This window comes from Betta splendens, chromosome 24 (assembly GCF_900634795.4).
Source record: "Betta splendens chromosome 24, fBetSpl5.4, whole genome shotgun sequence".
NCBI lineage: Eukaryota > Metazoa > Chordata > Actinopteri > Anabantiformes > Osphronemidae > Betta > Betta splendens.
The window spans coordinates 3,428,070-3,488,117 of record NC_040901.2 but is presented as its reverse complement, the minus strand read 5'-3'; the positions used below and the strand labels follow the sequence as shown (position 1 = coordinate 3,488,117).

Sequence of the window (60,048 nt, the reverse complement as noted above, 5' to 3'; positions counted from 1 at the left end):
TGCCAGTGATCAGATACCCTGCGGGAATAATAAGGTGGCCAAAGGAAGAGATACAGACCACAGATGTTAAGACACGAAAGCTCCTCACCATGCATGGAGGGTTCCACCCCAAATCCAGCACCCTGAGACTGTACGCTAGCCGCAAGGAAGGAGGCCGAGGACTAGTGAGCGTGAGAGCCACTATCCAGGATGAAACATCCAAGATCCATAAGTACATCAAGGATAAGGCCCCGACAGATGACGTGCTGAGTGAATGTCTCAGGCAGTGGAGAACAGAGGATGAGATGCTGGAAGAGGGACCATCATGGGAGGACAAGCCCTTGCACGGGATGTACCACCGGAACATAACTGAAGTGGCTGATCTCAACAAATCCTACCAATGGCTTGAAAGGGCTGGGCTGAAGGACAGCACAGAGGCACTCATCCTGGCTGCACAGGAGCAGGCCCTGAGCACCAGAGCCATAGAGGCCCAGATCTACCACACCAGACAAGACCCAAGGTGTAGACTGTGCAAAGAGGCCCCAGAGACGGTCCAGCACATAACTGCAGGGTGTAAGATGCTGGCAGGCAAAGCATACATGGAACGCCATAACCAAGTGGCTGGCATAGTATACAGGAACATCTGCGCGGAGTATGGACTGGAAACCCCAAGGTCAAAGTGGGAAACACCTCCCAAGGTGGTAGAGAACGAGCGAGCCAAGATCCTGTGGGACTTCCAGATACAGACAGACAGAATGGTAATGGCGAACCAACCAGACATTGTGGTGGTGGACAAAGAGCAGAGGAAAGCCGTAGTGGTGGATGTGGCAATACCAAGCGATGGCAACATCAGGAAAAAGGAACATGAGAAACTAGAGAAATACCAAGGGCTCAGAGAAGAACTGGAGAAGGCTTGGAAGGTGAAGGCCACAGTGGTGCCTGTGGTGATCGGAGCACTAGGGGCTGTGACCCCCAAACTGGAGGAGTGGCTACGACAGATCCCTGGAAAAACATCCGAAATCTCAGTCCAGAAAAGTGCAGTCCTAGGAACAGCAAGGATACTGCGCAGAACCCTCAAGCTCCCTGGCCTCTGGTAGAGGACCCGAGCTTGGAAAGTGGATGAGACCACCCGCGGAGGGTGAGAATAGAGTGTGTGAATAGTAGTACCTTAGCCTGACACATTCATACTTAACTGTACTGTGCTTTCCCTTTGAAATTAAGAATAATACCAGTAATTGTGTTATGTGCACACACACTAAAAACATATACATATATCATATACATACACATATGCATTGTTATACATAATCTCATAATACTTAATAATAGTCATCACATACAATCACATATTGTTGATATTGATAGTACCAGTAATACTTACAGCTGACTTAATCAAAGTCATGACATACAACACCACAATTTCCATATTCACACATTATTGATATTGGTAGTGATAAGTATCAGTAATACTCACAGTTGGATTTGGAAAGTGTCCCACTACAAGGTTAGTAAGGCTGTAGCTTAATATTATTCACCCAAAGGGTGAGGTAGACGTTGGTGCATGAACAATGCCACTTGTGGAAGCCAGGGTGATGTGAGGGGCTCGGCCACTACGCCCATCCAACAAGCAGAGGAAAGAATCCTAGCAGCCAGGGAGCCCACACACCTTCAGTTCCAGGAGGGCAGGTGTTGCGACCCAAGCCGCCCACACAGAGCCCCCCAGGCAGAGCTGCAGCAGCCACAGAGACAGCACCCGAGGCTAGAGCGGGCCACCGGGGGTCAACACTGTCCCCATGAGAGCCAGGGGCAAACACTCCCCCCGGTGGGAGGGTCAGCCTGAAAGAGTGGAGCCCGAGGACCCTCGGTCCGTAGGGAGCCCGCCAGGAGATGCCCCCACGCCCAGAGTGGGACCCGCCCCCAGTCCACCACCCCTACACGAGCGGAGCGGGGCCTACCCCATCGGCCCGACCTCATCCCCTGGCACCACACCGGCCTGCAGCACAAGGCCAGCAATTGGTGGGGGTCAGCAGAAAAGAGACCACCCAGGCAGACGATCATTGTACTCCGGGCGGAAAACCGGATCCCCCACACTCCAACCGCACCACTCACATACAAACTCACACAAACACAGACGCATACACCCACCCACATGTACAACACACATCATCACATCAACACACACACACCATAGACTCTCTTACAACAAACTAGTCAATCATACGTGAACCAATGCATTTGGTACATTTGATACATTCTCGCTCCCACACCATTCGCTCAATCACATTCGTGGGGAGGGTACGTCTCCGGCCTGCTGTCCATGTGGCCCCAGGCAGGGACCGCAGCTCCTCCCGAGCCCCGCCCGAACCTCCCCAAGCCGGGGGAGGCAGAGGGCAGCAGAAAAGGTACCCCAGAACCCTGCAACCCAGCTTGGACATGAGTGTGTGAAACTAAAGTGCACTGAAGGAGGGTGACACCTCCAGGAGCACGACCGATGGCTGACCGTGTGTCCCCATGTAGTTGGGAAGCAGAGCACCAGGGTCCACAGAGCCAGGTTCCCGACTGGCTCTGCTACCAATCCCACCGCCCCCCACAGCCCCCAGCCAGGAAGAGACAACCGAGACCCAGGGACTGCAGTACTACTGCCCAGGCGCCACAAGCAGCTCAGCCAGAGCCATCCTCACCCTTCTTTCACACTTACCCATTCTCTTGCTCAAGTATGCCCATGCTCGCCCCGTGTAGTGCTACACTCAAACCCACACACATACTCTGCGGTTGTGCATTGAGGGCTAACCTCCGCCCAGGGCCCAATGAAGGTTGTAGCCTGAGTCTCCACCTCCAGGTCCGCCCCCCGCACACCGGCAGGGAGGCCTGCCTCCGCTCCCCGGAGACAGGCACACGCCAACCCTCAGAAAGGCCCTACTCCGGCACCGGACCGCCGGTCTCAGCAGCCAACACACCCCCGCCGCAGGGGACCCATGCGGCCAGCCCAGAGTCCACCAGTCCTGTTGTCCTGGTTCCTTAGGTAGGCAGGCACCCCCAACCACCAGTAACCCCCCCACCACGGTGCCAGACATGACGCAGTACCCGAGCCCCACGCATCCATACCTGGAAATGGAATCAATCAGAGTATAGTTTTGGTCATTGATTTGATGAAGCAGACAATGTGTCTAAGGTGGTATAATCTAACAAGCTGTTCAGGTACTGAGTAATGCTTAATTTCTTTTTTTTGTTTTCCAGTTCATAAGGATGATCTTCTTTGCGACACAGAGGGCAGAAAGGAGTGTGTGTGATGAGTTTGTCTCTAGATCAAGCCCACTTAGATCTCCTAGAAGACAAAGTGCAGGGGCCGATGGTATTGGACAGCTTAACTGGGTTGACAGGTGTTCACACACTCTTTGCCAAAATTGCTGCACAGGTGAACATGACCAGCATGTAGGAATCTATCTGCTGTGTTATCTGTACAGGGAGGGCAAATATTTGAGTTTGTGAGAACCATTTGGAACATCCTTTGTCCTGTATAGTGAGTTCTATCAAGAATTTTGTATTGTATTAGTTGTAAATTTATATTTTTTGTCATTTTGAATAAATTAGAACATATATTATTCCAGAACGTGTAATTAGTGGTGATATTGAGATCGGCTTCCCATTTAGAGATCGGAAGGCTCACTGTCAGATCTACATTGGAAATTAAGATATAGATTTTGGATACTGTCCTTTTCCCTGATATATCAATAAATCGCTCTATTACTGGTGGTGGTTGCATGTGGATGGGAGTATTCTTACTTTTTGCATTAAGTATTAACTTTAGTTGTTGGTATTCTAAGAAATTGGCCCTAGTGATTTATAGTGGGACACTAGTTCTTCAAAAGAGGTAAACTTGTCTCTTGTGAAAACATGTTTCAGATGTGTTATCCCTTATATATGTCAAGTTGGAAAGTGTATTGCCTTTTTGTTTTGTATGATGTCTGGATTGTTCCAGAGAGGTGTGTTTTGGCAAAGAGTAAGCAAAGACCTATTAATTTTAAGAAAATCCCACCAGGCTGTCAGAGATGCTTTTATGCTAATGCTCTGGTAACAACTATGATGTTTGATTTTGGTGCTGATAAAGGGCAGATCTGCAACTTTAATATTTCCACAAAATGTTTGTTCAATGTCTATCCAGGAGGAGTCTGCTGGCATGGGTTTTATCCATTTGTGGACATGGTTCAGTCTGTTGGCAAGAAAATAGTGGTGGAAGTTAGGTAGTTCTAGGCCGCCGCAGCGTCTGGATTTTTGAAGAGTTTTTAAACTAATTCGTGGCGGCTTGGTTTTCCACAAAAACTGTGAGATGTAGGAGTCTAATGTCTTAAACCACGCCTGGGCTGGCTGAGTTGGAATCATTGAGAGTATGTAATTAATTTTTGGCAGGATCATCATTTTTATGGTGGCAATTCTTCCCATAAGTGAAATGGGTAAGGACTGCCATCTTTTGAGGTTGGCTTATATTTGTTTTAATAATGGATTGTAGTTTAGATCAATAAGCTCTGATAGCCTAGACGACAATTCAATGCCCAAGTATAAGTATGTATAAGTGTAAGTATGTAGTAAGGTTAAGTGGTAGCACTATAGATTTGGTCCAGTTAATAGAGTATTCTGAAAGTCCTGAGAATTCATCTATGAGGCTGATAGTTGTAGGAAGAGACGTCTGTGGCTCCAGGAGAAACAGTAACACATCGTCAGCATATAAACTTATTTTATGATTTACTGATTTGGTCGATATTCCAGTAATTCCTTCATGCTGTCTTATTGCTGCGGCTAGAGGTTCAATAAATATTGCAAATAGTGATGGGGAAAGTGGGCAGCCCTGTCTTGTCCCTCTATGCAGATTAAACCTTGGTGAGATCTGGTTGTTTGTTCTGACTGCAGCGTTTGCTGAGTTGTATAATATTTGGATCCAGTCTATGAATGTTCCCCCAATGCCGAATTTGTGCAGAGTGGCTAAAAGAAACTTCCAGTTTACTCTATCGAAAGCTTTTTCTGCATCTAAGGAGACGATGGCTGATTCTAGTTTATGGATGGTGACATAATCAATTAAATTAATTAGTCTGTTCATATTGTTTGTTGACTGTCTACCTTTAATGAAGCCTGTTTGATCAGAGTGAATTATATATGAAGTGATTTTTTCTAATCTTCTAGCAAGTGCTTACACACTATTTTTAGATCTACATTTATTAGTGAAATTGGTCTATAACTCGATGAGAGTGTAGGGTCTTTTCCTGGTTTTTGGAGCAGGCTTATGAAGGCAGAATTCATATTTGTGGGTAATGAATGTTGTTGTTTAATTTCAGCTACCATTTTGTAAAAGCTGGGTTCCAACATGGACCAGAACTCTTCATAAAATTCAGTTGGGAATCCATCTGGTCCTGGAGCTTTTTTATTGGGCATCTCCTGCAGAGCTTCATGTAGTTCTGCCAAAGATAACAATGAGTCTAGAGTTGTAGATTGTTCTTCATTTAGCTTTGGCAGTTCTAGTTTATTCAGAAACGCCTCTATGGCTGAGGTGGGTGGATCTATTTGGGACGTATATAACTCTTGGTAAAAGTTCTTAAAGGTATCATTTTAATGGGGATCACGAGTAATGTTGCCTTCCTTATTAGTTATTGAATGGATGATTTGTTTCTCTTTATTATTTTTTAATTGGTTAGCTAGAAATTTACCACATTTGTTAGCATGGTCAAAGTTCTCCCAGCGTAATTGGTCTTTCTGAAACTGAGTTTTGCAATCAATTATATTATTTAATTTCACCTTTAGATTCTTTAGGTCTTCTAGGATTCTATCATTGGTTGGAGATGCAGCATATTTAATCTCTAGAGATTTTATTTTTTGCTCTAATTTTAATTCAAGTAACATGTCCTTTTTTTTCCTTGTGTGATGAATATGAAATAATTCTACCGTGCATAACTGCCTTCCCAGTCTCCCAAAGAACACAGGGTGAGATTTCCGGTGTATCGTTGATTTCTATAAAGGTTTTCCATTTTCTCCTGACATAAATGATGAAGTCTTGATCATTGAGTAATGATGTATTAAACCTCCAATTCCTGGTTGATGGTGTGGCTGTCTTAATCAACAAAATGGACATTGGTGCATGATCACTGATTGTGATAGAGTGAATATTGGTGTCAGAGACATCTTGTAAGACTGAGCTATTTACTAAAATATAATCTATACGGGAGTGAGAGTGGTGAACTGGCGAGAAAAAGGTATATTCCCTGGATGTAGGGTGAAGAGAACGCCATGTGTCACAGAGACCGAAGTCATCCATGTACTGTTTTAAGGTCTGTACTGATTGCCAGTTCCTGTTGCTCACAGCTTTGCTTAGCCTGTCCAAGCTTGGGTTGAATACTAAATTAAAGTCCCCTCCTACTATAAGTTTGGAACCAGAGTGAGCAGACAGTGATGTGAAGAAGCTGTGAAAGAAAGAGGGGTCGTCAGCATTAGGGCAATACACATTAGCTATGCAATATTCAATGTTTCCTATCAAGATATTAATGATTATATATCTCCCTTCTGGATCTACAATGGTATCGTTATGAGTAAAGTTAATCTTTTTATTTATCAGGATGGCGACCCCTCTTTGTTTAGAATTGTAATCAGCTAAGTAAGCATGTGGGAACTCTGCTGATGCCAGAGTGTAATTTATAATTTTGGGAATATGAGTTTCCTGTAGTAAAACAATGTCTGCTTGTAGGGTTTTCAAATGGTTAAATATTTTGAATCGTTTCTCCTTCTTATTAATTCCACATACATTCCAGGTGACAATCTTCAGTGGTGTCATATCTTACCTGACTGCTGTGGATCACTAGACTTGTGTGTATGTAGTGTGACTTTAGGTGTGTGGTTAACCTTAAGTACCTGTGTATTCTGAGTTGTGTGTTATTTATGTATGTGCACGTGTTTCCCCTGTGCAGTAGGTGTTTGTGTGTGGCTGCTGGAGGGCTACATAGCTGGCTGACTACGTGGAAGAAGAATAGAGAAAAGGATGTAGACAGTGTGGAGTGAAAGTAGGTGAAGGAAAAAGAGTAAAGGGAAGGAAAATTAAAGTGAAAGGAAAGTGAGTGATTAAGCATGATGGGCACTTTGCAAAGTGAGTGGGTGAGTGACATTAGATTGACAATAAACATTTACATGAAACATCTGCGAAAGAACGAGTTTGAATACTGGATGTAAAGTTATAACACATAGTTGCATTGCATCTATTATTTTTTTTAACAAACCGTTTATATTAAACCATTTTTTTACATACCACCTGCTAGTACAGCCACGGAGTTGCTTCCCAGTCCCGGTAGAGCTCTCCGTTGACGTACAGTTTGTCGACGCTGATGACGGCCCTGCAGCCTTCTGCCATGAACCTCTTACGGATGGGGAACAGTCGGCGGCGGCGGTCGAGGATCTCCTTGGGGAACTGGTCGTTGACGCTGTAGTCGGTTCCCTTCAGCTGTCTGCCCCGGCTCTTAACCAGTTCCTTCTGCTTAAAGTCATGAAACTTGGCAACGATGGGTCGGGGGCGCTGGCCATCCGGTCGTCTTCCTCCAAGTCTATGCGAACGGTGGAACGCCATCTTGTCGACAACTTCTGCTGGAATCTTCATCTGTTGTTCAATGAAGTTTTTAATTGTGGTTTCAGTGTTTTCCTCTGCCTGTTCTGGAATCCCCGAGAACACCAGGTTGTCCCTCATGCTGCGGGCCTGCAGATCGATGATACCTTCTTTTATTTTTGTATTTTCGGCCGCTAGCTGAGCCACATCCTCCGTCAGGGACTGCACCGTTCCTTTCAGGGCCTCGTTCTCGGTGGCAAGAGAAATCACCTGCTGCTGGCTAAATTCCAGGGAGTCGCGGAGGGCCATAAACTCTTTGTGGAGGAGTTCCACTAGCGCCAGACGTGCGTCGAAGCTTGATATTTTTTTCTCGATTGACTCCAGGATGTCCGTGATGTTTTTATCCGCCGGGCTAGCTCCAGGTGACTCAGGTGAGTCAGACGGACTTGAACGCTTGTTTGGAGCCGTGTCCTTTTTCCCCATTACCAGACGCTCGAAGCACTCGTCGATGTACTCGAAACTTTCTTCGGTGTTATCCAGAATGGTAGGGTGGTTGATTATTTTCCGTAAAATAAGGTAGTTATTTATTTTTTTAAATTGGCGGATAGTTTGTCGCGCTGTTGTTTACTACCGGTGTCGCGCCGCCTTGTTGAATTTCTCGTGCTGTTCTCGCAGAGTCTCGCGTTCTCTCACAGCATCGATCGCAGACAATCTGACAATGGGTAAGTGCAGACATGGTGCTTGAATGCTATGTTAGTAATGACTGATAGAGGAAGGCTGGGGAGATCATGTGACTGCAAAGTAAAGCTAAACTAAAAGTGACAAGACAAAACCGGAAGTACAAGAAGAAAAAACAGGAAGTGAGTCCAGGCTGTGACAGCTAGCTTATGCTACTTACGTTAGCCTGTGCATTAGCCTGACTAGCAGCAACTCTAATACTAATTCAATAATTAATTTCATCCTAAATAATGGGTCTTCGCTTACTCCATGGGTCTTCGCTTACTCTTTGCCAAAACACACCTCTCTGGAACAATCCAGACATCATACAAAACAAAAAGGCAATACACTTTCCAACTTGGCATATCAAAGGGATAACACATCTGAAACATGTTTTCAGAAGAGACAAGTTTACCTCTTTTGAAGAACTAGTGTCTCACTATGAAATCACTAGTGCCAATTTCTTAGAATACCAACAACTGAAGTCAATACTTAATGCAAAAAGTAAGAATACTGCCATCCACATGCAACCACCACCAGTAATAGAGCAATTTATTGATATACTGTATCAGGGAAAAGGACAGTATCCAAAATCTATATCTTAATTTCCAATGTAGACCAGACAGTGAGCCTTCCGATCTCTAAATGGGAAGCTGATCTCAATATCACCACTAATTACACGTTCTGGAATAACATACAGTATGTTTTAATTTATTCAGAATGACAAAAAATACAAATTTACAACTAATACAATACAAAATTCTTCATAGAACTCACTATACAGGACAAAGGATGTTCCAAATGGGTCTCACAAACTCAAATATTTGCCCTCACTGTACAGATAACACAGCAGATAGATTCCTACATGCATTCTGGTCATGCTCACCTGTGCAGCAATTTTGGCAAAGAGTATGTGAACACCTGTCAACCCAGTTAAGCTGTCCAATCCCAGCAGCCCCTGCACTTTGTCTTCTAGGAGATCTAAGTGGGCTTGATCTAGAGACAAACTCATCACACACAGTTCTTTCTGCCCTCTGTGTCGCAAAGAAAATCATCCTCATGAACTGGAAAACTAAAAAGAAATTAAGCATTACTCAATACCTGAACAGCTTGTTAGACTATACCACCTTAGACACATTGTCTGCTTCATCAAATCAATGACCAAAACTATACTCTGATTGATTCCATTTCCAGTTAAGGATGCGTGGGGCTCGGGTACTTCGTCATGTCTGGCACATTGGTGGTGGGGTGACTGGTGGTTGGGGGTGCCTGCCTGCCTAAGGAACCAGGACAACTGGTTGGTGGACTCTGGGCTGGCCGCATGGGTCCCCTGCGGCGGGGGTGTGGTGGCTGCTGAGACCGGCGGCCCTGTGCCGGAGTGGGACCATTTTGAGGGTTGGCGTGTGCCTGTCTCCGGGGAGCTGGAGGCGGGCCTCCCTGCCGTGTGCGGGGGCGGACCTGGGGGTGGAGACCTGGGTGACCTGCGTCCGGGGGACTCCCTCTGGGGGTGCCTGCCTGTGCCCGGAGGGGTGTCTCTCCCTTGGGGCGCTGCCCCTGCTCGGGTGGGGCGCTGCCTGCCCTAGCGGTCCGACGCCCTCTGGTGACTGCTCGGGCCTGTTGCAGGGGGGGTTGGCGGACTACTCAGGCTAGAACCTTCATTGGGCCCTGGGCGGAGGCTGGCCCTCAATGCACAACCGCAGAGTATGTGTGTGGGTTTGAGTGTCACACTACAAGGGGCGAGCATGGGCATACTTGAGCGAGAGAATGGGTAAGTGTGAAAGAAGGGTGAGGATGGCTCTGGCTGTGCTGCGTGTGGCGCCTGGGCAGTAGTACTGCGGTCCCTGGGTCTCGGCTGTCCCTTCCTGGCTGGGGGTTGTGGGGGGTGGTGGGATAGGTAGCAGAGCCATTCGGGAACCTGGCTCTGCGGGCCCTGGTGCTCTGCTTCCCAACTACATTTCTCCGCATTCATCCACTTAGGTCTGCAAGGGGCGACCTGCTGATGGAGGGACCGGGGCTACTGGGAAGTGGTTCCGTCCCTTCCAAGTGGGATGCTCTGCAGTTTTAATTGCATTAGTCATACACACTTGTCCAGGAATCTGGGGGCTCCTTCCGGGGGGGCCAGTAGACTTCCCATTGATGGCTCTGTCTGCTGGACCCCCCGGAGAATTGGGTATCTCCCAAAGTTCCTCATACTTAGCTACATACACATACATTTAGGGCCGGGGGTGGGCTCTTTCACTGGGGCCTGGGGCTCAGGCCAGTTGTGGCCTCGGCCACTGGCCCTGATGGAGAGATCACCACCCAGTTTTAACTGCAAAAAGACATTTAGGGCGAGGGGGGGCACTGTCCGGGGGACACACCGTCAGCCAGCGGTTGTGCTCCTGGAGGTGTCACCCACCTTCAGTGCACTTTAGTTCCACACACTCACGTCCAAGCTGGGTTGCAGGGTTCTGGGGTACCTATTTCTACTGCCCTCTGCCTCCCCCGGGTTGGGGGGGTTGGTCGGGGCTCGGGAGGAGCTGCGGTCCCTGCCTGGGGCCACATGGACGGCAGGCCGGAGACCTACCCTCCCCACGAATGTGATCAAGCGAATGGTGTGGGTGGGAGAATGTATCTGAGAGTGCATTGGTTCACGTATGATTGACTAGTTTGTTGTGAGAGAGTCTATGGTGTGTGTATGTGTTGATGTGATGATGTGTGTTGCACATGTGGATGGGTGTATGCGTCCTTGTTTGTGTGAGTTGGTATGCGTGTGGTGCGGTTGAAGTGTGGGGGGTCCGGTTTTTCGCCCGGGGTACGATGATCGTCTGCCTGGGTGGTCTCTTTTCTGCTGACCCCACCAATTGCTGGCCTTGTGCTGCAGGCCGCTGTAGCGCCAGGGGATGAGGTCGGGCCGATGGGGTAGGCCCCGCTCCGCCCGTGTGGGGGTGGTGGGCTGGGGGCGGGCCCCACTCTGGGCGCGGGGGCATCTTCTGGCGGGCTCCCTACGGACCGTGGGTCCTCGGGCTCTACTCTTTCAGGCCGACCCTCCCGCCGGGGGGAGTGTTTGCCCCTGGTTCTCATGGGGCGGACAGCGTTGACCCCCGGTGGCCCACTCTGGCCTCGGGTGCTGTTTCTGTGGCTGCTGCAGCTCTGCCTGGGGGGCTCTGTGTGGGCGGCTTGGGTCGCAACACCTGCCCTCCTGGAACTGAAGGTGTGTGGGCTCCCTGGCTGCTAGGATTCCTTCCTCTGCTTGCTGGATGGGCGTAGTGGCGGAGCCCCTCACATCACCCTGGCTTCCACAAGTGGCATTGTTCATGCACCAACGTCTGCCTCACCCTTTGGGTGAATAATGATAAGCTACAGCCTTACTAACCTTGTAGTGGGACACTTTCCAAATCCAACTGTAAGTATTATTGATACTTATCACTACCGATATGAATAATGTGTGAATATGGAATTTGTGGTGTTGTATGTCATGACTTTTATTAAGTAGTATGGGATATGTATAATAATGCACATATGTATGTATACTGTTTGTATATGTTTGTATTAGTATGTGCACATACCTTAGCACTATTATTGGTATTAGTATTAATCTCCAAGGTAAACCACAGTACAAAAATTGTTTAGTTATGAATGTGTTAGCCTAAGGTACATCCATGCTTCTTATTTATTTATTTTTTTGCTCCGATTGTTTACTTAACAGATTTGCTTGGTTTCAGCAGCTGGTTGCACCCCTTATCCCCCCTCCCCCCCACCCTCCCGCATACACACCCTAAAGCAGAAACCTAACCTGTCCACCAACACAGCAACATCACACACATTTTGGATTAGCTAAATAAACCATTAAATAAACCATAAATCAGGAAGAGTATATATATTCTATATATACTCTTCTTGTTAAAGCAAAGCTGTCCATCACAATATGGCATTCAGCGTAATATATGCTGCTTGCTTAACTGCTGGACAGAACAAAAAAAAAAAAGAATAATAGCGCTGTATGGGTATGCAAGGAAAACAATGGCAGAAGGAGCAGTTTTTCTGCAGCAGGCTGACTCCGCCCCCCTCTTAGCCCAACTGTTGCTGCGGCACGTACAGAGGAAACCAGGAAGCACTAGTTGTAGTGCATTAGCCTGAGGCAAAAAGTCTTCTGGGCTGTGTCAGAAGACAACAAAATGATAATTTCTCTGCATAGATAATATGGAGAATTCTTAAGTGTCCCTTTATTCTTACTGTATATACTATCCGAGGTCGTTTTGGTCAGCCCCCATTGAAAGTCAGTGAAGTTTTCATTGAAGTTTAACAATTATTAATGAAATACATCTTTTTACTTTTATACTTGAAGCATGCAGATGCATATAATCTGTATTTCAACATATTTATTTTGAGGACTTACACGTGTCATCAACAAATCAGAACTTTTATAAGAAATAATAAAATAATAATGAGTTGCATATTTTGCACTTTTTAAATCATCATATATTTACTATTCATATCTGTAGAAATTAAAATGTTTCTTTGAGTTACATTTGTCATCATATAGGATTAACCACAATAGATTATTACAATCATCGTTACAATATACATACAAAATTAAATATAGGCTGTCACCTGAGACATATGTATATATACAGTATAAATGTATGTAGGATTATAAAAACGTATCAAATAGTAATAATGAATAACTGCAGTGTGTCATCCAGCAGTTTATGCATGTTGCAGTCACACATTACACACATTCCAACATTGGTTGAAATTGCCTATTTTATTTGAACCTATCTTTTACTTAAGTTGCACAAATACAAGATCAATCAAACACACTCCCGTTAGAGTTATTATATAGATTTATAAGCTCGGACCTGCATAAAAGCGCATTAAATTACATATGACGAACCTTATCTGTTCATTAGTAACATTAACTGCAAAGCATAAACAAACAAATAAAGTTTGTAAAGTAAGTAATTTTTTGTATCCAGCTACTTCTAACATTAGCATCAAAAATATTGATCCTTCAAGAAAGAATAAGAGGAAAAAGGCTCTGGGTTGATAAAATACATGGATACATACAGCAGGAATAAATGGCTTAATTTTCACCATTGATAATTTTGTAGGTTTGTCATAACCGTGTTATTTTGGGATTTCTAACAATATGCTAAGTCAGTTTTGTGCTACCAAAATCACCTTGAAATATTTTTCCAGAAACAATGATTTTGAAAGCTGCTCGGAACCAGCTGTAGAAGAAAGCGTAAATAAAAGGATTAAGCATTGAGTTTGACAATGCAAACCAATTGAGCGTTTCAAACACTGAATCTGGCACCGAGACGCCGTGTAAAAGCTGGAAGCTAAAGCACAGAAAGAAAGGAGTCCAACACATCAGAAAAACTCCCAAAACAGTAGCGAGAGTTTTAGTGGCCTTTCTTTCCAGCTTACTCACAGTGGATCCAAATGTTCTCATTTGACAGCTCTTGTTCTGTATACTACATGCCTGCCTCTGTGCAACAAGGAAAATCTTTAGGTATATACATAACATTATGATCACTGGGACATAAAATGCTAAAATAGGTCCCAAAATATTTGCAAGTAAAATATCAATAAGACAGGACTTTTCACACTTTTCATAATTAAATTCTGAAACTAAAAAGCCAACAGAAACTAGAACGGAAACAGTCCAGGTCATCAGAATCATAGTACCAACAACATGAAAATTCATCTTAGCTCTGTAGGTGAGAGGTTGACACACTGCGTAGTATCTATCAATAGAAATACAACATAAATTCAAAATGGAAGCTGTGCTCAGTGTTACATCAAAAGTGTTTCGTAGTTTGCAATATAAATGCCCACGATCAAGACAGAAGCTCACAGTAAATCTGGTGTTGAAGGGAAACACTAGCAGCCCAACCAGCAGGTCAGCCACAGCCAGCGAGAGGATGAGAGAGTTTGTAGGAGTGTGAAGCTGCTTAAAGTAAATAATAGAGATTATAATGAAAAGATTTCCACATACATTAACAACTGATAAGCAACCAAGGAAAACATATAACAAAACACATGCTGTTGAAGTACTGTTTATCAATATGTAAAACCTCTTATCTAATTCATAACACAGGGGTATGTGGTCAGCAGCACTGACGTTGACAGTAATCTCTGGTGCCATACTGTACTTCTGTGTTTCTGCAAAACATTTTTTAATTAACAGCAACAATTAAAAGAAAAACAAAACTTAACAGTTCAATGTGCAAAAAGACACCATTTGCTTTGCATGAACTCATTACAAATAATACCATGTAATATTATACCTTTTCAGGCTGGTTGAATAAGTTTCCCTGCCTCAGCATCTTACACAGTCTTGTCTGATATAAGGCTCTGTCTGCTTACCATAATGAATACATTTGGCAGTCATCCAATCAGAAGTTGGACTTGGACATGTATGAAGAAATAAATATCTACATATCTTCTGCTGATCAAAAGAGAAATTATGATTTTATATATATATATATATATATATATATATATATATATATATATATATATATATATATATATATATATATATATATATATATATACACACTCTATTCTCACCATCGCGGGTGGTCTCATCCACTTTCCAAGCTCGGGTCCTCTACCAGAGGCCAGGGAGCTTGAGGGTTCTGCGCAGTATCCTTGCTGTTCCTAGGATTGCACTTTTCTGGACTGAGATTTCGGATGTTTTTCCAGGGATCTGTCGTAGCCACTCCTCCAGTTTGGGGGTCACAGCCCCTAGTGCTCCGATCACCACAGGCACCACTGTGGCCTTCACCTTCCAAGCCTTCTCCAGTTCTTCTCTGAGCCCTTGGTATTTCTCTAGTTTCTCATGTTCCTTTTTCCTGATGTTGCCATCGCTTGGTATTGCCACATCCACCACTACGGCTTTCCTCTGCTCTTTATCCACCACCACAATGTCTGGTTGGTTCGCCATTACCATTCTGTCAGTCTGGATCTGGAAGTCCCACAGGATCTTGGCTCGCTCGTTCTCTACCACCTTGGGAGGTGTTTCCCACTTTGACCTTGGGGTTTCCAGTCCATACTCCGCGCAGATGTTCCTGTATACTATGCCAGCCACTTGGTTATGGCGTTCCATGTATGCTTTGCCTGCCAGCATCTTACACCCTGCAGTTATGTGCTGGACCGTCTCTGGGGCCTCTTTGCACAGTCTACACCTTGGGTCTTGTCTGGTGTGGTAGATCTGGGCCTCTATGGCTCTGGTGCTCAGGGCCTGCTCCTGTGCGGCCAGGATGAGTGCCTCTGTGCTGTCCTTCAGCCCAGCCCTTTCAAGCCATTGGTAGGATTTGTTGAGATCAGCCACTTCAGTTATGTTCCGGTGGTACATCCCGTGCAAGGGCTTGTCCTCCCATGATAGTCCCTCTTCCAGCGTCTCATCCTCTGTTCTCCACTGCCTGAGACATTCACTCAGCACGTCATCTGTCGGGGCCTTCTCCTTGATGTACTTATGGATCTTGGATGTTTCATCCTGGATAGTGGCTCTCACGCTCACTAGTCCTCGGCCTCCTTCCTTGCGGCTAGCGTACAGTCTCAGGGTGCTGGATTTGGGGTGGAACCCTCCATGCATGGTGAGGAGCTTTTGTGTCTTAACATCTGTGGTCTGTATCTCTTCCTTTGGCCACCTTATTATTCCCGCAGGGCATCTGATCACTGGCAGAGCGTAGCTGTTTATTGCCCGGGATTTGTTCTTGCCATTGAGCTGGCTTCTTAGGACTTGCCTTACTCGTTGGAGGTATTTAGCTGTTGCCGCATTCCTTGTTGCCTGTTCAAGGTTGCCGTTTGCCTGTGGTATTCCAAGGTACTTGTAATTGTCCTCAATGTCTGCTATTCTTCCTTCTGGGAGTGAGACCCCTTCTGTGTGGATTACCTTGCCTCTCTTTGTCACCATCCAACCTGTGCACCGCCTGGATCGACTACAAGAAAGCCTATGACTCAATGCCACACACATGGATCACTGAATGCTTGGAACTGTACAACATCAATAGGACTCTAAGGGGCCTTCATTGCAAACTCGATGAGGTTGTGGAAAACCACCCTTGAAGCCAATGGGAAGCCACTTGCCCAAGTATCCATCAAATGTGGCATATACCAAGGAGATGCACTGTCCCCACTGCTGTTCTGCATAGGTCTGAACCCCCTCAGCCAAATAATAAACAAGACTGGCTATGGATACCGACTCCGGAACGGGGCCACCATAAGTCACCTCCTCTACATGGATGACATCAAGCTGTACGCTAAGAATGAGCGAGACATCGACTCGCTGATCCACACCACCAGGATCTACAGCTCAGACATCGGGATGTCATTCGGGCTCGAGAAATGTGGGAGGATGGTGACAAAGAGAGGCAAGGTAACCCACACAGAAGGGGTCTCACTCCCAGAAGGAACAATAGCAGACATTGAGGACAATTACAAGTACCTTGGAATACCACAGGCAAACAGCAACCTTGAACAGGCAACAAGGAATGTGGCAACAGCCAAATACCTCCAACGAGTAAGGCAAGTCCTAAGAAGCCAGCTCAATGGCAAGAACAAATCCCAGGCAATAAACAGCTACGCTCTGCCAGTGATCAGATGCCCTGCGGGAATAATAAGGTGGCCAAAGGAAGAGATACAGACCACAGATGGTAAGACACGAAAGCTCCTCACCATGCATGGAGGGTTCCACCCCAAATCCAGCACCCTGAGACTGTACGCTAGCCGCAAGGAAGGAGGCCGAGGACTAGTGAGCGTGAGAGCCACTATCCAGGATGAAACATCCAAGATCCATAAGTACATCAAGGATAAGGCCCCGACAGATGACGTGCTGAGTGAATGTCTCAGGCAGTGGAGCACAGAGGATGAGATGCTGGAAGAGGGACCATCATGGGAGGACAAGCCCTTACACGGGATGTACCACCGAAACATAACTGAAGTGGCTGATCTCAACAAATCCTACCAATGGCTTGAAAGGGCCGGACTGAAGGACAGCACAGAGGCACTCATCCTGGCTGCACAGGAGCAGGCCCTGAGCACCAGAGCCATAGAGGCCCAGATCTACCACACCAGACAAGACCCAAGGTGTAGACTGTGCAAAGAGGCCCCAGAGACGGTCCAGCACATAACTGCAGGGTGTAAGATGCTGGCAGGCAAAGCATACATGGAACGCCATAACCAAGTGGCTGGCATAGTATACAGGAACATCTGCGCGGAGTATGGACTGGAAACCCCAAGGTCAAAGTGGGAAACACCTCCCAAGGTGGTAGAGAACGAGCGAGCCAAGATCCTGTGGGACTTCCAGATACAGACAGACAGAATGGTAATGGCGAACCAACCAGACATTGTGGTGGTGGATAAAGAGCAGAGGAAAGCCGTAGTGGTGGATGTGGCAATACCAAGCGATGGCAACATCAGGAAAAAGGAACATGAGAAACTAGAGAAATACCAAGGGCTCAGAGAAGAACTGGAGAAGGCTTGGAAGGTGAAGGCCACAATGGTGCCTGTGGTGATCGGAGCACTAGGGGCAGTGACCCCCAAACTGGAGGAGTGGCTACAACAAATCCCTGGAAAAACATCCGACATCTCAGTCCAGAAAAGTGCAATCCTAGGAACAGCAAGGATACTGCGCAGACCCCTCAAGCTCCCTGGCCTCTGGTAGAGGACCCGAGCTTGGAAAGTGGATGAGACCACCCGCGGAGGGTGAGAATAGAGTGGTATATATATATAGTAGTACCTTAGCCTGACACATTCATACTTAACTGTAGTGTGCTTTACCTTTGAAATTAATAATAATACCAGTAATTGTCATGTTTTGGCCTAGTTTCCTGTTTTATTTTGTAACACTTCCGGTTCTTGTTAATTATGTTAGTTCCCGCTTTTGTTTTGAAAGGTCTTAGTTTGTCATCCGTGTTTTGGTTCCAGTTTCCGGTTTTATTTTGTAAGCACATCCGTTTCTGGTCACACCACAGCAGTTCCCACTTTACTTCCGGTTTTCAGTTCACGCACCTGTGTCTCGTCTGTCATTACTCACCAGGACATTTAAACACCACCTGTTTCCTTAGTTCTCTGCCAGATCGTTTGTACTCCTACCATCACTTTCCAGCATTCTATTGATAGCTTTTTTTCGTGTTTTGACCCTGCTCCGTATTTTTGACTTCTGGTTTTCGCCTGATCCTGACCTGGTATTGTACACTGTGAATTCTGTTACCAACCCGTGCCTGTCCTCTGGAAGTGACCTAGCCTGCTCCTTCTGTGTCTATGCCTTCATGTTTTCAAGTGTATGACCCGGACTGTTTTGAGACTACGATTCCCGCATTAAAACCCTTTTACTTACTCCCTCTGTCTGCTGCGTCTGCACTGAGCATTTGGGTCCTCTCTCTGCCGTTCTGTGACAGTAATTGTGTTATGTGCACACACACTAAAAACATATACATATATCATATACATACACATATGCATTGTTATACATAATCTCATAATACTTAATAATAGTCATCACATACAATCACATATTGTTGATATTGATAGTGATAAGTACCAGTAATACTTATATGGGGTGCCAAATGTAAAAGGAGCACCTATAACTAGTTTTCTCACATTTAACTAAATGACACAACATGTTTTCTCACATTTAGTTAAATGTGCAAAAGTCTAAATGTAAATGTTAAATGTAAATGTTAAATGTTTGCCGAGTGTAAACTGAATTCATGAATGGGCAAGTAGACTCTACCCCTACCCTCAAACAGCGCTGGTCTCAGATCAGATCCGCGAACTCAATCACCACAAACAGTGCGCGCAAACCCCGCCCACATCTGATCTGGAAACTTTTGTTTTTAGCCTGGACGTAACTTCCACCGGCGCCACAGAAATATTCTATTTAAACCTACTTAACTCCCCATTAATGGTGTTTTACGACAGAACAGCAGTTTGAAGCGGAGCCTCAGCCCGCACACGTTACAGCCCGTTCAATCTCCCCCAACGGGAGGGAGTCGGAGCTGGCAGCCATGATGGCTTCGACTTCAGGCTTCTCTCCAGTATTTTTTGTGCGTACTGTTTGACGTGTTTGAGTCCGCGTCACTGATCTAGGATAATAGGGGGTGGAGTCTACTTAAATATTCAGTTCGATCATTTAACATTTACATTTAACATTTACATTTAGATTTAACATTTAGATTTAAAATTTAACATTTAGATTTAACATTTAACATTTACATTTATATTTAACATTTACATTTATATTTAACATTTACATTTAGACTTTTGCACATTTAACTAAATGTGAGAAAACATGTTGTGTCATTTAGTTAAATGTGAGAAAACTAGTTATAGGTGCTCCTTTTACATTTGGCACCCCATATACTTACAGCTAAGTTTAGAAAGCCTGTTTTTTTTTGTTCTTTCCAGCAGTTCAACAAGCAGCATGTATTAGGCTGAATGCCGTCTTGTGATGGACAGCTTTGCTTTTATAAGGGGAGTATAAAAGAAATTTCACAGAATTTTCACAATCATATACATACACATATACATTGTTATAATGCGCTCACCATAAGCTGCTAAGGCTTATGAACAAAACTAGGAGGGAGGACCCAAATGCACGACCCACAGACAAGACTGAATAATAAACAGTTTAAAAATAAACAAATAATCACAGAGTGGAATACAACTAAAGACGCTGCAAATGCAGGATCCAAATAAATCTAAACATGAATTGAATATTTAACCAGAACTGAAAATCTCTGCAGCCCAGGAGTAAATGTATTTAATACATAAAGAAACGCTAAAACAGATAATACACACACAGAACAAAGGCACACAAACAAACAAACAAATCTTGACACAAGGAGCTCGATGGACATGACAACGTAGCATTGAACAGAACGCAATGGACCAACCCACAACTAGACATAAACTAGGACTTAAATACTAAACTAAAAACACAGGTGAACACAATTAGACTAATTGCACACATGAATTGAAACAAGAAGTCACATGACAAAACAAAGAACACAACCTAAAAACAAAACTCCTCCAGCAGGTCGGAGGGCCGAATCTCAACAAAATCTGGTTCAAATACCACTTGCCATGCCAGCAAGCACTGCCAGCTTAAAGCCAGTGTCACAACACTCCGGGAAGAAGGACCCAAATGCACAGCGTGAACTAGAGTAAAAGCTGAGATTTTAAGAGTTCGAAGTCAAGCAGGCGCAGGTCATACACAGCATAGGTAAGGCAGGATCCGACAAGTTGCAGGCAAAAACAAAGTCAAAAACAGGCAATGGTCAAAACTCACAGCTAGGTACTGTCAGAGACTGGACAAGAGACAAGACGAGGTAACAAGGCTGGGTCATACACGGTAACTAGACGAAGGTAATGCTGGAGTGCTGGCTATGAGAACGCAGACAATCTGACAATGGGTAAATGCAGACATGGTGCTTGAATGCTATGTGAGTAATGACTGATAGAAGAAGGCTGGTGAGATCATGTGACTGCAAAGTAAAGCTAAACTAAAAGTGACAAGAGAAAACGGGAAGTACAAGAAGATAAAACAGGAAGTGAGTCCAGGCTGTGACAGCTAGCTTATGCTACTTACATTAGCCTGTGCATTTGCCTGACTAGCAGCAACTCTAATACTAATTCAGTAATTAATTTAATCCTTTTGTAGGCAACATCGGCTGGTCACAGAGACTCTTGGAAGGGACCACCGCACTGAACTCTGGCCCATACAACTAACCCCGAGTGTGTGCTGAAGTACACCCTGTCTTCTAAATAATCTACAGCGGGACCTTCGGCCATTGAATAATAGTGCTGTATGGGTATGCAAGGAAAACAATGGCAGACGGAGCAGTTTTTCTGCAGCAGGCTGCCTCCGCCCCCCTCTTAGCCCAACTGTTGCTGCAGCACGTACAGAGAAAACCAGGAAGCACTAGTTGTAGTGCATGAGCCTAAGGCAAAAAGTCCTCTGAGCTGTGTCAGAAGACAACAAAATGATAATTTCTCTGCATAGATAATATGGAGAATTCTGAGTGTCCCTTCATTCTTACTGTATACAGTATACTACCCGAGGTCGTTTTGGTCAGCCCCCATTGAAAGTCAGTGAAGTTTTCATTGAAGTTTAACAATTATTAATGAAATACATCTTTTTACTTTTATACTTAAAGCATGCAGATGCATATATATTTTGTATTTCAAAATATTTATTTTGAGGACTTACACGTCATCAACAAATCAGAACTGTTTATAAGAAATAATAAAATAATAATGAGTTGCATATTTTGCACTTTTTAAATCATCATATATTTACTATTCATATCTGTAGAAATTAAAATGTTTCTTTGAGTTACATTTGTCATTATATAGGATTAACCACAATAGATTATTACAATCATCGTTAACTGAAAATATACATACAGTATTAAATATAGGCTATCACCTGAGACATACAGTATGTATATATACACAGTATAAATGTATGTAGGATTATTAAAAACTTATCGAATAGTAATAATGAATAATAACTGCAGTGTGTCATCCAGCAGTTTATGCATGTTGCAGTCACACGTTACACACATTCTAACATTGGTTGAAATTGCCTATTTTATTTGAACCTATCTTTTACTTAAGTTGCACAAATACAAGATCAATCAAACACACTCCCGTTAGAGTTATTATATAGATTTATAAGCTCGGACCTGCATAAAAGCACATTAAACTACATATGACAAACCTTATCTGTTCATTAGTAACAGTAACTGCAAAGCATAGACAAACAAATAAAGTTTGTAAAAAAATCGAAGTAATTTTTTGTATCCAGCTACTTCTAACATTAGCATCAAAAATATTGATCCTTTAAGAAAGAATAAAGGGAAAAAGGCTCTGTGTTGATAAAATACATGGATACTTACAGCAGGAATAAATGGCTTAATTCTCACTGTTGATAATTTTGTAGGTTTGTCATAACTGTGTTATTTTGGGATTTCTAACAATACGCTAAGTCAGTTTTGTGTTACCAAAATCACCTTGAAATATTTTTCCAGAAACAATGATTTTGAAAGCTGCTCGGAACCAGCTGTAGAAGAAAGCGTAAATAAAAGGATTAAGCATTGAGTTTGACAATGCAAACCAATTGAGCGTTTCAAACACTGAATCTGGCACCGAGACGCCGTGTAAAAGCTGGAAGCTAAAGCACAGAAAGAAAGGAGTCCAACACATCAGAAAAACTCCCAAAACAGTAGCGAGAGTTTTAGTGGCCTTTCTTTCCAGCTTACTCACAGTGGATCCAAATGTTCTCATTTGACAGCTCTTGTTCTGTATACTACGTGCCTGCCTCTGTGCAACAAGGAAAATCTTTAGGTATATACATAACATTATGATCACTGGGACATAAAAGGAAAAAATAGGTCCCAAAATATTTGCAAGTAAAATATCAATTAGACAGGACTTTTCACACTTTTCATAATTAAATTCTGAAACTAAAAAGCCAACAGAAACTAGAACGGAAACAGTCCAGGTCATCAGAATCATAGTACCAACAACATGAAAATTCATCTTAGCTCTGTAGGTGAGAGGTTGACACACTGCGTAGTATCTATCAATAGAAATACAACATAAATTCAAAATGGAAGCTGTGCTCAGTGTTACATCAAAAGTGTTTCGTAGTTTGCAATATAAATGCCCACGATCAAGACAGAAGCTCACAGTAAATCTGGTGTTGAAGGGAAACACTAGCAGCCCAACCAGCAGGTCAGCCACAGCCAGCGAGAGGATGAGAGAGTTTGTAGGAGTGTGGAGCTGCTTAAAGTAAATAATAGAGATTATAATGAAAAGATTTCCACATACAATAACAACTGATAAGCAGCCAAGGAAAACATATAAGAAAACACATACGGTTGAAGTACTGTTTATCAATATGTAAAACCTCTTATCTAGTTCATAACACAGGGGTATGTGGTCAGTAGCACTGACGTTGACAGTAATCTCTGGTGCCATACTGTACTTGTTTTCCTGCAAAACATTTTTTAATTAACAGCAACAATTAAAAGAAAAACAAAACTTAACAGTTCAATGTGCAAAAAGACAACATTTGCTCTGCATGAACTCATTACAAATAATACCATGTAATATTATACCTTTTCAGGCTGGTTGAGTAACTTTCCCCGCATCAGCATCTTACACAGTCTTGTCTGATATAAGGCTCTGTCTGCTTACCATAATGAATACATTTGGCAGCCATCCAATCAGATTCGTTATTACCTTTCGCCTTCCTCCCGACAATCCACTTGCCTGCTCCTCTTGTACTGCTGCCACTCTGCTTACCTGTTTTTACCACTGCCTCGAGTTTAACTATGATTCAGTATTAAAACGCCTTTTAACTACCTGGTCGTCTCCTGAGCCGTAAATGTGGGTCTGCCCTATCCAAGACTGTGACAAGAAATATGTATACTTTTCTTGATTAATGGTTTATTTAATGTTTTCTTTAGTCCATCCTAAATATGTGCCATGACGTTGTGTTGGTGGACATGACTCCATGAGTTTTGCTTTGGGGTGTGTGTGTGTGCGGGGGGGGGGGGTGGTTGGGGGTGCAACCAGCTGCTGAAACCGAGTGGATCAGAGTGGAATAAAAGTAAAGATGCTGCAAATGCAGGATCCCCTCTCCATCCAATAATGCCCTCTCCAACTAAAGATGTCCTAGAAGACCTAAGGAATCCAAAGCTGTAATTAAATAATAAAAATGATCGCAAAACTCAGTTTCAGATTGATCAGTTATGCTGGGAGAACTTTGACCATGCTAACAAATAAGGTAAATTTTTAGCTAACCAATTAAAAAATAATAAAGAGAAACATATCAATTCAATAACTAATAAGAAAGGGAACATTACTCATGATCACCATAAAATAAACGATGCCTTTAAAACCATTTACCAAGAGTTATATACGTCCCCAATAGATCCATACACCTCTGCCAGTGAGGTGTATGGATCCACCCGGAGGAGTTTCTGAATAAACTAGAACTGCCAAAGTTAAAGGAAGACTCATTATTATCTTTAGCAGAACTACATGAAGCTCTGCAGGAAATGCCCAATAAAAAAACTCCAGGACCAGATGGATTCCCAACTGAATTTGTAAGGAGTTCTGGTCCATGCTGGCACCCAGCATTTACAAAATGATAGTCAAAGTTAAACAACAGCATTCATTACCCACAAATATGAATTCAGCCTTCATAAGCCTGCTCCAAAAACCAGGGAAAGATCCTCCGCTTCCATCAAGTTACAGACCAATTTCCTTAATAAATGTAGATCTAAAAATAGTGTGTAAAGCACTTGCTAGAAGATAATGCAATACACTTCCCAACATGGCATATCAAAGGGATAACACATCTGAAATATGTTTTCACAAGAGACAAGTTTACCTCTTTTGAAGAATCAGTGAAATCACTAGTGCCAATTTTTTAGAATACCAACAACTAAAGTCAATACTTAATGCAAAAACAAAACTAAGAATACTCCCATCCACATGCAACCACCACCAGTAATAGAGTGATTTATTGATATATCTGGGAAAAGGACAGTATCCAAAATTTATATATTAATTTCCAATGTAGATCAGACAGTGAGCCTTCCGATCTCTAAATGGGAAGCTGATCTCAACATCACCACTAATCACACATTCTGGAATAATATATGTTCTAATTCATTCAGAATGACAAAAAATACAGATTTACAACTAATACAATATAAAATTCTTTATAAAACACATTATACAGAACAGAGGATGTTCCAAATGGGTGTTGCAAACTCAAATATTTGCTCTCATTGTACAGATAACACAGCAGATAGATTCCTACAGTACATGCATTCTGGTCACGTTCACCTGTGCAGCAATTTTGGCAAAGAATATGTGAACACCTGTCAATCCGGTTAAGCTGTCCAATCCCAGCAGCCCCTACACTTTGTCTTCTAGGAGATCTAAGTGGACCTAGAGAACAACTCATCACACACACACTTCTTTCTGCCAACTGTGTCGTAACGAAAATCATCCTCAAACAAAAAAAAAGCAATATTCAGTACTTGAACAGCTTGTTAGATTACACCATCTTAGACACACTGTCTGCTTCGTCAAATCAATAACCAAAACTATACTCTGATTGATTCCATTTCCAGGTAGGGATGCGTGGAGCTTGGATGCTGCGTCATGTCTGGCGCGGTGGTGGGGGGGGGGGTGACTGGTGGTTGGGGGATGCCTGCCTGCCTAAGGAACCGGGACAACGGGGCAAGTGGATTCTCGGCTGGCAGCATGGTTTCCCTGCGGTGGGGGTGTGGTGGCTGCTGAGACTGGCAGTCCAGTGCAGGAGTAGGGCCAGTGTGCGGAGGCGGACCTGGGGGTGGAGACCTGGGAGACCTGGGTGACCGGTGTCCGGGGAGGGGGGCTCTGGGGGTGTTTGCCTGTGCCGGGAGGGGTGTCTCTCCCCTGGGGCGCTGCCCCTGCTCGGGTGGGGCGCTGCCTGCCCTAGCGGTCCGACGCTCTCTGATAACTGCTCGGGCCTGTCGCGGGGGGGTTGGCGGAGTACTCGGGCTGTGGCCTTCATTGGACCCTGGGCGGAGGTTGGCCCTTAATGCACAACCGCAGAGTATTTGTGTAGGTTTGATTGTAGCACTACACGGGTCAAGCATGGGCATACTTGAGCGAGAGAATGGGTAAGTGTGAAAGAAGGGTGAGGGTGGGTCTGGCTGCACTGCGTGTGGTGCCTGAGCAGTAGTACTGCTGATGGAGGGACCGGAGCTACCGGAAAGTGGTTCCATTGCTCCTACGTGGGATGCTCTGCAGTTTTAATTGCATTAGTCATACACACTCATCCAGCAATCTGGGGGCTCCCTCCGGGGGGGCCAGTGGACAGAGCCTTCACATTGATGGCTCTGTCTGCTTGACCCCTGGCTTTCCTTATACCTAACCACATACACATACATTTAGGGCCGGGGGTGGGCTCTTTCACTGGGGCCTGGAGGTGAGGCCAGCAGTGGCCTCGCCCATTGGCCCTGGTGAAGAGATCAAAACCCAGTTTTAACTGCAGAAAAGACATTGTCACACAATGTGATCTGTGTGTTTTAGTGCTGCTTACAGTATTTATTTAGTACCTACTGTACATTATTCCCCACTTATATCCTACTCACTAACTCCGTCTCCACTACAAACCTAAGCACCGCTCTGTTTCCTATACCCCTGAAATCTAACAACATCTTCAAGTCTGTCCCTCCTCTTCCCCCTTTCAATGCCTCTGCCATCCTACCTCTTTGCTGTATGTATAATGGACAGTGTATCAGAGCATGCTCTACTGTTTCCCCCGCTCCACACTCACATCTTCCTGTCTCATGCTTTCCTAATATTCTTTTAGTACTGTTTTACCCAGTACGCCTGAATCTCATCCTACTGATTACATCATCCTTTTTTCCTATTCCTCTGTATGTTACAAAACCACCTTCCCTTACTCTGTTTGTCTCCCAGTCTTCTTGCCAAATCCTTTCCAGTCCCTTTTTAACTATACTTAATTTCTGCCGTACTGTACTTTATCTTTACCTCAACCTCTGGTTTCCTCCTTGCTGCTTTCGCCAGCCTATCCGCTCTTTCATTACCGTCAACCCCTTCATATGCAGGAACCCAAATAAATACCAACACCCCTACCTTCCTTAACCTGCACAGAGTGCCTACAATTTCTATGACCACATCTTTCCTAGATTCTGCATGCATGTTTTGTTTTTTTTTTTTTTTTTTTTTTTTTTTTTCTCTCCGGCGCCGGTCGAGCTGGCTGCTGGTCACAACAGCTCCTGTCCTCTTACTTCTATTTATTACTTTCTTCACTTATTTAAGTTTACCTTTCTAGTGTGTTTTTAGTAACATTAGTGTACACAACCTGTACACAGCTTTTTTATAGTTTTTCTAAGTTTGGCGCAGTACAAACGCTGTTTTTAAAGCTACGATGTGCGTCGGGGTCAGAGCGCGCATTGTTTACACCGCGGAGCAGCTGATCGCGCTGCGCAGCGCCGTAGTTCTGCCCAGAGACAGACACGAGATCACCGCTGAGGTGCTGGTGAAGTCCCGACGTGGGCGCCGCGCTGGAAAACTACGACGGGAGAAAACGAGACGCTTCAGGCCCGCTGTCCCCTCCGTTATCATGGGGAACGTGAGATCTCTCGCCAACAAGATCGACGAGCTCGCGGCGCTCACACGGTACCAGCCGGAGTACAGAATGAGCAGCGTCCTGCTGTTCACGGAGACCTAGCTGACGTCACTCATCCCGGACTCGACTGTCGCACTGGACAATTTTCATCTGCTACGTGCGGACAGAACGGAGAACAGCGGTAAGAGGAAGGGAGGGGGTCTGGCTGTGTTTGTGAACATCAGGTGGTGTATGCCACGACATTGCACTGTCAAAATGAAGCTGTGTAACAGAGACATTGAGCTGTTGGCGGTGGGCATGAGGCCATTCTACCTGCCAAGGGAGTTCACACACGTTATAATAATTGCTGTGTACGTCCCACCCTCCGCTAACGCTGACACAGCTTCTGAGACCCTGCTCTCAGTCACCAGCAGGCTGCAAACACAGCACCCCACAGGCCCTCTTCCTGATCTCTGGGGACTTTAACCATGCGCCTCCTTCAGCTGCTCTGCCTACATACACCCAGTATGTGACCTGCCCCACCAGAGACAATAAAACACTGGACTTATTCTATGCCAACACCAAAGAGGCCTACGCTGCATCCTCCCTCCCACCGCTGGGCAGAGCTGACCACAACATCCTGCATCTCCTGCCTGTGTATAAACCTGTTGTACACAGGCAGCCGGTGGTGCCCCGCACAGTGAAGAGGTGGACAGCTGAGAGCGAGGAGGCTCTCAGGGACTGTTTTAACACCACTGTGTGGACGGAGCTCTGCGACCCACATGGGGAGGACATTAACGCAATAACAGACTGTGTAACGGACTACATAAACTTCTGCTGTGAAAACACTGTTCCCACCAGGCGGGTTCGGTGTTTCACCAACAGCAAACCATGGGTCACCCCTGATATTAAAGCTCTGCTAAAGGAGAAGAAGAGAGCATTTAAATCAGGGGACAGGGAGGAGCTGAGGAGGAAAATCCGTGAGGGGAAGTCCAGCTACAGGAGGAAGATGGAGGAGCAGCTGCAGCAGAACAATGTCAGTGAGGTGTGGAGGAGCCTGAAAACCATCTCAGGCTTCAAAGCTCCACACCCACAGGCTGAGGGGGACCTGAGCTGGGTCAACGAGCTGAACTCACACTTTAATAGGTTTGACCAAGCACCCACTCACACCTCCCAGCAGCTGCCTTCGAACCTCTTGTCACCTCATACCACTGGATTACCAGCCCCCACAGCCCTTCACACCTTTACACAAAGCCCTCTACCCTCAGCCCTGACGACTGGTGACTCATCCCAACCACACCCCCTCACTTCACACCACACTGAGTCACTTCCTCAACCCCTCGCTTCACACCACACTAAGACACTCCCTCCACCCCTATCCTTCTCCAGCACCCAGGTGAGAAGTGAGCTCAGGAAGATCAAGGCCAGGAAAGCAGCTGGACCAGACGGCATCAGCTCCAGACTCCTTAAGTCCTGTGCAGGCGAACTGTGTGGAGTTATGGAGCATGTCTTCAACCTGAGCCTCAAGCTGAGGGTGGTACCACAGCTCTGGAAGACCTCCTGCGTGGTACCAGTGCCCAAGACACCGCACGCCAAAGACCCCAGCAGCTTCAGACCAGTGGCTCTGACATCACACCTGATGAAGACACTGGAGAGACTGGTCCTGGGTAACCTCCGCTCTGCAGTGGGAACCTACCTGGACCCGCTGCAGTTCGCCTACCGACACGGCATAGGAGTAGACGACGCTGTCATCTTCCTCCTACATCAAGCCCTTTCCCACCTAGAGAAGCCCGGCAGCACTGTGAGGATCATGTTCTTTGACTTCTCCAGTGCCTTCAACACCATCCAGCCGGTGCTTCTGAAACACAAACTGGAGGAGGCTGGTGTGGACCTTCATCTGACGGAGTGGATTATGGACTATCTCACAAACAGGCCTCAGTTTGTGAGAGCCAGGGACTGTGTGTCTGACACTCTGACCTGCAGTGTGGGGGCCCCACAGGGGACTGTACTGGCCCCCTTCCTTTTCACCCTCTACACGTCAGACTTCAGACACAACACGGACAGCTGTGTTCTGCAGAAGTTCTCTGATGACTCTGCGATCGTCGGACTGATCACCGATGATGACGATGCAGAGTACAGAGGACTCACTCAGAACTTTGTGGACTGGTGCCAGCGGAACCACCTCCTGATCAATGTAGGGAAAACGAAGGAGATGGTGGTGGATTTCCGCAGACAGCAGCCTGCTCTCATCCCACCGATGCACATCCAGGGAAGGGACATTGAGAGAGTGGACTCTTACAAGTACCTGGGAGTGCATCTGAACAATAAACTGGACTGGACTCATAACACGGATGCACTGTACAGGAAGGGTCAGAGCAGACTCTACCTGCTGAGGAGACTGCGGTCTTTTGGAGTGAAGGGGCCACTCCTGAAGACCTTCTATGACTCTGTGGTGGCATCAGCCATCCTGTACGGTGTGGTCTGCTGGGGCAGCAGCATCACAGTGAGGGACAGGAAGAGACTGGACAGGATCATCAGAAAGTCCAGCTCTGTCCTGGGCTGCACTCTGGACACGGTGCAGGAGGTGGGTGAGAGAAGGGTCCTGGTTAAACTGACATCCATCATGGACCAGGTCTCTCACCCACTGGAGGACTCACTGTCTGCTCTGGAGAGCAGCTTCAGTAACAGACTGATCCACCCTCGCTGTGTGAAGGAGAGATATCGTAGATCCTTCCTACCTGCTGCTGTCAGACTGTATAATCAGAACTGTTGACCACATCCCACCACAGTCACTCACCCACTGCATCAGTGGTTTATATAGCAACCTGCTCTGCACAATATTTGTGTAAATCTGTGAACAATCATGTATATTGTTACCGGTACAAATCTTATACCCATTACTGTGCAATAACCCTGCAATGACCTCATACTCACTCTAACTGTACTGTACTGCTTTGTACTGTGCCAACACAAACTGTTCTGTACCTGTATTCTTGCTCATCTGTACTGCTGTTGTGAGAGGTAATTTCCCCACTGCGGGACTATTAAAGATTTTCTTATTCTTATTCTTATTCATGTTTCTTATGCTCACTTATGAGCTACTGGAGTCAGACTCTATTATTTCAATCTACCCATTGTAACGCAAATAAAATCGCAACTAATTCCCCTGTGAAAACTGACAACCCATCACTGATTCTTTTACTCATACCTACCTTTACATCTGGTATGACAAATGCCACCCCTACTTTCCCCTTGTCTGTATATACTTTCACATGATCCCTATACTTTAACCCGATATATTCTTCTGCTTTGTCTACTTTATTCCTCCCATCTCTTCTCCATCCATCCTTTTTCCATAGCGGTCAATCCATCGCGAGGGTGCTCGAGCCTATCCCACCTGGCTATGGGCAAGAGGCAGGGTACCTATGGAAGTTTTTCAGACTCAAAATCCAATTCACAATACATTTGTCAATTGGCAATTCAATATGCAATTATTGTCGTTCAATTTGAAAATGCATTTTGCATTTGGCAGTTCAATATGCAATTTGGTCATGTAATTTGAAAATGCGTTTCACATTTTGCAGTTCAATATTAAAAGTGGCACTTCAATACCCAGTGTCATTAATTAAAAGTTTAAATAAAAACTTAATAAATTTAATTTTTTATTGTCATGGTTTTTTGTAGTCTTTATTCAAATGACCATGCATTTTGCAATTGACAATTCAATATGCTATTTGGTCATTTAATTTGAAAATGCATTTTGCAAATGATCATTCAATATGCATTTTGAAATTGCATTCTGCAAATGGAAATGCATTATTAAAAGTGTTGATTCAAACGTTTAAATAAAGACTTAATAAATTGCATTTCATTTTCTCGTGGTTTATGGGTGTCTTTATTCAAATACTACAGCAGGCAGCTGGAATGCATTGCATCCGTGAACACGCTCTAAGAGTTTCATTGAGAGTTTCAAATTGAAAACCACCCTTCAAACTGTCAGTCCTCCATCAAGGCGGGACCCCAGGTGCAGCAGTCGTCTATCGCTGTCTTTTGATTGGCCGAAGGTAAACAATCTTGAACCAATTTAGGTAACAACCAGCAGCAGCAGAGTCTACTTTCACACGTTCAGCAGACCCCACTGGTCTCATATTATAGACCCTTATTGGCTAAGGTCACGGCTGCAGAAGAACTAGTAGCATCTCTTTACGGATTAGCTAAGATGTTGATGCTAATCGATTAGCTGCAGATAATATTGTGGATCGAATACAAACCCTCTTCCAGAGGCTGAAAGAACTTTCTGCCTTGACAGGCCTTAACATCTCTAGTGTTCAGCAGACTTTGATGCAGTCCTTACGAGCTGAGCCGTTGGCACAAAGAGTCGGGAGACCAACCTTTCAGATACCCGTAGAGGCAAGGGCACTATTATACTTGTTTAGTTTACCAAGTGTCATTTTCAGAATTGGCCAAGTTTGCCTATTATCACGCTTGTAATAGGTATTCTATAATGTCACCATGACATTATAGAATACCTATTACAAGCCCATCGCAGGCCAACACACTGACAAACAACCATTCACACCCCTACGGGGGGTGTGTCAGCCTGATGCATGCTTTGGACCCGAATAGAGGGAGAACATGCAAACTCCACACAGAAAGGCCCCGGGAATTGAACCCACGCCCTTCTCGCTGTGAGGCGATGGTGCTACCCATCGCACCACCCCTATCTCTTCTCTTTTTTAACAAACCCAATCTATTTTGATCTGCTGTAATTCACGTTGAGTAAAATATTTGGATACTTTAGGGAGTGACAGGCTTGACGGCGATGACGTGAGCGTTCCGCGCATGCGCCTGTGAGTTTGCGTGTCTCACGGGTGTGATTCTGGTGGATTTGGACTGCTATAACATTCCTTTATCATGGTTCTAGGCTCTACCTTCATCCGTGTTGCAGTTTGTAGATGAGGAAAATCAAAACTAGACCGCGTTGCTTTTCTCTGTCCTTGAACTGGACCTTTATCACTAGTCATTGACTTATCGCACAGTCACGCGCCCAAACCACCGCTGGGTCCGATTGGACAGTTCCTATAAAAGCGCTGTCAGTTCAGTACAGCCGACCGAGATCCCGAACCGGTGCGTTCTCGGCTTTTCCGGAACTTTTCCCTGTTCTGTACTGTTCTGTCCTGTCCTGTTTGGAAGTTCGGACGCGTAGACGGAGCTTCAACCGGAAAACCAGGTAATGTTTATTTCACCTGCAGAAGATGAAACTGAAAGAAGGTGCGGCTGAAGGTTCTGGAGCAGCTGGAGTCCAGTTGGGCGCGGCGCCATCTGTTTATTTCCGGGGAACACTGCGTCAAATATATAATTTACATCTGACTAAGAAAATGTTTTTAAAAGGCTGTCAATAATTATAATAACTGTTATTTTATTTTTACAAGGTTAACGTTGAATATGTCAAATTTTAAATAATTAAATGTAATTTAGAGATCCTAGAGAGGAATTTCTTTTACACCAAATAATTAATAAAACATTGAAAACTGAAAAGTAAAAAAAAAATAGTAACTGAGGCGTGACACTTTATGTGCACAGTAGCAGCTCATCATTCATTTGATGATGACACTGGTTGTAGGGTTTTAATGGACACTGGTTCTGTGACCATCAGTGGTTCATGGAAACTCGTTGGTCTCTCTGTCCCCAGGTAAAACACATGTCGTCAGCCATGGTCATCAGCTCAAACACGCTCGCTCTGGAGCTGCTCCGCATCCTGAGCAACGGGAACCCCACCGCGAATGTCTTCGTCTCTCCCCTGAGCATCAGCTCAGCCCTGGCAATGGTTTACTTGGGAGCTAAAGGAGACACCACTGCTCAGATGGCAAAGGTCAGCTATTAGCACCACCTGCATTCAGCATTGACAGTTAGGTGAGACCCTAATCACGGAGTGGAAGGTGTATCCTCGGCGAGGCATCCACAACTATGTAACGACAATTTTACTTTGACCTCTGCTAAACAACTGCCAGTGACAACCCTGTTTGAATCCTAGAAGCTTGTCTTGTATTTATTTTAGTTTGATGAATGTTTGGGGCGTTGAACCTTGATGGGTTGGGCTTTGTGCAGGTGTGTGTGGAGACACTCGCGATAAACTCGTGTCACACACTGTAAAGCTAAGTGATGTATGATTGGAATTTTCTAAACTGCCTCCTGCAAATATTGCAAAACAGCTCCAACCACAGCAGACACAAATTAGGTGGAAGAGGCACATGCTGTACAGCAGCAGCTTCTATGTTCTGCATGTTGCAACACCGATAGTGGCGTCACAAACTTGGCCAGAAGAACTAATGTCAGCATTCACCAAGCTGAACACTGACATCAACTCGCCATCTGCAGCGTACATCCTGAAACTAGCCAACCGTCTGTGCAGAGAGCACACGGCCGAATTCCTCCTGGTGAGCTTTCACTGATTCACTAGTCTAAACTGCTGATCTCTGCATCGTACTGATGCAAGATTTTATTTTTGCTCATTGCAGGAATTCTTGGAAGCCACGCAAAAGTTCTACCAGGCAGAGCTGAAACCGGTTGATTTTATCGGAGCTCCAGGGGCAAGCAGAGAAGAGATCAACAGCTGGCTCAAACAGCAGACGGACAGTGAGAAACGAGATGCCGTGAACCCGTTCTCCAACATCCTGAATCTGTCCTGAGAGCCTTTAATCTTACCTAGGAAAAGTAGAAAATAAAGATCTTCTGAAGCCGGGAATGGTCATGCCAATGACGAGGTTGGCTCTGGTTAATGCCATTTATTTCAAGGGAAACTGGCTGAACTGCTTCAATGATGCGAACACAAACGAGATGCCTTTTAAAGTGAACAAGGTGAAAACTAAGATCTTGTTTGAGCAAAGCAAACACAGCTGAACTCCTGCAGCTGTGGGACGAAGCGCTAACCTCTGTTTTTGCGTGTCAGAATGAGACCAAGCCAGTGCAGATGATGCACCAGATGAAGAAGCTGCCGTATAACTACATCCCTGAGCTCGGTCCGCAGATCCTGGAGCTGCCGTACGTCTGCCGCAGGTGCCTGAGGATGGCTCTGACCCTCTGCTGAAGGTTCAGGACCCAGAAATAAAACCCAAGGCTGCATCAGTAACTGGCAGACGTGTTCTCCTCGGCCGTTCTCTTCCTGTCTACGATGGCCCACAAGGCTTTTGTGGAGGTGAACGAGGAAGGCACAGAGGCAGTTGTAACCGAAGCTGACATTATACACCTCTGCATGCTGAGTGGGGAATTCTTCACGGCAGACCACCCCTTCCTCCTCTATATCAGGCACAACAAGACCAAGTCCATCCTCTTCCCCGGCCGGTTCTCGTCCCCCCTGTAGATAAAACCAGTTCCAACTAGCTAAGCATTTCCATTGGAAAATGCGCAGTGCATGCACTTTAATGCTGAATGTATTCCTAATGAATTGCTTAAAGTAGCTAAACCATTAAAACGGATAAAAATAGTTCAAGCATGTAGAGCATACTGTAGATGAATGTATCTGAAGATAATTAGGAATTGTTTAAACAGTGCTGATTATTTGCAGAAAAAGCTGAAGTAGCTGAAGAATTTCAAATGGAGGAAACTTGAAAAAGATTTGCTGAAATTAAAGAACTGCTGCAAAACGAGTGTGTAAAGGTTTGCTTAATTTGTTAAAATATAGCCAAATGTATCAAAATGGCTAAATATTGTAAATATTGCATGCACTTTAATGCTGAATGTATTCCTAATGAATTGCTTAAAGTAGCTAAACCATTAAAACGGATAAAAATAGTTCAAGCATGTAGAGCATACTGTAGATGAATGTATCTGAAGATAATTAGGAATTGTTTAAACAGTGCTGATTATTTGCAGAAAAAGCTGAAGTAGCTGAAGAATTTCAAATGGAGGAAACTTGAAAAAGATTTGCTGAAATTAAAGAACTGCTGCAAAACGAGTGTGTAAAGGTTTGCTTAATTTGTTAAAATATAGCCAAATGTATCAAAATGGCTAAATATTGTAATTAAATAGTTTTGATTTTAAGAGCTGAATGAGCTCAACGTTTTGGAAATATTTAATACAGCTGGAATTTGCTGCAATACAAATAGCTGAATTTAAATTGAGAAACGTTAAAGCTTTGAAGGAAGTGTGTGCAGGTAATTGCTTACCAGTAAAATTGTTTCATTAACTAGTCATAATTAACTAGTAATTAAAAATTTGGATTGGTGCTTTTATTTTGAAAGAATATGGAAAGGCATGTGCAGGTATTTGCTAAACAGTATATTAGTCTAATTAACTAGTCTAGCTGTGTGTGCATAATAGCTTAACTGTAAAATACTCACATTAACTAGTCACAATTACCCATTTAAAAGCATAATTAAGTCCTATTAAAGCTAAAGGTTGGATTGATGCTTTTATTTTGAAAGATTCAGAGGAAGATTAATTACTAAACAATCAAACAGTGTAATGAACTAATCAGTAATATGCATAGAGCTGCTACAATGGGCACCAGGAGTTTGACCTGTCAGTCAAAGCTCCAGCTGCGCCGTTGTCATAGAGACAAAAGGCGGGAAAATCAGCTCCATTCTCTCTGCTCTGTGAAAACAGAGTTGCACCTTTGCTAAACAGGCTTGTTACAGCAAAACCATAATCGGTATCTAAAATTACCTTTACTTTATGAATGCCAAGGCTTCAATGAGCAACTGGTATCGGTTTTAAAAAACATTGAGGCCACAGTCACGGTTTCAAAATGTAGGACTTCCCGGTTTCTCCTAAAAAGTCTCAGACAAAAGCATTAGACTCTATGGCAAGAATTCGTAAACTCTCTCAGCTACAGGCTAAAGTATATGTCTGAGGGCTTAAGCAGACACATCATTAGAAAGAAGACACGTATGACTACGAACAAGTGAAAACATTATGTTTGTAGAGTAAAAACTGTGTCTGTAGTGACAGAAGTTCTATCTTAAAAAAAAACGTGCCCTCGCCCTCTAGTTGTGAAATCATGCACTCTAGCCCATGCAATATACACTAATGGAAAAGCTGAGAATTTACCAAAAACCACCCAATATTTAAACTGCAATAAATCAGACACTATTAAAGATATAATAATGCAAAAATGCAATTAGTGCAAGACACATAATTTTGTGATTTTACTGCTGCCTTAATCAGGACTTGAACCAAAGTCTTCAAGGTCAGAGTCAAACATTGTTCACCACTGGGCACCACTGGGCTACAGTAACTGCTGACAGTACAACTCTAAGCAGCACTATACATACTATTTAAAAAACTACTAAAGTAAATGTTTTGCTGAAGAATTGCTGAAAGTAGTTGCAACATTGAAAAGATAGTTTGAAATAGCTGAAACATTGAATGCATAGATAAATATATCTAACTATTAGTTTTTTGTAAAAAAAAAAAGAGCTGTATGTGCATAAGGGAAACAGAAATGGTTGAATTTAAAGAATTACTATTCACATCTACTGCTTTACAATGATTACATTAGAGGTTTCTGTTCCTGTAAACAACCTAATTTCACATCTTGCGGTTGTCCTGAGACTAAAGGCTTCAGAGTCAAGAACCTTATCCACTCAGCCAAAAGAGCTACTGCCATTGTTTCACGTGGCTGCATTACACATCCTAGTGTCAATGGTAAAAATCCTGGAGGAGTTAGGTGCCGACGATTGTAGAAAAGGACATAGAAAGGAAATATTAATGCTCATACTAGATAAAGCATTTCCATAGGAAAATACACAGTGAATGCTTCTATGCTGAATGTATGGCTGAAGAATTGCTGAAAACAGCTGAAACATTACAAACTAGATACAGACTAAAGTATAGTTTTGATGGCTTAGCCAGGCACATCATTGGAAAGAAGACAAGTATGACTACAAACGAGTGAAAAAAATACGCTGATAGAGTGAAAACTGTGGCTGTAGTGATAAGTTAAAGAGAAAAGTTCTGGCGTAAGAAAGCGCCTCCTCACCCTTTAGCTGTGACATCACCCACTCAATCAGACGCAATACACACTAATGGAAAAGCAAGCTGAGAATTCTTCAAAAACTACCCTATACTTAAACTGCTAGCTGAATGTATTAAAACAGGTAAATAGAGCACAAGATCTGAAAGAATAGTTTATAACAGCTGCAGCTTTAAATTTGGAGCATATGAGGAATCATGCATGTGCAGGTAATTGCTAGACAGTAATATAATCTCATTAACTAATAATAATTAACCAGTCAAAAGCAGAAAATGTGCTCATTAGTCTAAAGATTTGGATTGCTTTTATTTTGAAAGGAAATCAATGTAGTTATATTAAGGACTGAATGCAGAAACATGCCTTAATATACTGTAAAATATTCTAATTAACTGTTTGTAATTAATCAATTAAAACATTACTTAAACTACCTGATGAGTTGAATGTATAGCTGATCAGATCTGCAAAAAAAGAAGTTACAGAGCTGAATGTGCAGAAATAAAAGCAGTTTGATTTCAATAAAAACTATAAAATGTGTCACACATTAAGAATATAACTCGATATATCAGGGAAATGCAAATATTTATATTATAATGTGTTTGCCTAAACATGCCTCAGACAGGAATCAAACCCAGATCAGAACTTTGGTGAAATTCATTTAGCATCTTGTTCATTTATGGTTGTAATGTGTTCTTTTTGTTTTTGTTCTTTTTTGTGTGGCACACCATGAGTGAGCAGATTGTGTGTGGGAGTGACCATCAACAAGCAGTGATTTGTTGGGGGTGTGAAAAATAATTGGGGTTTGCTTTCTACTAAGGGAGTACCCCAAGAGAGGCTATTTCTCTTGTCTTCTTACCTGCACAGAGTAATTTGAAGTCCTGCATCATCACCCACTCAATCAGATGCAACACACACTAATGGAAAAGCTGAAGATTCCTCAAAAACCACCCTATACTTTAAGTGCTATAACACAGAAAGTATTAAAGGTATTAAAAAGCTGAACAGACATTAATAGTTATATAGTTGAAGATTGCTCTGTAATTCAAATGGTGTCTGTAGTTTAAAGTATGCGGGAGTAGTTAAAGCAGAAAATAGACAACGCTGAAGAGGATTTGAAAAGTTGTTTCCATTCATTTCAATGGGGAAAAAAGTTGAAAAAAGCTTAATAACTTGAAAAATATGAAACATATGAATGAGAAAAATAATACATGTAGCACACTTCTCATTAAAAAGCTGAACATTTTGCTGGAAGCACTCACTGTGACAATAAAGAAGATATCAATAGTGTGAGAGCTGTTGCGAGCTCTCCCACTAACTAGAAAAAGCAACTTCTCGAGAAATTATGTAGGAGAGCTGTCCTGCAGTTGTTCTGTTTATGTGTTTAGCTCAAAACGCTGATAAGCTACTCACGTCAAAACGTTGACTACAACAAAATGATGCAAAGGTTAAAAAGGTGAACAAGATTGCAATGTTTACCAACGCTGAAAAGTTGACCAGCATTAAAAAGTTTGCTTAACAATGAAAAGTTGACCAACGTTAAAAAGTTGACGAACATTGAAAAGTTGACCAACGTTAAAATGTTGACCAACGTTGAGAAGTTCACCAAACGTTGAAAAGTTGACCAACGTTGAAAAGTTGACCAATGTTGAAAAGGTTGACCCAGTCAGCCATTGTCTCCTTAAATGTAGAAAAAGTTTTCGATAGAGTAAACTGGAAGTTTCTTTTAGCCACTCTGCACAAATTCGGCATTGGGAAATCATTTGTAGACTGGATACAAATATTATACAGCTCAGCAAACGCCACATTCAGAACAAACAACCAGATCTCACCAAGGTTTAATCTGCATAGAGGGACAAGACAGGGCTGCCCACTTTCCCCATCACTATTTGCAATATTCATTGAACCTCTAGCCGCAGCAATAAGACACCATGAGGGAATAACTAGAATATCGACCAAATCAGTAAATCATAAAATAAGTTTATATGCTGATGATGTGTTACTGCTTCTCCTGGAGCCACAGTGTCACAACCTCAGTCATTTACATCACTGTTTTGTTCATTTCCGGTTTTATGTTCTCAGTACTTCCTGTTTCCAGTCACTGTTAGTTTCAGCCAGCTTTAGTTCCGGTGTCAATTAACTCACCTGCAACCTATCTAGCCATCATCAACCCAGTATTTAAGCACCACCCTTAGTCCTGTTACCTTGCCAGATTGTCTGCGTTCATTCCATGACCAGCATTCCAGCGTTGTCGAGTTTCCAGTTCCAGTGCATGACCCTGTTTGGTAAAACCGTCTTGATTCTAGTCTAGTCTCTAATAGCCCAGTCTAGTGTGTTTGACCTCTGCCTGTTTATTGACCACGTCTTTGCCAACACCTTGTCGGACCTTGTTTTTGCCAACCTGTGTATGACCATTGCCTGCCTGACTACGTTCTTATTAAAACACTCGTTTATCCAGGCCACACTCTGCATTTAGGTCCTTCCACCATTGTGCCATTGTGACACACAGACGTCTCTTCCTACAACTATTAGCCTCATAGATGAAATTCTCAGGACTTTCAGAATACTCTATTAACTGGACAAAATCTATAGTCCTAACACTTAACCTTAAGGTGAATAACATCTCTTCTACCACATTCCATTCAGGGAACATTAAATACTTGGGCATTGAATTATCGTCTAGGCTATCAGAGCTTATTGATCTAAACTACAATTCATTATTAAAAAAAAATAGAAGCCAACCTCAAAAGATGGCAGTCCTTACCCATTTCACTTATCGGAAGAATTGCCACCATAAAAATGAAGATCCTGCAAAAAAATTAATTACATATTTTCAATGTGTCACGATCTGTGCTAGTTCCTGTTTTACTTTGAAGGACTCCCTGTTCATGTCTCATTTGAGCTGTTTTCTCCGTCATTACCGGTTCTCATTATACACACCTGTCTGTAATCAGTAATCCACCCCAGTATATAGCCTTCACCTCTTACACACTCTTTTTGCCAGATTGTCGAGTCTCTTTACCACATTTCAGCGTTCTAGTATAGTCATCTTGTTTTCTGATCACGTCCGTCATTGACCTCCGATTCCTGCCTATTCCTCGTCTCTACCTTCCCTGGATTTTTGTAGTAACATCCTGACTGTCTGACCTCGTGATTTGCCTAGCCCTAGTCTGTACCTCTGCCGAGCTAACATGTGTACCGAACCCCTGCATGTTTCCTGGACCTGATTCTGCCTGCCTCTTTTGTACCTTTAAACTGAGCTTTAACGTGTATGACCTGGATCGCCTGACTACGTTTGAGCAATAAACACTGTCTGTTAACCATACACCTCGTGTAGGGACGCGAGGTATCCTTTACGACGCGATGCTGTGAGAGAACGCGAGACTCTGCGAGAACTGCACGAGAAATTCAACAAGGCGGCGCGACACCGGTAGTAAACAACAGCGCGACAAACTATCCGCCAATTTAAATAAATAACTACCTTATTTTACGGAAAATAATCAACCACCCTACCATTCTGGATAACACCGAAGAAAGTTTCGAGTACATCGACGAGTGCTTCGAGCGTCTGGTAATGGGGAAAAAGGAGACGGCTCCCAACAAGCGTTCCCGTCCGTCTGACTCACCTGAGTCACCTGGAGCTAGCTCGGCGGATAAAAACATCACGGACATCCTGGAGTCAATCGAAAAAAAAATATCAAGCTTCGACGCACGTCTGGCGCTAGTGGAACTCCTCCACAAAGAGTTTATGGCCCTCCGCGACTCCCTGGAATTTAGCCAGCAGCAGGTGATTTCTCTCGCCACCGAGAACGAGGCCCTGAAAGGAACGGTGCAGTCCCTGATGGAGGATGTGGTTCAGCTAGCGGCCGAAAACAAAAAAATAAAAGAAGGTATCATCGATCTGCAGGCCCGCAGCATGAGGGACAACCTGGTGTTCTCGGGGATTCCAGAACAGGCAGAGGAAAACACGGAAACCACAATTAAAAACTTCATTAAACAACAGATGAAGATTCCAGCGGAAGTTGTCGACAAGATGGCGTTCCACCGTTCGGATAGACTCGGAGGAAGACGACCGGATGGCCAGCGCCCCCGACCCATCGTTGCCAAGTTTCATGACTTTAAGCAGAAGGGACTGGTTAAGAGCCGGGGCAGACAGCTGAAGGGAACCGACTACAGCGTCAACGATCAGTTCCCCAAGGAGATCCTCGACCGCCGCCGCCGACTGTTCCCCATCCGTAAGAGGTTCATGGCAGAAGGCTGCAGGGCCGTCATCAGCGTCGACAAACTGTACGTCAACGGAGAGCTCTACCGGGACCGGGAAGCAACTCCGTGGCTGTACTAGCAGGTGGTATGTAAAAACAATGGTTTAATGTATAAGGTTTGTTAAAAAAATAATAGATGCAATGCAACTATGTGTTATAACTTTACATCCAGTATTCAAACTCGTTCTCTCGCAGATGTTTCATGTAAATGTTTATTGTCATCCTAATGTCACTCACTCACTCACTTTGCAAAGCGCTCACCATACGTAATCACTCACTTTCCTTTCACTTTAATTTTCCTTCCCTTTACTCTTTTTCCTTCACCTACTTTCACTCCACACTGTCTACATCCTTTTCTCTATTCTTCTTCCACGTAGTCAGCCAGCTATGTAGCCCTCCAGCAGCCACACACAAACATCTACTGCACAGGGGAAACACGTGCACATACATAGATAACACACAACTCAGAATACACAGGTACTTAAGGTTAGCCACACACCTAAAGTCTGTCACACTACATACACACAAGACTAGTGATCCACAGCAGTCAGGTAAGATATGACACCACTGAAGATTGTCACTTGGAATGTACGTGGAATCAATAAGAAGGAGAAACGATTTAAAATATTTAACCATTTGAAAACCCTACAAGCAGACATTGTTTTACTACAGGAAACTCATATTCCCAAAATTATAAATTACACTCTGGCATCAGCAGAGTTCCCACATGCTTACTTAGCCGGTTACAATTCTAAACAAAGAGGGGTCGCCATCCTGATAAACAAAAAGATTAACTTTACGCATAACGATACCATTGTAGATCCAGAAGGGAGATATATAATCATTAATATCTTGATAGGAAACATTGAATATTGCATAGCTAATGTGTATTGCCCTAATGCTGACGACCCCTCTTTCTTTCACAGCTTCTTCACATCACTGTCTGCTCACTCTGGCTCCAAACTTATAGTAGGAGGGGACTTTAATTTAGTATTTAACCCAGAGTTGGACAGGCTAAGCAAAGCTGTGAGCAACAGGAACTGGCAATCAGTACAGACCTTAAAACAGTACATGGATGACTTTGGTCTCTGTGACACATGGCGTTCTCTTCATCCTACATCCAGGGAATATACCTTTTTCTCACCAGTTCACCACTCTCACTCCCGTATAGATTATATTTTAGTAAATAACTCAGTCTTACAAGATGTCTCTGACACCAATATTCACTCTATCACAATCAGTGGTCATGCACCAATGTCCATTTTGTTGATTAAGACAGCCACACCATCAACCAGGAATTGGAGGTTTAATACATCATTACTCAATGATCAAGACTTCATCAGTTATGTCAGGAGAGAATGGAAAACCTTTATAGAAATCAACGATACACCGGAAATCTCACCCTGTGTTCTTTGGGAGACTGGGAAGGCAGTTATGCGCGGTAGAATTATTTCATATTCATCACACATGAAAAAAAAGGACATGTTACTTGAATTAGAATTAGAGCAAAAAATAAAATCTCTAGAGATTAAATATGCAGCCTCTCCAACCAATGATGTCCTAGAAGACCTAAAGAATCTAAAGCTGAAATTAAATAATATAATTGATTGCAAAACTCAGTTTCAGATAGACCAATTACACTGGGAGAACTTTGACCATGCTAATAAATGTGGTAAATTTCTAGCTAACCAATTAAAAAATAATAAAGAGAAACAAATCATCCATTCAATAACTAATAAGGAAGGCAACATTACTAGTGATCCCCATGAAATAAATGATACCTTTAAAAACTTTTACCAAGAGTTATATACGTCCCAAATAGATCCACCCTCCTCAGCCATAGAGGCGTTTCTGAATAAACTAGAACTGCCAAAGCTAAATGAAGAACAATGTACAACTCTAGACTCATTCTTATCTTTGGCAGAACTACATGAAGCTCTGTAGGAGATGCCCAATAAAAAAGCTCCAGGACCAGATGGATTCCCAACTGAATTTTATAAAGAGTTCTGGTCCATGCTGGCACCCAGCTTTTACAAAATGTTAGCTGAAATTAAACAACAACATTCATTACCCACAAATATGAATTCTGCCTTCATAAGCCTGCTCCAAAAACCCGGAAAAGACCCTACACTCCCATCGAGTTATAGACCAATTTCACTAATAAATGTAGATCTAAAAATAGTGTGTAAAGCACTTGCTAGAAGATTAGAAAAAATCACTCCATATATAATTCACTCTGATGTAACTGGCCTCATTAAAGGTAGACAGTCAACAAACAATATGAACAGACTAATTAATTTAATTGATTATGTCACCCTCTTTAAACTAGAGTCAGCCATCGTCTCCTTAGATGCAGAAAAAGCTTTCGATAGAGTAAACTGGAAGTTTCTTTTAGCCACTCTGCACAAATTCGGCATTGGGGAAACATTCATAGACTGGATCCAAATATTATACAACTCAGCAAACGCTGCAGTCAGAACAAACAACCAGATCTCACCAAGGTTTAATCTGCATAGAGGGACAAGACAGGGCTGCCCACTTTCCCCATCACTATTTGCAATATTTATTGAACCTCTAGCCGCAGCAATAAGACAGCATGAAGGAATTACTGGAATATCAACCAAATCAGTAAATCATAAAATAAGTTGTGTTACTGTTTCTCCTGGAGCCACAGACGTCTCTTCCTACAACTATCAGCCTCATAGATGAATTCTCAGGACTTTCAGAGTACTCTATTAACTGGACCAAATCTATAGTGCTACCACTTAACCTTAAGGTGACTAACATCTCCTCTACCACACTCCATTCAGGGAACATTAAATACTTGGGCATTGAATTGTCGTCTAGGCTATCAGAGCTTATTGATCTAAACTACAATCCATTATTAAAACAAATATAAGCCAACCTCAAAAGATGGCAGTCCTTACCCATTTCACTTATGGGAAGAATTGCCACCATAAAAATGATGATCCAGCCAAAAATTAATTACATATTTTCAATGATTCCAACTCAGCCAGCCCAGGCGTGGTTTAAGACATTAGACTCCTACATCTCACAGTTTTTGTGGAAAACCAAACCACCACGAATTAGTTTAAAAACTCTTCAAAAATCCAGACGCTGCGGCGGCCTAGAACTACCTAACTTCCACCACTATTTTCTTGCCAATAGACTGAACCATGTCCACAAATGGATAAAACCCATGCCAGCAGACTCCTCCTGGATAGACATTGAACAAACATTTTGTGGAAATATTAAAGTTGCAGATCTGCCCTTTATCAGCACCAAATCAAACATCATAGTTGTTACCAGAACATTAGCATAAAAGCATCTCTGCAAGCCTGGTGGGAGTTTCTTAAAATTAATGGGTCTTCGCTTACTCTTTGCCAAAACACACCTCTCTGGAACAATCCAGACATCATACAAAACAAAAAGGCAATGCACTTTCCAACTTGGCATATCAAAGGGATAACACATCTGAAACATGTTTTCACAAGAAACAAGTTTACCTCTTTTGAAGAACTAGTGTCTCACTATGAAATCACTAGTGCCAATTTCTTAGAATACCAACAACTAAAGTCAATACTTAATGCAAAAAGTAAGAATACTGCCATCCACATGCAACCACCACCAGTAATAGAGCGATTTATTGATATATCAGGGAAAAGGACAGTATCCAAAATCTATATCTTAATTTCCAATGTAGACCAGACAGTGAGCCTTCCGATCTCTAAATGGGAAGCTGATCTCGATATCACCACTAATTACACGTTCTGGAATAACATATGTTCTAATTTATTCAGAATGACAAAAACCTGGGGGACCTGGGTGACCTGCGTCTGGGGGACTCCCTCTGGGGGTGCCTGCCTGTGCCCGGAGGGGTGTCTCTCCCCTGGGGCGCTGCCCCTGCTCGGGTGGGGCGCTGCCTGCCCTAGCGGTCCTACGCCCTCTGGTAACTGCTCGGGCCTGTTGCAGGGGGGGTTGGCGGACTACTCAGGCTAGAACCTTCATTGGGCCCTGGGCGGAGGCTGGCCCTCAATGCACAACCGCAGAGTATGTGTGTGGGTTTGAGTGTCACACTACACGGGGCGAGCATGGGCATACTTGAGCGAGAGAATGGGTAAGTGTGAAAGAAGGGTGAGGATGGCTCTGGCTGTGCTGCGTGTGGCGCCTGGGCAGTAGTACTGCGGTCCCTGGGTCTCGGCTGTCCCTTCCTGGCTGGGGGTTGTGGGGGGTGGTGGGATAGGTAGCAGAGCCAGTCGGGAACCTGGCTCTGCGGACCCTGGTGCTCTGCTTCCCAACTACATTTCTCCGCATTCATCCACTTAGGTCTGCAAGGGGAGTCCTGCTGATGGAGGGACCGGGGCTACTGGGAAGTGGTTCCGTCCCTTCCAAGTGGGATGCTCTGCAGTTTTAATTGCATTAGTCATACACACTTGTCCAGGAATCTGGGGGCTCCTTCCGGGGGGGCCAGTAGACGGAGCCTTCCCATTGATGGCTCTGTCTGCTGGACCCTCCGGAGAATTGGGTATCTCCCAAAGTTCCTCATACTTAGCTACATACATTTAGGGCCGGGGGTGGGCTCTTTCACTGGGGCCTGGGGCTGAGGCCAGTTGTGGCCTCGGCCACTGGCCCTGATGGAGAGATCACCACCCAGTTTTAACTGCAAAAAGACATTTAGGGCGAGGGGGGGCACTGTCCGGGGGACACACCGTCAGCCAGCGGTTGTGCTCCTGGAGGTGTCACCCACCTTCAGTGCACTTTAGTTCCACACACTCACGTCCAAGCTGGGTTGCAGGGTTCTGGGGTACCTTTTTCTACTGCCCTCTGCCTCCCCCGGGTTGGGGGGGTTGGTCGCGGCTCGGGAGGAGCTGCGGTCCCTGCCTGGGGCCACATGGACGGCAGGCCGGAGACCTACCCTCCCCACGAGTGTGATCAAGCGAATGGTGTGAGAGTGCATTGGTTCACGTATGATTGACTAGTTTGTTGTGAGAGAGTCTATGGTGTGTGTGTGTGTTGATGTGATGATGTGTGTTGCACACATGTGGGTGGGTGTATGCGTCTGTGTTTGTGTGAGTTGGTATGCGTGTGGTGCGGTTGAAGTGTGGGGGGTCCGGTTTTTCGCCCGGGGTACGATGATCGTCTGCCTGGGTGGTCTCTTTTCTGCTGACCCTACCAATTGCTGGCCTTGTGCTGCAGGCCGCTGTAGCGCCAGGGGATGAGGTCGGGCCGATGGGGTAGGCCCCGCTCCGCCCATGTGGGGGTGGTGGACTGGGGGCGGGCCCCACTCTGGGCGCGGGGGCATCTTCTGGCGGGCTCCCTACGGACCGTGGGTCCTCGGGCTCTACTCTTTTAGGCCGACCCTCCCACCGGGGGGAGTGTTTGCCCCTGGTTCTCATGGGGCGGACAGCGTTGACCCCCGGTGGCCCACTCTGGCCTCGGGTGCTGTCTCTGTGGCTGCTGCAGCTCTGCCTGGGGGGCTCTGTGTGGGCGGCTTGGGTTGCAACACCTGCCCTCCTGGAACTGAAGGTGTGTGGGCTCCCTGGCTGCTGGGATTCCTTCCTCTGCTTGCTGGACATCACCCTGGCTTCCACAAGTGGCATTGTTCATGCACCAACGTCTGCCTCACCCTTTGGGTGAATAATGTTAAGCTACAGCCTTACTAACCTTGTAGTGGGACACTTTCCAAATCCAATTGTAAGTATTATTGATGCTTATCACTACCAATATGAATAATGTGTGAATATGGAATTTGTGGTGTTGTATGTCATGACTTTTATTAAGTAGTATGGGATATGTATAATAATGCACATATGTATGTATATTGTATGTATATGTTTGTATTAGTATGTGCACATACCTTAGCACTATTATTGGTATTAGTATTAATCTCCAAGGTAAACCACAGTACAAAAATTGTTTAGTTATGAATGTGTTAGCCTAAGGTACATCCATGCTTCTTATTTATTTATTTTTATTTATTTTTTTATTTTTTTTGCTCCGATTGTTTACTTAACAGATTTGCTTGGTTTCAGCAGCTGGTTGCACCCCTTACCCCCCCACCCCCACCCTCCCGCATACACACCCTAAAGCAGAAACCTAACCTGTCCACCAACACAGCAACATCACACACATTTTGGATTAGCTAAATAAACCATTAAATAAACCATAAATCAGGAAGAGTATATATATTCTATATATACTCTTCTTGTTAAAGCAAAGCTGTCCATCACAATGTGGCATTCAGCGTAATATATGCTGCTTGCTAAACTGCTGGACAGAACAAGAAAAAAAAAAAAACAAAAAAAAAAACCATACACCTCGTCCGCACTGTGCATGTGGGTCCGACATCTGCCGAAGCCTGACAGAACAATCTGGCCAGACTTGGACCCAGCCAGTGCCCAGCCGTCACCCAGGTCAGTTACCATTTTGCTTTTTCCTTTTTCCTGTTCGGCTCCGTGCACGAATCGCTCACCGGAGTAATGGATTTTTTTTTGCCTGAACTTACCGGAGGATATCCGCGGAGATCTCCAGAGGCTAGCGAACAAATATGCGGAAGCGCCCAGCCTTGATGCACGTCTCCGCCTAGTGAAACTAGCCCTTGAAATACTGGAGGACGAAGGTTGGTTGCTTGAGTATCCCGGGGTGCAGGCGTTCTATGACCGACTCCGGGCAGATGAAGAGGGGTTTTGCACGCGCTCTGCTGCTGCATCTGCTCCCGCCGCCGTTCCTTCGGTGTCCGCTTCCCTTCCTGTCACCGCTCCGGCGGTTCCTGTTCCTGTCACCGCTCCGGCGGTTCCCGTTCCTGTCACCGCTCCGGCGGCTCACGTCTCCGTTCCTGTCACCGCTCCGGCGGTCCACGTTCCCGTTCCTGTCACCGGTCCGGCGGTTCACGTCTCTGTTCCTGTCTGCGTTTCATCGGCTTCAGCCCAAGCTCCAGACGCCGCCGTCTCTGTTCACCACTCGGTCCCAGCTACAGAAACCCAGCCCACGCCACTCCCAGCGCCTCAAACAACGGTCAGTCGCAGGCGCTCCGGACGACGTTGGCGAGGGCACGGTTCCAGGGTCCAGGGTCCAGAGACCTTGGTCGCGGTGGCCGAACGGCTCTCTTCCCCGGCAGAGGATTCCTTTGGTTTCCCTACTGACTGTTCCACGGCAATAGCAGGCATCCCAGACGGCGTCGCCCAGCGGATCCACCTCCACTGCTCTCCCTCGGTTGTGTTCCTCTTCGCCAACCTGATGGACACTGCTGATCCGGCAGCAGACCAGGGCACAAGGGAACAACTGTTCGAGGAGGCCCTGCCCTGCATGAGGCCCTGCAACTCCCAGGCATGCAGCCAGCAGCCACACCAGTTCCTACGCCTCAGTCAGGTCAGTCATGTCATGCTCAGGTTCAGTCATGCCACGCTCAGAGCCCAGCTCAGTCATGTCGCGCCCAGGCTACAGCCCAGTCATGTCGCGCCCAGGCTACACCCCAGTCATGTCGCGCAGAGGCTACAGCCCAGTCATGTCACGCCCAGGCTACAACCCAGTCAGGCAGCGTTCAGGTTCCTGCCCAGTCAGGCCGTGTCCAGGTTCCAGCCCCATCAGGCCGCGTTCAGGTCCCAGCCCAGTCGGGTCGCAATCAGGTCTCAGCCCAGTCAGGTCACGCTCAGGTCCCAGACCAGTCAGGTCATGCTCAGGTCCCAGACCAGTCAGGTCACGCTCAGGTTCCGGCCTTGTCCCAGCCAGGTGGCACCCCACGTCAGTCAAGTTCAATTCTTGCCTGGTCAGGCCAGACGTCTACTCAGTTGAGCTTGGCAGCTGCAAGCAGCCCTGCCGGCTCCGGAGAGGACGCCGTCCCAATCCCTGTTGGCTCCAGGGAGGAGACCGCAAGCAGCACTGCCGGCTCCAGAGAGGAGGCTCCATGGAGGACGCCACTCTAGTTCCTGTTCCTGTCGGCTCCACGGAGGACGCCGTTCTAGTTTGTGTTCCTGTCGGCCCTGGAGGGGTTGTTCGTGTTCCTGTCGGCCCTGGAGAGGTCGTTCGTGTTCCTGTTGGCCCTGGAGGGGTCGTTCGTGTTCCTGGACTGGTTCAGGCCAGCCCGGAGCCTGGGGTTTCCTGTTCTCTTGTGCACAGGAGCCGTTCCGGGGGGTGCCGGAGGTTCTTGCAGAGACGCATCCGCACCGGCTCCTGGTGGTCCGGTCTGGCACCGGTCACGTCCACGGATGCAGCTCCTGGTGGCCCGGTCACATCCGCAGAGGCAGCTCCTGGTGGTCTTGTCCAGACCACGTTCATCTCAGCTTCAGGTGGTCCGATGTCGATCACGCCTGTATCGGTTCCTGGGGGGAACAACTGGCCTCAGCCAGCAGTCCTGGAGGTGTCCCCTACTTTCAGTGCACTCTAGTTCCCCACACTCACTTTTAAGCTGGGTTGCAGGGTTCTGGGATGCCTTTTCTGCTGCCCCCTGCATCTCCCGGGTTGGGTGGGCGGGGCTCGGGAGGAGCTGCGGTCCCTGCCAATTGCTGGCCTTGTCCTGCCCGTTGTGGTGCCAGGGGATATGGTCGGGCCGATGGGGTAGGCCCCGCTCCACTCGTGTAGGAGTGGTGGACTGGGGGTGGGCTCCACTTTGGGCACGGGGGCATCTCATAGCGGGCTTCCTACGGACTGTGGGTCCTCGGGCTACATTCTCTTAGTGCACTCTAGTTCCACACACTCACATTCAAGCTGGGTTGCAGGGTTCTGGGGTGCCTTTTCCGCTGCCCCCTGCTTCTCCCGGGTTGAATGAATGTGTTAGCCCAAGGTACATCCCTGTTTCTTTATTTTGCACCAATTGTTTACTTAACATATTTGCTTGGTTTCAGCAGCTGGTTGCACCCCCACCCCCTCCCCTGCACACACACCCCAAAGCACAAACTTAACCTGTCCACCAACACAGCAACATCACACATATTTAGGATTAGCTAAATAAAACATTAAATACACCATTAATCACCATGAGTCACCATCACATGATCAAAATAAACCAATAAACAATATAGGAAATTAAAGACACACCAAACATACAGTAAGAGGTGACTATAAGTAACATAGACACACATTAAAAGCAATGAAAACCAAAATCACACCTAAAGCAAACAAAGCCAACCAAAACATCCGCTGGGGAAGGAGTGACTCGACAGAACTGATCATGCCAAACCAAACAACACAAAGGGTCGCAGGGGCAGCAATCTAAGGATTGAGTTCCAGGCATCCTTCTCTCCAGATGCTTCCACTAGCCAGGCCTGCTGAGAGACATAGTCCTTCCAGCCTGCCCTGGGACACCTTCCCAGGGAGGCGTCTAGGAGGCATGACCTTGCCTTGCCTGCTCCCTTGGTTCTGTTTGATGATGGGCAGATGAAGCTTAATCCAGTTGGTTCACTTCAGTGCAAAGCTTCTTGAAGTTTATTTAACTCTAGTATGAGATCTACTGGACGCAATATCAGTTGGCATGAATTTGAAGCGTGTCGCACTTTGCAGAAAGACAGTGAGTAAAACTATCAGCATAATAAAGTATGCAAAACATGTATATTGTAGTGATGGCAGTATACTGGCAGTAAGCACACATGCACACACACACTGGCATATGGAAAATGTTTATTTGGAAATAATGAAAATGAAATTATTATTTCCAGTGAGGTGAGGGGGGTGGGGGTATGGGCAATGACTGTGTGTCACAACACTCTGGGAAGAAGGACCCAAATGCACAGCGTGACTTGAGTAAGAACGATAGTTTAATGTTTTTGAGGTCAGGCAGGCAGAGGTTATACACGGTCTTGGCAAAAACAGGGTCCGACAGGGACTAAGCAAAATCAAGGTCAAAAAACAGGCAATGTTGTAACTCACGGCTCAGAACTATCAGAGGCTAGACAAGAGACAAGGCGAGGTAACAACAAGGATGGATCATGCACGGGAACTGGACACGAGGTAACGCTGAAATGCTGGTCACGCAGACAATCTGGCAACAGGTAAACGCAGACATGGTGCTTATGTGAGTAATGATTAATGGAAAACAGCTGGTGAGATCATGTGACTGCAAAGTAAAGCTAAACTAAAGGTGACAAGACAAAACCGGAAGTACAAGAAAATAAAACAGGAAGTGGGTCCAGGCTGTGACACTGTGCTTTTAGGTATGGCCAGTGATTTTGTTTATGGTGGTGGTTATGATCGTTTAGGAGACACATCATTGGACACATCACAGTTTCTCCATTGTGTCAGGTGATTTTTTTTGGACAATATTTCTCCTGCTGTAGAAAACACCTGCTTACAGGGTAAAGATGAGGCAGGTGCACACAGGAATACCACTGATAATTTATATGAATGGGGATAGACACATTTCTCTCCCTGTCTCTCCCAGTATTGCAGGGGGTCCTCCAGTCTTCCAATATTTGGCTCTATCATCAATGGTCCTTGGACCTCAATGGTTGCGTCTGCTATCAAGTTTTGTGTTTGTGTCTGCCTGATTTTGTCATTCAGGTGACGCCACAGGTTGTTATGTAAGAAATAGGAAGGTTTTTGTGAGTTTAACTGTTCTCAAATCTTAAATGGAATAACAATCTCAAATGGAATAACAATAGTATCATGGGAAACAGCCTCAACAGTTTGTGACATTAATGGCTGCGGCTATAGTCGTGAGGAGAAGGAGGAGGTGGTGGTGGCCCTCATTATGTAATAACATTCGGTTTCCATCTTTTTTTCTGCTTTACCTGCTCTTGCAGGGCTAAGAAACACTTGTTTTTTTAACCTTGGGACCAGTAGTGTTGCAAGGCATATAATGCTCATGGTTTTGATCCGATCCAGCTTCTCTGTCAGGAACTTCCTCAGCTTCTCAGCCAGGAACGACCGAATGGATGGTGGTTTTCCTATTTCATCAGTGAAGCAATGATCAATTATAGCAAGTAAAGGTATGACCTTTGAGCCAGAAACCCTTTGTTCCTGAGACAGCTTGGTGGTTACATTAATAAATTGTCCTAGGACAATCAGACACCTATGCTATATTCAATAAGAATAAGAAAACCTTTAATAGTCCCACAGTGGGGAAATTACCTCTCACAACAGCAGTACAGATGAGCGAGAATACAGGTACAGAACAGTTTGTGTTGGCACAGTACAAAGCAGTACAGTACAGTACAGTACAAAGCAGTACAGTACAGTTAGAGTGAGTATGAGGTCATTGCAGGGTTATTGCACAGTAATGGGTATAAGATTTGTGCCGGTAACAATATACATGATTGTTCACAGATTTACACAAATGTTGTGCAGAGCAGGTTGCTATATAAACCACTGATGCAGTGGGTGAGTGACTGTAGTGGGACGTGGTCAACAGTTCTGATTTATACAGTCTGACAGCAGCAGCAGGTAGGAAGGATCTACGATATCTCTCCTTCACACAGCGAGGGTGGATCAGTCTGCTACTGAAGCTGCTCTCCAGAGCAGACAGTGAGTCCTCCAGTGGGTGAGAGACCTGGTCCATGATGGATGTGAGTTTAGCCAGGACCCTTCTCTCACCCACCTCCTGCACCATGTCCAGAGTGCAGCCCAGGACAGAGCTGGGCATTTTTGATGATCCTGTCCAGTCTTTTCTTGTCCCTCACTGTGATGCTGCTGCTCCAGCAGACCACACCGTACAGGATGGCTGATGCCACCACGGAGTCATAGAAGGTCTTCAGGAGCGGCCCTCTCACTCCAAAAGACCGCAGTCTCCTCAGCAGGTAGAGTCTGCTCTGACCCTTCCTGTACAGTGCATCCGTGTTATAAGTCCAGTCCAGTTTATTGTTCAGATGCACACCCAGGTACTTGTAAGAGTCCACTCTCTCAATGTCCCTTCCCTGGATGTGCATGGGTGGGATGACAGCAGGCTGCTGTCTGCGGAAATCCACCATCATCTCCTTCGTTTTCCCTGCATTGATCAGGAGGTGATTCCGCTGGCACCAGTCCACAAAGTACTGAGTGAGTCCTCTGTACTCTGCATCGTCATCATCGGTGATCAGTGCGACAATCGCAGAGTCGTCAGAGAACTTCTGCAGAACACAGCTGTCCGTGTTGTGCCTGAAGTCTGACGTGTAGAGGGTGAAAAGGAAGGGGGCCAGTACAGTCCCCTGTGAGGCCCCCACACTGCAGGTCAGAGTGTCAGACACACAGTCCCTGGCTCTCACAAACTGAGGCCTGTTTGTGAGATAGTCCATAATCCACTCCGTCAGATGAAGGTCAACACCAGCCTCCTCCAGTTTGTGTTTAAGAAGCATCGGCTGGATGGTGTTGAAGGCACTGGAGAAGTCAAAGAACATGATCCTCACAGTGCTACCGGGCTTCTCTAGGTGAGAAAGAGCTCGATGTAGGAAGAAGATGACGACGTTGTCTACTCCTGTGCCGTGTCGGTAGGCAGACTGCAACGGGTCCAGGTAGGTTCCCACCGCAGAGCGAAGGTGACCCAGGACCAGTCTCTCCAGTGTCTTCATCAGGTGCGATGTCAGAGCCACTGGTCTGAAGCTGCTGGGGTCTTTGGCGTGCGGTGTCTTGGGCACTGGTACCACGCAGGAGGTCTTCCAGAGCTGTGGTACCACCCTCAGCTTGAGGCTCAGGTTGAAGACATGCTCCATAACTCCACACAGTTCGCCTGCACAGGACTTTAGGAGTCTGGAGCTGACGCCGTCTGGTCCAGCTGCTTTCCTGGCCTTGATCTTCCTGAGCTCACTTCTCACCTGGGTGCTGGAGAAGGATAGGGGTTGAGGGAGTATCTCAGTGTGGTGTAAAGTGAGGGGGTGTTGTTGGGATGAGTCACCAGTCGTCAGGGCTGAGGGTAGAGGGCTTTGTGTAAAGGTGGGAAGGGCTGTGGGGGCTGGTAATCCAGTGGCATGAGGTGACCCACTGGCTCTTTGCTCAAACAGTCTTTGCAGCATATTATAAGTGTTGTTCCAGTGGGTTTCCACTTCCTGGACAAGTTTGAGCTAAGCCTTTCCCAATTGTTTCTGCACCACTGCAAGCCTCTTGTTAAAAATACAATTAAAAAAGCATTTATTAAATTGTCAAGGTAGCAAAACAATGGACTGATGGAATCAGGTTTGAGCCTCAGTCCTGCCGGTTTTATTCAAAGCAAAAAGCACAATTTGTAATGCTTTTACTACCTTCTTAGCGGGGAGAACATAGCTAAAATTTAGAATGAGTTGTTTTTAATCCTATAAATTAAAAATCATGAGATAACTAGGTTTTCATCAATTTGCAATTTCAAAGTCAAAGCTCGTCTAACCTCCAGTACAGCTGTCACGATCAGTTCAAGCTCCTGTGCAGCCATCTTGCCCAGCCCAAGCTCATGTGCGGCACCCATGCCCAGTTAAAGTTCCAGAGCGGCATGTTTAGCTCAAACTCCAGCCCCAGCTCAGCCACATTAAGCTCAAGCGCCAGCCCCAGCTCAGCCATGTTAAGCTCAAACTTCAGCCGCAGCCACGTCAAGCTGAAGCTTGAGCTCAGCAGTGTTAAGCTCAAACTCCAGCTGCAGCCATGTCAAGTTGAAGCTCGAGCTCAGTCACGTTAAGCTCAAGCTCCAGCTCCAGCTTCAGCTCAGACACGCCAAGCTACCTTGTTTCCTGGTGGTCCAAAGGAGATCACTTCAGCCTCGATTCCTGGTGGACCAGAGATGACCACGCCAAACAAAGAAGCACTCTACGCGGGGACTGCAGAACTTCTTCAACACTGTGACATCTGTACACCAACCTTTATTAATATAGAAACAGGTTCTGCCTCCCCGTGTTTTCCCAGAAAGCTCTTTGACATGGTCCGAACGGAGCAGCTGGAAGCCAGGAAGGTGTAGCGCCGCGTCAGAGATGTTCTCATTGAGACAGATTTCAGTGAAGCACAGGGCAGTCTGTCTGTTAAGCAAAAGACAAGGGAAATAATAACAACTTAAAACCACTGCAAAGCAGAACCGAAGTTCAGAACATAAATGTAGAACTAAAAAATCACTGACATGGAAACATGTAACAAAAACAAGAATTAGACAAATCTTGAATTAAGACGGGACAGGGATACAAGCACAACACTGGAGCAAACGTGTCCATGTAAAAGTCCATCAACATCAATGATGACGAACACAAACTACAGTAGTGCTTAAATAAAGAACTCAAAACACCCCCTGGCGCCCTGAAGGCTGGACATTAACACATCTGCAATTAGATGAGATGATAACTGTGCAAACATCTATTCTACAGCTCTGTTAGAGGATCTAATAGAAGATCTATTACTACTAATCTGGGAGAGGTCCTTGGATCACAACACATGCGCAGCCAGCCTGCCATGGGGGCATCCAGAGGAAGCTGCAGACCGGTCGGGTAATGGACCCTTAGCCGAGCCATGCCAGCTGTGAGGGATGCAATCATTTGTATGTCAGCAAGGCATCAAGTTCCAATACAATGGTTGATCAGAGCAACATTTAAGCGCAGTTTGCATCGAGAGCCAGTTTACCTGATTAGCGTCATTAGAGATTACCTAATTAGAGTCATCGAATGGACACATCGCTATAAAAGCACAGTCACAGGATAATAAGAATAATAAGATTAAGAAAACCTTTAATAGTCCCGCAGTGGGGAAATTACGTCTCACAACAGCAGTACAGATGAGCGAGAATACAGGTACAGAACAGTATGTGTTGGCACAGTACAAAGCAGTACGGTACAGTTAGAGTGAGTATGAGGTCATTGCAGGGTTATTGCACAGTAATGGGTATAAGATTTGTACCGGTAACAATATACATGATTGTTCACAGATTTACACAAATTTACACAAGAATTGTGCAGAGCAGGTTGCTATATAAACCACTGATGCAGTGGCTGAGTGACTGTAGTGGGACGTGGTCAACAGTTCTGATTATACAGTCTGACAGCAGCAGGTAGGAAGGATCTATGATATCTGTCCTTCACACAGCGAGGGTGGATCAGTCTGCTACCGAAGCTGCTCTCCAGAGCAGACAGTGAGTCCTCCAGTGGGTGAGAGTCCTGGTCCATGAGGGATGTCAGTTTAGCCAGGACCCTTCTCTCACCCACCTGCCGTACCGTGTCCAGAGTGCAGCCCAGGACAGAGCTGGACTTCTTGATGATCCTGTCCAGTCTCTCCCTGTCCCTCACTGTGATGCTGCTGCCCCAGCAGACCACACCGTACAGGATGGCTGATGCCACCAGAGTCATAGAAGGTCTTCAGGAGTGGCCCCCTCACTCCAAAAGACCTCAGTCTCCTCAGCAGGTAGAGTCTGCTCTGACCCTTCCTGTACAGTGCATCCGTGTTATGAGTCCAGTCCAGTTTTTTGTTCAGATGCACACCCAGGTACTTGTAAGAGTCCACTCTCTCAATGTCCCTTCCCTGGATGTGCATCGGTGGTATGACAGCAGGCTGCTGTCTGCAGAAATCACCACCATCTCCTTTGTTTTCCCTGCATTGATCAGGAGGTGGTTCCGCTGGCACCAGTCCACAAAGTTCTGAGTGAGTCCTCTGTACTCTTCATCGTCATCATTGGTGATCAGTCCGACGATCGCAGAGTCGTCAGAACTTCTGCAGAACACAGCTGTCCGTGTTGTGCCTGAAGTCTGACGTGTAGAGGGTGAAGAGGAAGGGGGCCAGTACAGTCCCTTGTGGGGCCCCCACACTGCAGGTCAGAGTGTCAGACACACAGTCCCTGGCTCTCACAAACTGAGGCCTTTTTGTGAGATAGTCCATGATCCACTCCGTCAGATGAAGGTCAACACCAGCCTCCTCCAGTTTGTGTTTCAGAAGCACCGGCTGGATGGTGTTGAAGGCACTGGAGAAGTCAAAGAACATGATCCTCACAGTGAGGATCCACAAAGAGCTCGATGTAGGAGGAAGATGACGGCATCGTCTGCTCCTATGTCGTGTCGGTAGGCGAACTGCAGCGGGTCCAGGTAGGTTCCCACCGCAGAGCGGAGGTGACCCAGGACCAGTCTCTCCAGTGTCTTCATCAGTTGTGATGTCAGAGCCACTGGTCTGAAGCTGCTGGGGTATTTGGCGTGCGGTGTCTTGGGCACTGGTACCACGCAGGAGGTCTTCCAGAGCTGTGGTACCACCCTCAGCTTGAGGCTCAGGTTGAAGACATGCTCCATAACTCCACACAGTTCGCCTGCGCAGGACTTTAGGAGTCTGGAGCTGATGCCGTCTGGTCCAGCTGCTTTCCTGGCCTTGATCTTCCTGAGCTCACTTCTCACCTGAGTGCTGGAGAAGGATAGGGGTTGAGGGAGTGTCTCAGTGTGGTGTGAAGTGAGGGGGTGTTGTTGGGATGAAACATGAGTCAACAGGAAACATCTTTATTTCTTCACACAAATGCAGTTACAACAGTGTAGCGAGGTGCCTGGTTTAACGATGATCCATTCATTGGAACAGATTTGAAGCTGGTACCAGATCAGTGGTTTCTTGGGCATTGGTAAATAATTTAACGGCCTTAATATGAATTCTTGTTGCGCACAGAACCTGTACAACCAAAGTACATCCTGTCTTTAGCGTCAACACTAGTCAGTTGTTTAATGTAGAGACTTCCTATTAGTTGCTAAACACACTGTCAGGGGTCAGATAATCTTCTCCTTCACTTCTGCCTGTTTTGGTGACACTTCGATTGTAAATGGCTGCCCTTTGTTTCACGTCCACCTTTATGTCAGATCACTTTTATTTTGTTGCTTCCGCTATTGTGCGGAACCGCAGCAGTAACACCTGCACACATGGTCCCGCTCGGTGTACTGCGCAGACACAGGCCGTATTTAAATGAATTAACATATTATATGGAGGCGTGTTATGGGAGTAGTATGCAACTCATCAATCAACTGCGCTCAATTCAAATGTTGATTGGGATGTACAAAGGAAACATGCGTTGATTCATACTTAGTGGAGTTTGATACATTTCTAGTTACACAGCTTTCTGCATTTAAATGTATGCCAAGTTTAGTAGGAAATCTATGCAAGTCTTGAGGGCCCAGGACATCTGCGATGCCATCTTGGTCTACCTACATCTACAGTGGCAGCGGTTCAAAGTGACTAGGGTTTTTACTGCAGTACCGCCGCGTCGCCACGGCGCAGCGAGTGCGTCGCTGACTAAAGATTTTTAATCCTGCAGCCGGCTGGAAAAAATCAGGACGCTAGTCTCATTTTCACCACCAGGTGGCGCAGCGTTGATTAGAAGCCTCCAAAGCACTACAGCGTAACTGAGGTCCGACTGTTCATTTCTACCTGTAACACACATATATTACACCAGACCTATTTTACTATTAAGTCTTTACCATTAAGTATCTGTTGTGTGCTAAAACATGGGGAGTATGAAGGGCAACAACTTGTTGATGGCTTAGTTATTTTCTGTTCACTGCGAAGTTATAATCGTTCTGTGTGGTTTAAAACAGGCAGCGCCACAGCAGCAACACATTCTTGTTTTTATTCTCCTCAGCTTTTTCGTGTCTTTAAATAGAAGGCGTCTCTTAAAAATATGTACACACCCACCGCTCTAACATCCAATACAACACATTGACTTCACATAATACCATGATTATGCGTCGCGGTTTATTTAATATAATTTGAATGCGCAAGTAAAGACGTAGAGCGCAGTCCATCTGCGACTACAGCCGCTTATTTAGGTTTTAAACTTCCACAACTTGTTAATGAATGTTTTCCAATAGTCGTAGATTTTACGTAAATAACCGTAATAATCATAGGAATTTGTTTTACAGCGTTTGTCGGTCGTAATTTTGACAGGACGCCAGAAATCAGCAGATCTACAGCGACGCATTACAGCAACATGTTTGTTCCTACGCGTTTACTCTGTGTCTGCAGAACTGCAGTTTGACTTGTTTTGACTGTGCGTGTCATTGTAACTGAGGCTGAGATCACTTATTCGACCCGTGTACGTTTCAACATTTTCATTTCCCATCCGTCCATCCAGCCACTTTCACCGGCGTTTTCGTTTCTCTTTCGTTGAGCTGCAAACGGATTTTAATCAAAGCACCGCCTTACAAAACAATAAAACAGGCAAAAATATTTGTTTTTTACAAAAAGACACGGAATTGGAGTTAATATGTTTTATTGTTTAGAGACAAACGGAAAACAAAAAGTCGTTCTGTCGTTACCTCTGCATATAATTTGGTGGAGACATCAATCTCTTACACAAACATGTGACGTGTTTCGGAGTCATGTGTCCAGACAGAGAGTGACCAATACACAAATGTATGGATGTGCAAATGCGGGCTACGAGAGGAACGGGGGAGTGGCGCACTAGATGTAGCGAGAATTTGTTTTGACTGTGCGTGTCCACTGAATGAGTGGCTGATGTGACTTATTCGGCCCGTGTATGTTTCAAAACTTTGATTTCCCATCCGTCTATCTATCCCGAATAAAAGCACCGCATTACAAACCA

At 45.1% G+C, this 60,048-nt stretch overlaps 3 protein-coding genes and 1 pseudogene across 4 annotated transcripts; 2 read left to right on the top strand and 2 right to left on the bottom strand.

Moving 5' to 3' along the window:
* Positions 1-12,721: 12,721 nt before the first annotated feature.
* On the bottom strand, positions 12,722-14,588 carry LOC129603711 (trace amine-associated receptor 1-like). The gene has a single exon (XM_055506469.1). It carries the CDS (start codon positions 14,400-14,402, stop codon positions 13,404-13,406), a length of 999 nt encoding a protein of 332 aa, XP_055362444.1. The 5' UTR covers positions 14,403-14,588; the 3' UTR covers positions 12,722-13,403.
* Positions 14,589-22,241: 7,653 nt separating this feature from the next.
* LOC121202030 (trace amine-associated receptor 1-like) lies at positions 22,242-23,502 on the bottom strand. Its single transcript, XM_041069643.2, has one exon. The coding sequence runs from the start codon at positions 23,249-23,251 to the stop codon at positions 22,253-22,255; it is 999 nt and encodes a 332-aa protein (XP_040925577.1). The 5' UTR covers positions 23,252-23,502; the 3' UTR covers positions 22,242-22,252.
* A 9,328-nt stretch (positions 23,503-32,830) lies between these two features.
* On the top strand, positions 32,831-34,209 carry LOC129602946 (leukocyte elastase inhibitor-like). Of its 2 annotated transcripts, none has more exons than XM_055506470.1 (2): positions 32,831-33,285; positions 33,932-34,209. In XM_055506470.1, exons 1-2 carry the CDS (start codon positions 33,076-33,078, stop codon positions 34,100-34,102), a joined length of 381 nt encoding a protein of 126 aa, XP_055362445.1. In that variant the 5' UTR covers positions 32,831-33,075; the 3' UTR covers positions 34,103-34,209. The 2 variants fall into 2 exon arrangements, with proteins under 2 accessions (XP_055362445.1, XP_055362446.1); XM_055506471.1 differs by lacking the exon at positions 32,831-33,285 and adding an exon at positions 33,298-33,850.
* LOC114850047 (leukocyte elastase inhibitor-like) lies at positions 34,137-35,088 on the top strand (annotated as a pseudogene).
* Positions 35,089-60,048: the final 24,960 nt, after the last annotated feature.

Coding starts and splice junctions, on each gene's coding strand:
- LOC129603711 (XM_055506469.1), bottom strand. CDS start 14,402: ATGGCACCAGAGATTACTGTCAACGTCAGTGCTGCTGACCACATACCC.
- LOC121202030 (XM_041069643.2), bottom strand. CDS start 23,251: ATGGCACCAGAGATTACTGTCAACGTCAGTGCTACTGACCACATACCC.
- LOC129602946 (XM_055506470.1), top strand. CDS start 33,076: ATGGAAACTCGTTGGTCTCTCTGTCCCCAGGTAAAACACATGTCGTCA. Junction 33,286..33,931: donor CCACTGCTCAGATGGCAAAG/GTCAGCTATTAG, acceptor TGCTCATTGCAG/GAATTCTTGGAAGCCACGCA.